The sequence below is a fragment of the Melanerpes formicivorus genome, unplaced genomic scaffold (genome assembly GCF_026170545.1).
Source record: "Melanerpes formicivorus ecotype bairdi unplaced genomic scaffold, bMelFor1.0.p_v2 SCAF_365, whole genome shotgun sequence".
Taxonomy (NCBI): Eukaryota; Metazoa; Chordata; class Aves; order Piciformes; family Picidae; genus Melanerpes; species Melanerpes formicivorus.
This window is the reverse complement of record NW_027142717.1, coordinates 90,889-162,977: the sequence shown is the minus strand read 5'-3', so window position 1 is coordinate 162,977 and position 72,089 is coordinate 90,889. Positions and strand designations below refer to the sequence as shown.

Here is a 72,089-nt window from a genome sequence, read left to right as displayed (position 1 = left end):
GCAAAGGGGCTGAGAACCTTTGCTGGTCTTGTGACCCTCTCTCCCTCTCTCTCTGTCTCTCTCCAGTGTACCACTCTGAAAGGAGTGTTTCACACATTGGATCTAGGAAACGAGCTCTGACAAGAGCTGGGATCAACCAAAGTCCCAAAGAGGGTCCACGTGGCCTGTTACTTAATTTGACATCCACACATGATGTTAGTCCATAGCTACAATGACCGGCCCTTAGTTCTGTGCCACACACATTAGTCTTTAGAGTCAAGACTGCCCCAGTGTCAAACAGGAGCTGGCTCAGACAGGGCCATGGCAGAGGCAAAAGAAAGCCTTCAGGAATGTTTTCTTCCACAGCCCCTACCAGAATTAAACCCAAACATCGACACTAGAAGGTTATCTCCCAGACTTGGGAGCGTGAGGTCCAAAGAGCACAACAGGCACCAGCTAGAGCCCAGATGAAGCACAGAGCACATACCTCTGGAAGCTGCATGGCACCACTGTTGTGAGCAGTTCATTCCAGCATCCCATCTCTTGCCAGTCAGCTCAGCTGGGAAGCTAACACAGGCACTGGGGCCTCCCACACCTCCTGGGTTTTCTTATCACAGGCTTGTGTGGCTGCAGCGAATGATTTCGTTGTACCCAGGCTGTTAGTGTCAGCAGCTGTCAGGCAGCAAAAGCTGCCTTGGACTCATTTCTTACAAGTCCTAAGCATGCCTGGAGATAGGCTGAGAGAGACGCTGGTGTGCTCCTGGCCTCCACGTGTAGAAATCTGTCTTACTGTTCTGCACCACCAAGTGGCCAGATGGAGCAGGTACAGCAAGACATCTTTGGATCCAGGCTGACTACGTTACCCCAGATGGGTTTGGCTATCTTGTGGAAGTTTGTACTGGCCCTGACTAGCAACTAGGAAAAATAGTCTTTGAATATTAAGCCTCATGTTTTGAAAGAAGGAAGTCGTATGTTCTCTGGCATCTGCTAAAGGTGTGTCCGAAGGTTATCAGAAGTACTTCATCTCTCCTGTCTGATAGAGCTCTTTGATGGGCTGCACACCTGCAACTTGGGCATGTTTTAAGTATTTTGAATTAATAACTCAGAACTGGTGGATAGCTCTGTAAATGTGAGGCCAGTAGGTTTGAATATCAGTGAAGTGGTTGTGTCAGAGTAGGAACAGACTGCACATATCTAAGGGAAGATTTAGTTCCTGTTCGTAACAATATGTTACCCCCTGATACTGGGCCTGCTTTGGAATGTTTATTGTTAAATCCATGTATTTTTGGTTATCTCTCATTAAGAGAATAGTACAGCCTTGGAAAGTACATTCTGAAAGGGTATCACAACAGGATTGGGATTACTGTTTGTGAGACACTTTTAACTAGGGGGAAATTTCAAATTCAATTTACAGTAATGTCAAAGCACAATTAATATATAGGCAATGATCAGGGGAACATGCAGAAGTACACAGTGATAGCACTACATCAACAAATAAACTTTTGGTGCTAGTAATTAGGTACACAAGATTATTATATGTTTAATTGACTAAAGCGACAATTTGGAATTACATCTAGTCACATTTAATTGGATTTGGAACCTCTAGAGGAAAAGAAACGGAGAGCAGTGTGGAGAGGCAGCCATAAAAGCAAACTGATGTTCTAAAGTCTGTTAAAACTCTGCATTAATGTCCATTGCACAACGGTTTTTTAATATCCCTCAGTCTAGAAAGAGTAATGCAATGATTGTCACAGACAGTGGGAGTGCTAAAGCATACTCCATTATGCAGCAAGACAGCTGATTGCTTTCCGTTTGGGGACTTTTTTTTTATGAGATATAGTTTAATCAAAGGTGAACTGTGTCTGAGTTTGCCACAGACAAGTGATGTTCTCAGACTGCACGCTGCAGGGTGTTTACATGTTGCTGCTGTGATAGCAGAAATGTATATCAGACACTTCCCTCACAAATACTGTAAAGCATAAAAACAAAAGAAAAGTTAAAGTATTCTGTTCCAGTCATTAAATATTTGCTGAGAGTGAAAGGTGATAAAGCTGTTAAAAGAAAATATAGGGCTGTGTGTTCACAGATAGTTTTGCTAACTAAAAAATGTTTGCTAATGCTTGTCTTAAAGTTGGACAAAGACTGAGAGTTATGTGTAATCTTTTGACACAAACCTCACGTTACACTCTTTTACTGTTACCTGCTTTGCATTTTGCTGTATCCATTCTTCTCTCCCCACACACTCATTCATTCTGCTTTTGTCACCAGGAGCGCCATGATTGCCGACTATATGTACTGGCTGATGGGAGGCACCAGGAAGCGTACAAGCAACTACATCAGATACTATTGGCAGGTAAAAAATTGATAGCACCTCATTCAGAGAATTACCCACTGGGCTAGTGTTTGCAGTGCCTGTGAACTTTCTTAGATGCTTTCCAGCAGAGGATTTTTGTCTGTACAGAGCAGTTTGATTTTTTTACCCACTGGGTCAGACTCATTTAAACTCTTGAGTTCACAAACAGGTGTTGTGCAGGGGTCATTTCTTTGAATGAAATGCCTTTTGTTTTTCTGTCCCTTAACACTGGTATCCATTGACTTCCCTTCTTGATGTCATAGACATGAAGCTTCAAAGAATAACCCTTTCAAGGAGGAGCTGTCATAGCTGCCCTCTCCCCCAGGGGTTCAGACTGTCCTGCTATGTAAGAGGGCTGGAAAAGTGGCACGAAGGACAAGATTCATCATGGTGCATCCTTGTAGATTCTAAATCACAAGCTGTGGTTGGGCTAAGGCAGGAATGAACCAGAACTGTATTTGGGCTACTGAATATACTGAATGAATACTTTTTTCTTTATCATCTTAACCAGTTTAGCATCTACCTCCATACTCATGAAAGAGCCAGACATTCTTCAGCTGCAAGGCCAGAACAGCAACACTCCCTCTGATGTATCTCAGAGGACATTGCAGAGAGGACCTTTCAGATAGAAAGACAGCATAACACTTGCAAATGGGCTAAAAAAGGAAAAAGCAGTGGTCATGGCCTCTCTGCAAGAGCTCTCTTGCAAGTCCATTGGAGCCCTTGCAATCCTCTCCATTGTGTGACTGCATCTTGGGTAGCATGACACATGCTCTGCAGGCACCTCTCTTTCCTGGACACGTTGCCATATATTCATCCACAGATGTGGACTTCAGTGCATAAAGGCTTAAGCAGAAAAATTCCTAGAGATTTAAATCCTATAAAGTTTTCTCCTCCAAAGTTTTTATGGGCTGAAGTTTTATATCCTTAAAGACTTTCCCCCATAAAAATCCATGAGGATAATAAAACAAATAGCATCTGTGTTCCGGGTCAGTAGCTTGGGGGGGGGGAAATGCTCTTGGGTAATAATAATAACAATACCTTCAGTAGCAGTATTGACCAGAAACTACAGATCTATTATTTTCCCTGTTGGCTGACATTTTGCTGTTATTGCCCTCTGAGCTAGTCACTATTTGCATGCTGTGCAGAGTGGTCATGGGTCCATCATGGCAATGCAGAGATACTATAGGGGTGACTTTGAACTGTTCTTGAAGATGATAAAGCCAAAAAGTGAACTTTGCAGGTTGTCATGAGCTGGTGCAGCCACTCCTGTTTTGGTCTCACTGTCTCACTCCACTTGCAAAGCTAGACTGGTACCCTTGTGTTGCTACTACTCATCCTCTAAGGGCCCTGAACAACTAAATCATTAATGTCCATGGAAATATGAAATCCAAAAATCACTCTCCTATAAAGCAGTGCAGACTGGTAAGAATTCCCACAGGGAGGAACAAGAACACATCCATTCATGGGCCCCTGAGCTCTTGGCAGGAGGACACACTTGCTCTTTTCAGGTCTGATACCTCCAGGCCTGTGGCACTAACCATGGATAGCATGGCTGTGCCCATGGAAAGCTGGAACTCCTTCTCACCAGTGGGAAATGTTATCACTGCCCCAGGTGGTCAGGATACTATTGCATACATTTGAAGCTTGTTAATTTTTCAGGGCTAAATGCTGGTCACTCCAGACTGCTCCCGTTCCAGTAGATGCAGGAGAATGGGCTGAACAGATAATCTGTTACCTAAGCAAACCCCCAGTGACACCCTTGACATCCAGGCAGAGCATTCAGTGTGAGAGCACTCAGGGTGCATGCATGGCAGTCTATCCCAGTATCTGCTCAAAACAATTACAGTGTTTCGATGCTATTTCTGCACACCCCATACCAACAATCAGGATGGAAATCAACTGCTGTAGGACCCTGTCAGAGGACCTGTTGTCTAAAGCCATGAAAGAGAAGGACACAGATACATAACAAATTGGCACACTCAACCCTCCCTTCCAGGTTGGTGGGAGCAGATGTCAGCTCAACAAGCAACCCACAGAGGCACAGTGTGTCTTGGATAATTTTACATAAGTGGAGGCTAGGCTGGAGAACCAAAGTGAGGACTTGTCAATAAAACACGAAGCTAGTCCCATAATGATACCTCCTGTGAATCACTTCAGTGTATAAGGCCATCTGGAAGGTTGATACCACCCTGTTAAAAACTAGTATCTTTTCCTCCCATGCTTTTCTGACCATCTCTGGTAACTTTGTGTTGGCATTGCCACTATTAACCACGTCTACACATTTGCCAACATACAGCAATGAAACCTTAGAGTTCCCCCAAAAGGACAGCCCTTGTCAAGGAGACAAGGCTTTGTTAGCAACAGCTGTAGCTAAAGCAGTGCTGAACGTAGTCTTACCCAGAGCCCAACACAGGAGAAAATGAGCTCCACCTCACTTACTCTGACTGATAAGAGTACCTAGCAAGACTGTTTCCAGGCTGGTAGCTCATCCTGGCAGTTCCAGCACCGGTTCATTGGGGTCCACTGAGTGTGAACTCCACCTCTCCACATAAAAGCAGCGCAATGCATCATTTGAGTCATGTTTAAGGGATGAGAAGGTTCATAAGCTTCGTGTTGCCCTCTGCACAAGAGTGAACTTTACTCTTAATGCAAATAGGGTTTAAATGCAATATTTTAAGACTAATATTCTGTATAGGCATAGTGTCTGATTCATGCCAACCCAAGGGGTAGTAGGAATGCTTAGCATTGTTTAACAAGCTCCCAAGGACTGAATAAAACCCTCCTATGAAAGATGTGACCTTCAGAGAACGTGGAATCACTTTTTTCTTTTCATCTAAAAGATAATGTATCTAATCCTTTGCTCCTCATTGAAGACATAGGCTTGCTGCACTGAAGACTGTTTACAAATGTGCTTTCTCCATTAAATGAATTTTCTGAGTATAGATAGGCAGTGCTTTCTGGAAATAATTTAAATTCCCCTCTAATTAATATTCAAGACCAAAATATGTTATCTCTACATGACTGTGCAATTATAAAAGGGAAAATATCATCTGTGAAAGTAAGTATTCTTTTAAAAACACCCTGGCCAGTAAGTGACATGAAATGTATGATCCCTTTGCCTTTTCCTTAGGCTATGCTTGAAGAAGCCATCACTGCAGAGACGTCCTTTACCGTTATGTACACACCACTGGAGACAGAAGAAAAGCATCAAGACATAAACAAGATCCAGCGCGCTTTTGCTAAAAGGAACCCTGAGTACTTGCAGCACCAGTATACAGGTAACAGGTTCACCTGTTCAGAAGCACTGGGGAGGTTTAGGCTGGATGTTAGGAAGAAGTTCCTCATAGAAAGGGTGATTGGCCATTGGAATGGGCTGCCCAGGGCGGTGGTGGAGTCACCATCTCTGGAGGTGTTTAGGAAGAGACTGGATGGGGTGCTTGGTGCCATGGTTTAGTTGATTAGATAGTGTTGGATGATAGGTTGGACTCGATGATCTCAGAGGTCTTTTCCAACCTGGTTAATTCTATTCTATTCTGTATGCCCTGTGTGTCTGTGGCTGACTTACAAAGAGTTGGAGAGAGTCTGGAGCCTGAAATCCAGGCATTTCTAACCTTCTGGAGGACGGGTAGTTAACTTCTGGGATTTGCTCTCTAAGCGTACATGGTTTAGGTAATCAATTCAGTCCTTAGGAGAAGTACAGACTTCACACTATAAAGATGATTTTTGATCCAGGGAACCTCATGTTCCCATTGTTGGATTTCATTGTTGCAACTAATCTTTTGTTCAAAGGTAGATTTGCATTGCATTGTGGTGACAGTGAGATCCAAGTTGATGCCAATCTCTGTCGACTTCCATCAGTTACCAATGGTCATCCCTGCATCACAGCCTTACTTCACAAAAATATCCTCTTTTCTACAAACATAAGGGACTGAGCACCAGCTTTGAGAGCATCTCAGCTGCAAGGATGGAAATAGATAGCCAGGTTCCCTTTAGCCCATTAAAGACAAGTAGGATCCTAGGATCCAGAGCAAACAAGGGTGTTGCAGAGCCTGTTGTCATCCGGTAGCATGAACTCAAACAGCACCTCCTGGAGCAGACACTGAAATTCTGGTGACTACAGCCATGTTTCAAGAGAAATGGAAATGATATTTTGGCAAAAGAGAGGCAGGGGGATAAAAGGCATTGCTTACTACCATTAACTTGGAACATAGTTGACCCTGGTACCACCTGGCTTTGAGTTGGTGATTGAGAAACATAAAGGGAAAAATGCATTTCTCAGGTCAAATTCTGGCAAGCCTCTGTCTTCATCACATAAACTAGATGTGCATCTCACCCTGCCAGCAGGGTGGTCTAAAGGGTTGAGGTGCCACCCACTTCTTGCCAAGAGTAACATACTCAGGTCAGAGATGGTGGCTTAGTTGTTGCCCCTCTACTGAGCTCATTCTACAGATACATAAGACTTCCAAAAGTATACACATTGCATCCTTGGGAAGGAGAAGAAAAACTGTTTGAAAACCACAAATAGGCATTAGGGAAGCAAGCATTATAAACAAATACTTAACACAAGTGAACTTGTTTGGTTCATTTTGCTGTAGGAAACTGTCATGATTTTCAAGTTGCAGATCACCCATGTATTTAGTTTCTGGCAGCAGCTTTGGGGTTGTTTGAAGAGGGAAAATGGGGACTTGTTTGACACAGAGGTTGTAAAATCCCACTCTCCCATTTACTTGCTTAGGTGACTGTGGAGAATTTCCTGGGACAAAAGTATTGGCCTTAAAAGGAGCATAAAATAAAGCTCCCCAAACCTGATTTTTAGAAAGATAAATCCATATTTCACATACAACTCTGAATTTACAAGGGTGAGACTTTGAGGAGCACATAAGCAGCAAAAGGGGCATGGTGTGCACTGAAACCCAGTTTGTCTCCATAAATTACTGAGTGACTCTGAAAGCATCGCCAGTCACTTTCTTACTCCTCCCAATAAGGGAAAGGAAGAAGGGGGAGAAGGAGTGAGAGATAAAACAGCCCAGTCCTCTATTCCATTACTCAATTACAAAACAGACTAAATAGAGCAGGTTGAGGGATCACTGAATTTTCTAGGAATGAAATGGGATAGAAAGCCAAGAAAAAACACTCTGTCTATCAGGGGGTTGAGAGTACAGTGCTGTGGAGAGCCTTATGCAGTTGGGACTGCTTCCAGATGACCTCCTTTCTGTCCTGGAAACTCTCAGAGCAGATGTGGCTCTTTGTCTTAGACTTGATGCTGAGATAACTGTTGTCAGTGTTAGGTGAAGTCAACCGAAGCAGTAGGGGTTACTGATCTATTCAGATAGGACCTTAAAATCACACTGCCCCTGAACAAGCAATCCCACGTCAGGAGTTTAGCACGTGGTTGGTGGGGTACCGCTGAACTTTCAACCTGCAGGTCTGCATCTCACGGAGGTGAAATGAAAAATGTAAGATAAGCCCCATTTTAGCAGTGGCTGTGAGACACCAGGCATCTCACAACCATGTGGTTTGAAATAACCTTCCTGTTCTGTAACAATCATCTGCCCAATTCTAGCCCAAGCTCTGCTAGAGTGTAAGGACTGAATCCATTTCAGAGCTTCCCTTATTGCCGAGGCAAAGGAGCAGATACACATTTAAATCCAAGTGTACAATGCAGTTTGTTGCAGAATTGAGAATCCATCAGAGGCAGAATATGCAGCAAGGGAAATATCAGGTCCACTCTCTTTGATTTATATAGGGGTAAGTCCAGAGAGCTCTGAGCAGGGTTCTCCATTTGTCACTGGGATCACACAGCCTGGCATCTTAAAAGCAGAGCACACTGAAACCAGAGCACTCCTTTGTGAGAAGTGACACTGACATTCAGTCTAGGTTTATTTTTTGTGTGTGGGAGGGAGGAAAGGACTGGTCTGGTTCCCTAAAGGTGAAGTAGACAATTGTTCTGAGCATCTGTCCTCACTGAGGTCAGGGCGGTCCGACTCAGCTGATCCACAGGTTTTTTGGCAACAGCAGTCACAGACTCTGGACAGCACAGGCTGTCAGATGCCAGCTGAGTGGGTCAGAAAAGACACACAGGAAGCCTAGGGGGCTGTGGTGGTGATGGTAAAAGCACAAATCTGTAGGAAGTCAAACTTCACAAATTCAGGGGACAATGAACCAGCAGTTAAAAGACCAGAATGTTGTATTACTGAAGTGGTTTTAATGCTTTGGATGATCAGCACTGAAAAATTCATAAAGAGAAGAAACTCATTTTTTCTTATGGATCTGTGAAATTTAAGGCATTGATCTAAAAGGTTGCAAAGTCTGGAATTTCCAAACCCAGTTCTAGCTGGATGGGTTGGTTTAGGCATCTTTGTTGTGGCAAGCTTTCTGGATTACATCTCACTCCTCCTTAGAGTTCCTTTTCCCCTTCCAATTAAGTAACTTCTCTTACAACTGAAAAGAAATAGAACAGTGGAAATTATTGTCATTTCCCTCTTCCAGATCCTGAGGCATTTCACATCTTGCCACAGTCAGCTAAGTGGCCATCTGAACCTCCTGGGCTGCACGTGCTGACAATGGGTTTCAAAAGCAAAGGCATTGGCAGATGCGTGGAAAAGTGGACACGTAGAAGACTGTCACTGCTCTCAGGTACTCCAACTTGCTTAAGAGCTGGCATAGCTCAGAGGTGTCCTCCATGAGCCTTGCTAAATGAGGGGGCTAGGGGGGTCCTCGTGTCCCATGTCTCTGTGCCAGCAGCCTTGACTATCCAGACAGCTCTCCCCATCATCCTCTCTCCCCCTCCAGTTTACCCATCACCTTGCTAGATCCATCATGGCAAACATATCTGAATGAACACAGTTTATGGGCTTGTGATTCTTGCCATCCTGAAGAAACTTCTGGAAAAGCTATTTCAAGTGTAGGAAATAATAGCTGGCACTAATGCCTGACATTATGAGCTGCCCAGGGAGGTGGTGGAGTCACCATCCCTGGAAGTGGTTTTAAAAAAGACTGGACGGGACACTTGATGCCATGGTTTAGCTGAGTAGATGGTGTTAGGTAATAGATTGGACTTGATGATCTCAAAGGTCTTTTCCAACCTAGTTAATGATGTGATTCTGTGATTTCATTTCCTAGACCAGAAAGCACTTTTCAATACTCTCAAGGGCAAAGAGGCAGAGAGATATTGGAAAATGGTTGGGCAAAAGGTCATGTCATCAATGGATTTTATAAGAAGCACCAAGTTAATTGTGAGTATAAACCTCAGTTTCTGGGGTGCAGTGTGTGTGGTGGCAGAAGCCAGTGCATGTGTGAGCGATGTGTACTTTTGGGTGGGTAATTCATTCTGCACGTGTTCCTTCTCTGTCCAGAAGTGCTCAGTGAATTCATTAGGTAGAGTTCCAGTGGATTTTAGATACTTTTTAAAGTAGCTCTAATTATTTAACCGTGTACCCAGTGTGTTTGAGATCACTTTGCAAGCAATTTTCTCAAATCTTTATGGCCTCTGATATTAAATCCCTACTTCACGTAACCACCAAAGCTACTCACTAGAAATAATACCTGAAGTACACTACACACACCACCAGAATCTCCTTCAAGAGTTAATAATTGCTGTTTGAAGCATTTCTAGTTATTTAGATTCTGATCCCTGTGTAGTGAAGTATGTGAAATAACCTTCAAATCTGTTACAGCCATATTGAAGGTCTATTAGTTAATTCTGCTCCATACTTCCTGCAATAATGTACACAGCTTTTTAGCACCATGGCTTTTGATTAGCACAAAAGGTCAAAACTCAAATTTGCATGTAGACTAGACTGTTTGAATGCAATTCTTGAATGATTCTCCGGAAAATAAGTGGAAGAAGCCTCTCCTCCCCAGATTGTGAATGCTAATGCTAACATTTTTTCCCTAGCAATAACAGTTCTTTGGTTTTCTGTGTGTTGAAGGAATCAGCCATTTCCTCCTCAGAGGTGTCTTAGCAAATCACAGGATTTATATTCTTAGGCTTTGATAGCAGACAGGAGGTTGACAAAAACTGCTACTTAGCAACCCCTAGCAAGGGAGAAACATTAGCTAGATATTTGGGGAAGCTCTGTCTCCTTTCCTCTCAGAGAGCAGCTGCTGAAACAACAGGAAGTGCTTGAACTCACATCCTTAGTGGGAGGTAAAGATGCTTAGAGTGTCACTACAATGGACTCTCATCAAGCATCTGCATCAAAGTGAGGCAGGTGAAGCTGGCTGAGGGCAGACAACCCCGAGGGAACATGCAGCTCCTTCTTTCCAGTTCTTTCCTTAAAACATGTGCTGTTGGCTTTGGATGACCAAAAGCCCATTCTTGATGTTCAGGCTAATAGCAGTGGCATCTTTGGGAAGGTGAAGTATCTGGTATTGCTGTGTGCACTTTGAACATTTAAGAAGCTAGAAGTATGACCTGACAATGGGTTGGGTACAGAATAAAACCCTGGTCTTTCTAAAAGCTCTGGCAAAACTCATTTCTGGAAAAAACAAAACAAAACCAAACAACAACAAAATTTGGACCTTACTCTCTTTGGATGTAACAGAGAGTATCAAGAAGAGAAAACACTTTGAGATCAGGTATCTTTTGGATTCCCCATAACTACCCTGTTGTGTAAATGGATATAGAGGGATAGGACCACAGGATTCAATCTGATACATAGTGTATCTGTCATCCCCAAAGAGAGAAGAGCAAACAAACTCACCATAGAAGAGATGAGAGCAGAGTAGTGTGCTAGGACCACTCAAGCCAGTCCCCACTAGTTGTATGGATTTGCACTGCTCCTACACAGTCATATTTGCTACCAGCTCTAGACCTCACCTCATACATTGAAATATTCTTGCTGAAACAGAAGAGAGCTCTCAAAGATACAGGGTGAAATCCAAGCACCCCTGAAGACAGCAGCAAACTCGACTCATGCTTCAGGCAAGGTTTACCCCAGTGCCACCTCCGGCAGCAGCAAGAATGGGTAAACAGGTCTTAACCACAGTCCTGTAGATGAAAAAGCAGTCACCAGAGGGTCAGTATGGGAGCTTTAATGAAGAGGAGGAAAGCCCCAAGACAGAAGAAATGATCACTGGGTTAGATCAAACAGCTGCTAATTCCACATCCATTATGTGGGGAAACATTTTCACTTTCCTGACAGTTTTCATAGCATCGAATGATCTGGGCAAGACAGAACCTCTGACCCAAAGAGCAAATGACAAAGCCAATTCTACCTGATAATACAGATAGGCACAGAGCCAGAACTGCACTGCTACTGGTGACTAAAAGCTCTTTATGGACCTAGCAGAGATTTGGCCACTTGTGCTTCCTTGAAAGTATTCCCAAATTTTCCTCAGGCTAGAAATATTCCACCATATTGCCCTCAGACACACACTGAATGAAAAACTTCTGCTAAGACAGACCTCAGACACAAACTCTAGCTTTACAGCTTGAAGATGATAATAGACTATGTTTGGGATTTAACAGGACAAACATTCCTTTCTGCCCTTTTCTTCATTTGCAGATGCAAACACACAATCAAAAGTGCTTCTCCTAAGCAGATTTCTTTTTCCTTTACAAACCAACACAAACAAATCTCAGTGCTAAAGCAGAGTTTGTTAAGCCATAGCAACTCTTGGTAGTAGTCAATTCTGCCACCTCAGGTTTGCAGCTACACAGCCTAGTGTTAATAATGTGATTTATACCACTGTGGGTAAGATGTGAAGCTAAAGATTAAAAAGGCAGATGAAAAAAGCATTTTCTGTTGCCCCCCACCCCTTGGTAAGATGTGAAGTGAAAGATTAAAAAAGCAGCTTAAAAAAGCATTTTCTATTGCCCCCCACCCCCTTCTTTGTGAAGAACAGCCAGTCCCATTTGAATCAAGGGGACACTTGTGTATTGGGACACAAGAAGCATTTGAGGGAGAATGTCCCAGTCTGGTCCCTGCACAGTATCATCTGCTGCGGGTGGGGAAATGCCACAGACCTCATCTACCCAGAAACACTAACCAGAAATACAGATATACATGGCACAAAGATTATTTGCCTTATCTATATACATAAATATTATACATCTATATAATCTCAGGCAAACCTTCAGCTACTCATATTCCAGTGAAGCTTACCCACACTAATAAGTGATTATTCTATCAAGACATTTCACTGGGGTCATTTCTACTGCTTTGTACACACCAAGCTTGCTGTTCTCCTGCTGCAGTCCCATATCAAGGGCACATGATGCTACATAACAGGAGAAACAGTGGCCAGGAGGCTGTATTAGACTGCTCAGATGGTAAAGGTGAACAACCCCCACCATATGATTCACAGCATGATGTGCACATTTACAGACCTCAATGGTTTGCTGTCTGTTTTTTAAGTAGAGGGAAAGTGTTTACTGCACACAGATTTCAGCATACAGGCTTTCTGAAAGATACCAAGGGCATTAAAGAAACATTATGATGGATTTTTTTCTGCTTGTTATTGCAATACATCACAGTGCTGCTTGCAAGGCAGAACTTCATTCAGATTTAGAGCTAAACAATAGTCATAAAGCCTCGACAACAGACAAGCAGAACTACTGGGGGGCATTCCAGACATGCAAAGTGGTGCTCTTAAAGCTGAGAGTTAAACTTACCACACACATTGGGTATGGCAGACTCTGCTTTGAATTCAGGCTGACCAGCCACTTTGCTTTACTTTTTCTTTAGTACTATGCCAGGTTACACCCATCCCTGGAGGGGGTTGACAAAAATCCCAGGCCCCAGGCAGACAAAAGAACCTGAGCCAGGTGGGCAGAGAGAGAGAGAGATTTAGTTTTCCCCCTCCCAGGAGGAGGGGTCCCCTGAGTCAAAGGTCTATTCCACTCCTCCTTCGTGTCCAGCAAGCCTATTTAAAGGGGGCCATTGCCTTACTTCCCCCTGCTTTTCCTGCACGTTGCCTGCTGGACAGGCTATCTTTGCTGCCTTCCTGCAGCCACCCCGTGGTGAGGGCTATCCCCATGTTGCTTCCAGACCACTTCTAAGGACTGCATCCAAACAATCCATTTGCATCCAGGGAATCCAGTGCCAGCTGAGCCTGGTTTGATTTATTTATGTATCTACCCTTTTCCTTACACCCTTGTAATTTTCCCTCTCACTCAGATGCTAAATATATTTTGTTTAAACTTCCCTTTTTACTTCCAAGCCAATTCCAGACCATTTCTTTTGTGATTTTTACTTCACCTTTCTCCTGCTTTTACCCTACCAGGAGAAAGGGGGAAGGGGAGGAAATCTAAATCTTTACTCTGGGTAAAGTTTAAACTATAAGAAGTACTCATCAAGTAAACTTCATTTATAAATAGAAGTGGCATAAGGGATAACTGCTTTCTTGAGTACAGAGCAAAGCAAAAAATGGGGGTATCACCCCAAAATTCTTGAGGAAAGGACACATGAGTCACTCCTCTCACATGCTCTCCAGCTCCTTTTTGCAGTGAAAGCCCATCCTATCTTTGCTCTGATTGTTAGTGCTAGGTATTTAGCAGTAGCAGGTGAGCTTCATCCACAACAGGCTGACCTGCTTTTTGTAGCTGCTTTTTCATCCCAAGGTCAGAGGAGTGACAAGGTCACAGGGCTGAACCCTGGACATCAGGACCTTATTTCTCTCCTAGAAGGAAGGTCTTCAAAGATGCCTGAGGATAAGCATTCCCTTTATTTTTTAGTTTAAAGATAATTCATGTAGCAAATAGTTTGCTGGTGAAAGCTCTTTCTTAAGAGGACCTCCACTTCAGGTGAGACTCCCCAGTATGTATCTAGGCCTCAAGAGAACACCCAATTACTCACTTTTTAACAAAAATTCTCTTTGCAATACCAGACCACAGGAGTGAAGCCTGTCCAGAAAGTGACAGTATCACAATGTAATCATTTATTGTCTTAAGAGGCAATCAGAAGAGCCAGAGTAGACAAGTAGACAGAGATCAGGTCAAGAAAGCTAAAGCCCAGCTTGATTTAAATCTGGGTATGAACATCAATGGCAACAAGAAAAGTCTGTCGATGATAAAAGAAAGACTAGGGAAGATGTGAGCCCACTCCAGAAGGAAAGAGGGGACCTGTTCCCCTGGGGTAAGGAGAATGCTGAGGTACTCAACAACTCTCGCTGTAGTTTGCACCAAAAAAGGCTCTAACCACAGTTACAAAAGGTAAAAGCAGGAAGTGAGGAAATTCAAAACCACCCACTGTAAGTGAAGGTCAGGTTTGAGACCACCCTAAGAATCTGAAGGTGTGTAAGACCTGACAAGATCTCTATGCAGTTCCTGAGGGAACTGGCAGATGAAGTTGCTAAGCCACTTTCCATCATATTTGAAAAGTCAGTGAAGTACCCAGGGACTGAAAAAGGAAAAAACATAACCCCCATTTTCAAAAAGGTTAAAAGAAAAGAACAGGCAGGGAGCCACAGGCCAGTCAGTCTCACCTCTGTGCCTGGTCAGGTCATGGAGCAAATCCTCCTGGATACTCTGCTAGTCATATGAAAAATGAGGAGGTGATTTGTGTTAACCAAGGTGGCTCCACCATGGGCAAACGATGACTGACAAATTTGGTGCTCTTCTAGGGTGGAGTAGCAGTGTTGACAGATAAGGGAAGAGCAATTGACATCATCTGCCTGGGCTGGTGCAAAGCTGCGCAGAGTGGCGAGGCACTGGAACAGGTTGTCTGGAGCAGTTGTGGAGGCTCCAAGCTGGGTCAAAGCCAGGTTGAAGGGGCCTTGAGCAACCTAGTCTAGTAGGAGCTATCTGTGCTCATGGCATAGGGTTGGAACTAGATGATCTTTAGGGTCTCTTCCAGCACAAACCATTCTATGATTCTATGGTTAATATGTTACTACATATCTAACCAGGATGCAGCTATGCCTCCATATCCTGAATTTGTTGATTCCTTTGCTACCTACTCATTGACAATGAAGTCTCCATTTAAATTTGCTCTTTACTTAACCTTCACTCTGCCTACACGAGTTTGTTTCATCTTCATGTGATTGCTTGGCCCCTTTATTATGGTTTGGTTTGTTTACTGCAGCTTAGTAGCCTCTTGAATTCTGCTGCAGTTCATGTAATTCTCACCATGTGGTTCAGCTCCCTGCAGAATTTTTCTCCTGCCAGCAGCAGTTCTTTACTTTCTCTTTCTGCATTTTCCATTGTCACTGAAACGCCACCTCCGACAATGTTCAGCCTCCTCTAATCCCTTCCAAAAAAGTCTGCTGTGGGTTATTGATTTATTGACTTCCACCCTACTATAAACTTAAACAGCATTGCTCTGTCCACAGAGTGCACGTTGGCACAGATGCCCAATTTGCTTCCCATAGCTACATAGCATGGCCTCATATTTTTCTGGGCAGTCAAGCAGAGAAACAATTGTTTTCTTTTGGCCTTTACTTTCTTAATGGTTGGAGAAGCCCCCAACAGACACAGGGTGATGAGAGAGGATTTTTCCCTGCTTTCTTAGCTGATAACTCAATATACTCATTTCTTAGTGCTTGCACTGAAAGGTTTGGGGCTGATTTCAAGAATAGCGAAGAAAAACCTTTTGCTGCATCTAAAATGTTGTGAGCCTATTTCATGTTGATAAGAGCTCTCTTTCTCTTTCAGTAACTGATTGCTTCTTCTTTTAATGCACACAGCTCTGCCTGGGGACACAGCTCTCTGGCTTTCAAACACTGATGATCAGGTGGAGATGGGGCTCCATTTTGTTCCTTGCTTTAGTGCCATGCTAACTAGACTGTGTCAGACATACAATTTCACGTGTCAGAGATCACAGAAATCCTTTTTCCTTGCTGATGTCTCCTACTAATACTAAGTCAGTTCCTCAGAAAAGGACTCTTCAAGTGATAAAACTAGTTTGTAAGAAGGTTGTCCCAGTCTCCCTTCTTAGAGGTGGCTCAACAGTAATTCATGAGAAGGGAGGCTTGGCAGGCCTCTCCTGGCCCCTCAAGTCAAGTTACTTGTTATTATCCACCTTTGTGTCACCCAATATCCTAGTCATAAATGGAGTAAAGTCCATCTAAGAACTAGTTGGGCTTTCTGCCTGCTCTCAGTTTGGTGAAACACACTGTAGACCTTCAGCCTGAGTTGTAAGAAGCTTAATTGCCAGCCTACTCTTATTCCTACCTATTTATACACCATGGCCCTTCTGTTATCATTGTCTTTTATCTCTTTTTCCCTTTTCAGTTGCTTGCTCTCTTTGGACTTGAGCCCTGCATTATGTTTATTGAGGAGAATAATATGCTCTTGGCATTTTCATTAATAGACTAATCAAACAACACTTCTCTCCAAAGAGGTATCTCCTACCGTGCTGGCTTCTCTGCTCCATGATGCTTGGGTTGAAATTAACCTCTCCAAACACAGCTGACTGGAGCTATCAGCAATACTCCAGAGAACTGCTGACCAGAGGTCTTTTTCCTGTGCAGTGCCTGATTCTCTCCTTTAGCTGATGGAAATACCAGTTCAGCTATTTCTTTTTTGGTTATATTCATGTCTGGAACTCCCAGATTCTAGCTTCATTTCTGCCATCAGTCTCTAGTGCATGGTCTTTCATTTCATACCATTTTACAATTCTAGTAGATATTATATTCATTAACTGTACCATGAGTATTTGTAGTTTCTCTAGAGTTTAGTTTTCTTCTATGATATATATATAAAAGAGGAACAGCATTGCTATTGAATCCTTAGACTTGATACAAGAGCTATGTTGATAGTCATTTTGGTAACACTTGATCCTTGCCTAGTACAAATTTCTGCACAATCAAGTGCCAGTGGCATCCTGGCCTGCATCAGAAATAGTGTGGCCAGCAGGAGCAGGGAAGTCAATCTGCACCTGTACTCAGCACGGGTTAGGCCACACCTTGAGTCCTGTGTCCAGTTCTGGCCTCCTCAATTTAAGAAGGACACTGAGACACTTGAAGGTGTCCAGAGAAGGGCAACGAGGCTGGGAAGAGGCCTTGAACACAAGCCCTGTGAGGAGAGGCTGAGGGAGCTGGGGTTGTTTAGCCTGGAGAAGAGGAGGCTCAGGGGTGACCTTCTTGTTCTCTACAACTACCTGAAGGGAGGTTGTAGCCAGCAGGGGGTTGATCTCTTCTCCCAGGCAGTCAGCACCAGAATTAAGAGGACACAGTCTCAAGCTGTGCCAGGGGAAGTTTAAGCTCGAGGTGAGGAGAAAGTTCTTGACAGAAAGAGTAATTGGCCATGGGAATGTGCCTGCATAAAATGGAATGGAATGGAATGGAATGGAATGGAATGGAATGGAATAGAATAGAATAGAATAGAATAGAATAGAATAGAATAGAATAGAATAGAATAGAATAGAATGGAATGGAATGGAATGGAATGGAATGGAATGGAATGGAATGGAATGGAATGGAATTAACCAGGTTGGAAGAGACCTTTGAGATCATCAAGTCCAACCTACCATCCAACACCATCTAATCAACTAAACCATGGCACCAAGCACCACATCAAGTCTCTTCCTAAACACCTCCAGTGATGCTGACTCCACCACCTAAAGCAAATAAAAGGTAAGGATTTAACAAAAGAGATGGAGCAGAGCAGCCTTTTTCAAAGCCTGACATTTTGCTCAGCTGTTCTGTTCAAGTAACAACTGGAAAAAAATCCCATGGCTTCCCTCCCACCCTTTCCCCCTTTTAGATCAACCTTAGTTAACAATTAATTCAATATAATAGTAAAGAGTTCAATAGGAAAACCAAATTAGCAGCTTCCCAAAAGTAATTGCTGATTTGGCTGCAGTCCTATTCCTTTTATGGCTGTTCTTCAGTAGATCACTGATTAAAGATAAATAAGTATCAGTGAAAATAATAGTTATCTGCCTGAACACAGTTTACATCTGCAGAGAGGCAAATCTAGCAGGTTCCTGATCTGTTAACTTCCTAGACATAACCACAATTTCTATGTCTAGATCACTACAGCAATAGTATGTAAATGGATTCAAATGCTCTCATGCTTATCTATGCTCATAGTGAAGGCATGGCTTTGCATATATATTTTAGTATGATGTATCAAATAATCAATTGGCTGAAGACAAGAGAAACTGGGACAGTAGTAAAGAGGAATCATGTAAGGTCCAGCAAAGCAAGGTAGCCAAATGCTGTCAGTGTGAGTGTTGGCACCGCAGTGGTAGGTAGATGAAGAGGAGAAATACTCTAGAAGAAAGGAGAGGCAGGGGGAAGGGGAGGTACACTCTGGCAGTTAGAAGATGCACAGAGAAGCAAGTTGCTTCTACAATCATGTCTGCAGGCACTTGGCTGAGTCTCTCTGTTCACATGCTTCAAATTTGCCACGTGCCTAGCTGCCTGGAGGATCAGAGACCACCTCTGCAGATTTTAGTCCCCTGAGGTTATGTATTGGAACACTATGGATTTGCCTAGTCTGCAAACAAACCATGAGCTGACACACTGCACTGTCTCCTCAGCCTCTTGGCTGAAACTTTCAAAGCAATCCATAAAAGTCAGGTAATATTGAACAGAGGGGATTATGGAAAAGCCATTTCCAACTGAAACAATTGCATTCATGTTTGTTCTCTCCTGTCTCCCCTTCACATCTATTATGACTATGTATTTATTTTTCTGGTGCTGCTAGAGAGATTGTGGCGAGAAAGTATTTTTGTTTCCCCCCTCTAGAAATTGTCAGCAGATTTATCTTAAAGGTGCTGAATGCCATATTGTGTGTAGTATTACCAGCAAAAATATATGTGTGATGATAAGCCTCAAGGCATTAGGGACTCAAGGGATGATTGTGTTTTCCATGACTCTCTTCTAACTGACTTGCATTTGTGACCAAACAGGACAAGCGCTGCCCATGCTCACGAGCAGTAGAGAAGCTGCAGCAGGCCAGCCTCTTTGGCCGCATGCAGCACCTCGAGGAACAGGCCCAGCTGCTTGAGCAAGTGATGGCTGAGGCAGCCACCATCCCCTACCTGCAGGACCTCAGTCAGGAGGATACCCAACTGGTAAGTATTGATTTCTTCACACTGGTTTTGGCTTTCGGAGGCAGGGAGCCAGGGAAGGGATGGGGCAGAACACTCTGCTGCAGTTTGCTCTGGAAGTCATTTTCCCAATGTGCAGACCTGAAGTAGTTTTAAAATCCTGCTGCAGTGCCTTGTCAGAGGAGGTGCTAATCACCTGCAAGGATGATTTGTATAGAACCAGCATGACTCATCTGTAGGCACATTTTTAAAACCTCTTCTTTTCCCCCAAACGTCCCCAAGTCAGTCTGTAAGAATGATTGCAATTATTCAGATCATGCTACTTTAGGATAGCTAACATCAGAAGCCACCTGCAGCAAACAGGCCAAATCTAGACAAAGCTGAGGAGAGGAGGGGAAGGAGAGGAAAGCTTTTCTTTCCTGGCTCTGTCTACAACATACTCCCTGTCTCTGAATAAACCCATCTACCTGCTATGCCTCTGTTTTCCCTTTGTAAAATGGCAAATCACTCTTTCTATGAAGAACTTCTTCCTAACATCCAGCCAATAAGATTCAGTTTACTGGCTGCACAAGCACAGAAAGCAGGCTGGCACCAACCACAGCAGATTGATTTAGAGATTCCAAAGAAGACTCCTGCATCCTTTATCTAGTGCTGGGACACATAGAATTTGAGCTTCAAAAACCTAAATGCAAAGGTAAACTCAAGGAAATACAGATCTGCTCCGTGAAGCTCAGGGCAGTGGTTTTGCATCTTGCACAGATGAGTGCATTTGTCACTTTAGGGACTCATCTTAGATTGCTGCCCATCTAGGGACAGCAAGAAGAGACAATTTCTCTATGAATGCTTTTGCTTATACTGTCCAATTACTTGTAATGAGTAACAAATTCGGGAAGTGATTCCAAAACTATCATCTGGGTTCACTGTAACCAGCTAAATGTTTTGGAATAGACCTTCTAGAGCACAGCTACAGGCATTAAAGACAAGTTTCTCCTAGTTAGTTCTTAAAACCCTGAGACTGATGGCTGCTTGCAGGAGGATATGCTGGACCTGACCCTTGGCTTTCTGATAGTGAATTAAGAGCAACTGAAACATTTTCAAGTGTTTGGGAAGGGTGCAGGGTGAGGCAATGCTATGACTGACCTGGAAGGGTACTGGAGTGAGGAAATGGTACAGATGACCTGAATTTTAGCCTTCCTTCTAACACTGAGGACTGATTAGCAAGGATTTTCCTACAGCTTCTTTTTGCAGTATACACTAGAAACAGGCAGCCTTGTTTTTATGCTCTGTTATGCTGCATTATGGGGAAAAGGGATGGTTTGCCAAAGAAAAGGGATAGTAAAAGCAGGCAAAATGCGCTAGATACTTCCAGCTACGGTCAAAGCATCTCAGCTTTAGTGTTGTCCTCTTGTGAGGTTTTACATGCTGCTTTAAATTATGATACATGAGCCTTGGGAGAAAATACTGAAAAGCATTCCTGTACAACACAGAATATCCCAGACAGCTAAAGAATGAAATATGGACCCTTTGTTCTTTACAAGCCAAGCCTTCCTTTCCAAAGTATAAACATTTACTGCATTAAAAACATATAGGCTGAAATACAGAATTTCCAGAGGATTTCTTCCCCCCATTGTTAAGTATTTTCTATCCACAATAACACAGAGTCATGGCTGAAGCAAAGATGAGGTGGCAGTGCTCATTGTGTAACAGATGAGTAATAAAATCATCAGTGTACAAATGATTTTTTAATGAGGTTTTAATCTGTGTATTTAGAGAAGTTATTTGGGTGTGAATTCCACAGTGATCATTTTTATCTTGGTACCGCAGCTGGAGTTGCTGATGGCAGAGGCCACGGACACCATCAGAGGCAACACTGATAACCAACGTGTGTGGAAGGAAATTCAGAAGGTAACAACTTGCAGCAAAGGGTAGAAGAGTATATTGTTCCTTGGGGAGTAAATGTCCCCCTGAGTCCTATCTGTTCAAAAGGTAGAAAAGAAAGCAGGTGCCATTTGAAAGCTGACTGTGTGCCTCCAACTCTGCTAGAGCTCAGGCACTAGCCACAGATAGATACTTACTATTTGCTTTAGCATCTAGGGTTGATCTTTGTTCATATTAATAGTCTCCTGTGGTTATCTAACACAAAAAATATCCCCAACCTCAAAGGCTGAATTTGTGGTTGATAATCATATTTCTCTTCCATCTTTATCATAGGGGGTAGTGTGCTAATTGCAGGGAGAGGGGGAGCTGTTAGGGAATAAAATTCAATCCAACAAGTGAAGTCTCTTAGTAGAGCTCAGATGAGGCTTTGGTGATGAGAGAGGTAAAAGACATGCAAATGCCTTTCTGGAGTCTCTGCACAGCAATTGACAATTGACAATTGACTTCTTAAAGGATTTGTGAAGCATAGGGCATCTTGTTTTGGTTCTCTCTGCTGGTGAATCTGGCTCGACCTAATGAAGAGTGGGGCAGGCTGGGATGCAATAGCAGTGTTAGGTTTGGACAAAGTCTTCCAAACCAGAATGAATCACAGCTCTGGGCATTCACACCACCGACATTCAGCTACTGGAGAGAAAAGGGGCAGCAACGCATCCCCAGGAAGGGATAATGGTACTAATGGTCCAAGGCCTTGGCCTTACCCTGTGTCTTATGGCTCCATCAGATCCAGAATGACACACACTCACTCTGAGTTGTGGCTGCAGTGGGAGGCTGGAGAATAGAAAGGGCTTGAGTTCTTGCACTGGTGGGACTTGAAATTGTCCCTCTTTGGGATTTCGGTTTGACAGAGAGATACTGAAAACCCAAATCCCAGCTGCACTAAGTCAGTGTAACTAGGATGGGTATGTCTGAAAGAAGTCACAGAGGTTGAGGGGCAAGGTGCTTTCAGAGTCCATGTGTCCAAGTTATTTGAAGTAAACTTCCAGAAGGCATCTCCTCTGAGAGAAAGTCTGAGCAGGTGTATTGCCTCAGCTAGCTGTGAGATCAGTGGCTCTTAATCAAGTTTGCCAAGTACAGGATGGACAGAAAGTAACCAAAACCTAAGTGCACAAAATTATAGACAAAAGAGCATTTCAGCTCTTTCAAATGCTCATGAGGGAAGGGCAGGATAAATATTCACACCTCTTTTACATTGCCCAGGATAGTCTCTAAATCTCTCACACCTGCCTACAGATCGTATGAGAATCTTTTGCCACACAAACACTACATATGATATGAATGATAGATATTTATACAATTACCTAAATATTTCCTGCCAGATAGAGCAAACATTGATAACCAGATACATGCAAAAAGCTCCCCCCAGTTTCAACAGTGGCTAATATTTCATTGTAAATTCAGTAGAACAAAGTGTTTTCTTTTGGTGCATTTGCATGGATTGATTTCTCTAGATACTTTCAATGTAGTCTTGATAGATATCAAGACTAATAGCATTTAAAAATGGACAGAATCTCTTCATAATTAAATAGTTGGGACTAAAAGTTACTGAAATGCATTGAAATCTACACTCTTCTGTTGCACAATTTGGGGCTTCAAAATTTGTTGGCATTCTGAACATAGTTTTGCCTTTCAGACAACCATTTGAGCTGAGGCATCCTGTTCCCAACAGCACTCCCTTTTGTTTCATAATAGAACTGTAGTCTTATTATTATTGTATTAGAACAAAGAAATGGAAACCATCATCAAATATTTCTGTTGTACTTTACTTTTTTCCCCAACATTTAATTTCAGCACAGTCAGCATGTTCTTAGGAACAAAGGCTTTTTAAATAGAGAAGACAGGAAAACACTCAGGGAGTTTTGGGGTTTCTCTGTTGGATTTCTTGTTGGTTTGGATTGTGGGTTTTGGTGGTTTTTAATCAGCTGTAATTAAGAATGTCACACTGGGTTCAAGAGCTCTAACACAGTACTAAAGAAGATTAAATCTGATGATTCAAAACTGATGTGGTGTGGATTACCACATGTCCCTTGTGCTAGAACCACTGGTTCCTAATTTGTTCTCTTTCTGGGGCTGCGATGCAGATACATGCTTCATGAATGCCTGGAGCCATTGTGAAAAAGGAAAGCAAAGGATGGGAAAGGAACAGGAATTTGCTGGATCAGGGGTGGAAGTCTCATGTGTAACATCTAAGGTGTAATGAAGTCAGAAAAGTGCAGGTGCAAAAGGAAAATAGTATTAGTGGCTCTGATTCAGGCAAACTGAGAGTGAAGGAAACAAGAGCAACCAGATGGAAATGCAATTGTCCATCCAGGACAGCTTATTTTTAGTCACAGTTAGTTTGGAAAGAACTTAATTGCCAAAATGTTTGAAGCTTCACTAGAGAGAAGGGACGAGCTTCTGACACCACTTCTTTCTAACTACAGATTGGAGTCATTGAAGGCTACTTACATGAAGTAGAAGACAATTACATCAAAAACAAAGCCAGGACAGAAAGAAGAAAGAAGAGTCAACGTGTACAGCAAACTCAAGAGACCTGGAAATGTTATGAAAAACCCCTTCCCACTTTAGGTTCCCCCCCCCCCCCCCCCCCCATAGGATATAGTTAGGATATTGGTATAGAGTTATTAAGAGGATTTCCACCATAGGTATTAGGTAGATAGGTTAAGAAGAAACCCCTTCCCACTTTAGGTTCCCCCCCCCCCGCCTCCTCCCCTTAGGATATAGTTAGGAAGTTACTTTGCTTGTCATTAGTTTGAACTGGTTGGAATAAATGTTTTGGTCAGGTTTATTTGTCTTGTTTCTTTAACTAGGAACACCCTGGCAGGAAGAGTCTTTATTTTCTGCTCTGAGAATATTCTGCATCCAAACTCTACAAAATCCCCTTGGCTTGATTATTGCCCAAGAACAGGGATCCATCCATCCTCTGTAAGGAGGAATTCAGCCTCATTGTGCCTTCTGTCCAGCTTCATGCCTTACACTTCGGCTACTGGTGCAACCTAGAGGTACAAAGTGGCATCCTGCACCTTATGGCTGTGGTAACGACAAGTCTGAGAAACATGATGCTATGACAAAAGAGAGAGAAAGGAGAAAGGAGCCCAACTGCTGCTCCATGGTTAAGATTTTGAAGCCCTTCACTCTCATCTGCTCCCTATGATTGTTTCCCTCTACTAGCTAGTCATGGGTTGTTTTTGTCTAAAGATGCACAAACACTGCAGGGAGGAAAGGATTTGCCCCTGCCTTCTCCTGGGCAGACCTGGAAGCCCACCACAAAGCACACCAGGAAGAGCACCAGGAAGCACACCACAAAGCACATCAGGAAACCCACCTGTTAAGGATGAACAACTCATCTTCCACTCCCACAGCAGCAGTCTGTCATCTAGGCACATCTTACACTGCTTTGGTCTTCCAGGAAGCACAGGTGCTCAGATCCCCTGAGACCCTTTATCAATGAGCAAAGCAGCACCAACTTTTCAACAGAGATCACCTCAGCAGAGGCAGGCATCCCCAGCTGATACCCATGGTCTCTTCTAAGACTGCCATTTCCTTTTTGCACTGGGTTTACTTTGCAGGAAGATAACTTCACCCCATAAAAGCAGCATTTAGTTCATTCCCTTTCCTCACTCAAGGGTGACTTTAAAACAAAAAAGGGAAAGGAAAAATTCATCCCCCAGACCTAAGATTTCATTCAAAAAATCCAAGACCCCAAAGGTATTTAGCCCCTTAATTCCCATTATTGATCATAGATAGGAGTCTAAATCCTACAGATTTTATGCAGTTAGAGACCATTTTCCTAGGCTCTCACAAAAGACTTTTGACAACTAAGAGTGAGCTGGCAAAAGCTTTGATGGTCCTTTGTTCATTGTTAACAGAAGAAGTATAAAGAAATCTTCCCCAGAATATCTGAGCTGCTCTGAGCTCCTGAAACATATGGGACAGGAAAGCAAAGAATTATTGCCCTTTGGAGACAGCATTATTTTGCTAGGGAGTTGGTTTTGTCAGATGAAGTTTTATGACACATAGTGGCAATCATCCATCTTTGATGAGCAGACACACACTCAATCAGACAGACTGCTCCCCACGGATCATCAAGTCACAGTCAACACACAGCTTGGTAAATCATCAAGCTCTTAAGCAAATACACTGAATTTGATGCAAGCTGGCTTACAATTCTGCAACATTGAATGCAAACCAAAGTATTTTTTACCTAGAATGATGAAAAAAGAATGAAGTGCACTGGGAAGAGGTGATGTTTAGGAACATCACTTGCCCCCTCCCTGGAAGCATTCAAGGCCAGGTTGAACAGGGTCTTGAGCAACCTGCTCTAGTGGAAGGTGTCCATGCCCATGGCAGGGGGGATGGAACTAGATAATCTTCAAGGTCCCTTCCAATCCAAACCATTCTATGAATCTGTGAACAAAAAAGCAGCACTGCCATTGAAAACCTCTTGGCTGTGTAACATGAACAAGCTGATCCAAGCACACCAAGGAAGATGAACTGTTCTTGTTGTGGAGCTTGGCGAGAGCCCCAGATCTGAGACAAGATGTGACATTTCACTTTGCAGATAACAGGGAGGGCAGGAAACCTGCCTTATGCTGCAGATCAATACATCACTGAAAGAGAGAGAGGCCAGAGCCCAAATCCATCTGGAAGGTGTTGGAAACATCTAGGCCAGCACCTGTCCTTTAGCCTCCAGAAAGCCACCGACTAAAGCAGGTGTCAGGAGATGAAACCAGCTGCAGAAACAAAGCAAACATGAAAGGAGCCTCTGCCACGGGAAGGGGTGTTGCTGTTTTACAAACATACCCTTCTGGAATGCATAGATTGCCAGGCCCATGGAACAGACTCAGTCCTGCATTCAGGTCTCTCTGAGAGTCAGCTTTAATCCATGAATAATTTGGCTGGATAACCATGGAAGAGATGGGAGGAGGATTGGGATTTCTGATGCTTCCTCCATGCAGCAGTTTCTAAACCACAAGCTTTACAGAAATTCTCCCACCACCTGCCTTTGGAAGGAATTTCTGACTAATGCATGTCTGGCCCCTCAGCCAGCCTTTTTCTTGGTGATGACATACACCATGGGCTCCCTTATTTAGGGAACATTACTAGAAGTTGTACTTCACTCCTCATCCTCTTACTTGTTAAGGGCACATTAAAAACAGTCTGGCTCTTGGTGGCTGTGTCTGTTTCAGACCCACACACAAGGACGTATCTGAGCCCACTCCATAGGAGTACCACTTCTAGGTCATTTCTCTTTTAAAGACTAGTTTCCAAATGACTGATGGGGGATTGTTTTCTCCAGCAAAGATTTATTTTTTTAGGGTTTTTTTGGTCACAGAAATGATTTATCTGTTGACAATGAAGTTCACTGGCCCCAGGCACCTGAAGTCAGTTGAAACCACTCAATGAAAAGCAAATACAAATTTAAGGAGGGGGGGGGGAGAGAGAGAGGTATAAATACCCTCAGCCCTAAGACTGCCTCATAACTCTTCTGCTTGCTGTTGCAATCTTTGCTTCCTTGTAAATGCCAGAACTTCTGTACTAAGCCCTGGAAGGGACAATGAGCACAAGCAGAGTCAGCTCCTTCAGGTGTTAGGTGTATGTTTCCTGGTGGGTTACAACACTAATTGCAACTCAGAGAAGGTAGCTAAGACAGCAGTTGGTCTTAAAACATTCTTCAGTTTCACTACTTGTGAAGCCTCTTCTGTCAAAGGGGTATAGTAAAAACATTGAAAAACACAAGATGATGATTTAAAGTGATGGAGAACAGGTCTACAGCTGAAGTATTTAAAGGCAGCAGAAGAGCTGCACTCGTGACACCCAGTGGTAGAGACCAAATGAGGACATGCACTAATGGCTAGGGATGAAATCAGTAGTCTGCTGTTACTAATCCCCTTCTGGAGTCAGTCAGCAGGACAGTACCCAGAAGAAAATCTGGAGCACCTCAGTCACACTCCTGATTCTGCAGGTGTCTCCCTCTACCTCTGCTTCGCATCACAGGGGAAGGAGAAAACAATGGTTACAGCAAGTTTCCCTCAAATGTGGCTACACAGTTTGCAAACTCCTGTGGACAAAGAGGCCACTCTGGCTGTCTCTTAGCAATTAGCATCTTAATACTCCTAAACAAAACACCACTTAAAAAGGAGGCTTATACTGAGAAGGCTATGAGCTAAACATGAGGTTATTGACACACAAGACACAGGAGGGCCATGAGGCACCAGGCAGCACTTCCAAAACAGTCCATGACTAAAATTAGGAGAATATTTACATCCATACCCAGTGTTACCCAGCTGAGAAGCCACAACAGTGGAACCTGTTGCTCATTCAGAGGCGAGATGTGACCACACATCTTTAGCCTCCAAACCCTGAACCACGGCAGGCCGCAGTCCTACATTGTTCTACAATCACTGTCACAAGAGCCAGTTTCACACTGGGGTGTTTCTTGTCCTTGTGGCAATTCATCAAGAGAAGACCCGAGGCAGCTCAGCAAGGCACAGTCCATGAAGGATACAGTGCAGTGCCGTGACATTTGCAGCTTGCTTTGTGGTGTGATTGGCCAACCATTCCTGTGCTCCCAGGTAACCACCTCATTAACCTGGGGAGGAGAAGGTGGAATGGACACAAAATTAGCCACCAGAATGCTAAAGAGATTAACACAGGAGCACACAGCCCTAGCTTTCTTGAGAAAAGTTTCAGTAGTTACAGCACTTATCATAGAATCACAGAAAGCCAGCTTGGAAGGGACCTCAAGGATCATCTGGTCCTACCTTTGTAGGTGATAAGTGTAGTTGAAATGAGCTGGTCCAGCACCTTGCCAAGCTGAGTCTTAAAACTGTCCAGTGTAGGGGGATCCATTACATCCCCTGGGGAAAGAGTCCAGTGTCTGACTGTTCTCCTGATGAAAAGTTTTTGCTCAGGAGTCCAATCAGAATCTCCCCAGGAGTAACTTGTACCCATTGCCCATTGTCTTTTCCATGGGCTGATCTGCGTCAATACAACTAAAACCCCTTGTGATTATCTTAGTGGTTTCTAACATTGTGCTAAGCATTGCTAAGTGCTAACGACTGAGGTACCATTAATGTCAGGAGCAGGTCACCTGAGCAGCCAGCTGCTGTCAGTCACTACAAGCACAGCACTGTATTTCAATTCTGCTTCATATCAAGGGGGTTGTTGAGCGACTTAGCGTATGACTCCTCTTCTCAAAGATGGAGGGAAGACTGACCAGGGAAGGAGAAGAAATACCCTGTTGGGGAAGAAAAGAAACAAACAAGTCATTTCATCATTCATTAGGCAGTGTCAACAATGCAGTGTCATTTCACCCCCTTAATAAACTGTATGAAGAATGTAATAGCAGACAAGAGATTTCAGATTTGCAGCTTTTGAAATTGATTCTCCATTCCCAGGTTCGGAGCAGAGAAGTTAAATCAGCACCAAAGGAGAAGAATGGCCATATTAAATCAAAGCTCTTTCTTATCAGCCTTGAGAGATTCAGAATGCAACCTGGTTTTGAAGAGCAGCTGTTAACCAAGTGTTCACCTACACCTTGCATCACACTTTTTGCCCTAACCATCTCCCTCCAAACTGGAGGCCTGATACATTATGATGCTCTCAGACAAACAGAGCTCCCTGCAGATCCTACGACTTTCTGTATTCTTACCAGCTCTCAGTCCCAAGTTAGAGGCTGAACACGTGCCTTTGGCAGCAGAAGGCAACAGGTATCACAAAGATTTGTCAAAGATTGCTTCAGCTGTGCCTGAATGGGCACAAACTAGTCAAAAAGCTGCCTCTTCTCGTGCTGGGAGCACAGGCTGCTTCTGGGGCATAAAATTCCAGTGAAAGCAACACCAATAGGCAGCACTAGAAGTTAACCTCTTTGGGTCAGCTGAAATGTTGTGTTCTTTTTACACTAGACCACATGATACTTTCACAAGCAATCTTCTGTTTGAGCACAGCCAAGCTCTTTAGCATACACACAGGTCATGGTAGTCTGACAGCTTGCTGCACCTGCATGCTTCAAGAGCCTTTTAAATAGGGCTGTGTTGAGCAGGTAAGTTTATACCACTTCACTATGAAGTCTAATGCCTGTTTATGGCACATCTGCTCTGTGCAGCCGTGGGTACTATTTGAAAACTAAATCCTCAACTCCTCTTCATGTAGCAGCTCTTATTAGACTCCAAAGCATTTTATACAGGATATTTTCTTCTATTTACAGATAGGGCAATAGAAACTGGAGATCATGGGTAAAAGGACCTGCTCAAGACTTCCCAGCAGCCAGGTTACTCACAGCTCTGGACAGTGAGCTACACTACCACTTTGGACACACACTTGGACAACCAAACAGAAAATTCAGTTGTACAGAAATGAGTTCAGGAAAAAAACCTGCAGGAAGTTAAAAGGGTTTGTTAAAGCATTAACTTAGCACCCAGAACCAGATCACTTGTGATTGTGGACTCCAACCCCATGCGCTGGAACAAAGCAAGCAAAAGCCCAGCACCACTTAAAACACCTTGTGGATTCTAGTGTTATGTAGGTGTAATGTGCTGCCTTAGAGGAATCACTGCATGCAAGATGGGCATTAACAGCCAGGATTTGATGCATGGAACTTTTCATCACCAGACTGGTTATCTCCAGCATCATCACAAATAGTAATAATAACAATTGAGGTAGGACATGCCCTGTCCAAGCCAGGACCATTTAAGCTTTCCAAGCTGAAAGAGGTTTTTTCTTCTACAGTATTTGAAAGACAAACATTTGTAGAGGCAGGACACAGCACAGGCCGAGGCCTGGAGTTTTGGGAGCTCCACTCAACAGAATGGGAACGATAAACATTTACAGGACACTGGACAGATCCATTCAGGCTGCAGGTAGAAGATGAATGAGCAATCTACAATCAGGAAGGGGTTCAAGAGTTAGTCCAAACAAGAAAATAAATCCAAGCATTCAAGCCTTTTGGTATTTTTACTCTACAGCTTTTCTACACCAAAAAAAAAAAATCCCCAGGTAAGCACAGGCCAGGACTGTATTTTATTAAACCACTTTTGAGTAACAGCTTTGACTCTCTCAATGGACTCAGGTTTCCTGCAGCTTTAGCTTCCTACTTCAGAACTGCATTGTTATCTCAACTTGAGGGGCTGGCAGCCAAACCTCTTTTCTCCTCAACTTTATGATTCAACCAAAAAGGCTTTGTGCAAGTTCACTGGTGTGTGAGATGGGTAAAAAAACAGCCTGCACACCATCTCACACAACACGGGATCTGCTGCCAAGCTACAGTTTACTATCTTAAAGGTCCGAGAATTCTGGGAAAGATTTGAAACAGGAAAGTAGTTTTTACCACTCTAAGTTCCTATCATTTTGTGAAAAAAATATTTTTCTATGAGGTAGACACAAAAGTGCAGGACTTGTGTTTTCATGATAAATGAGATGCAGTGCTGTATCACAATGAAGACAGAACATTAGAATTTGAAAACAATTGTTGGAAGGAAGAAAATCTCTACAGAGAACTGGGGTAGAGCCAGAATGCTAGATTTTATTTCTTCTAAAGCAAGGGAGTCCACTGCAAGGCTTCATCCCTTATTAATTCATATTTTCTCCTGCCTATCCCTTGTGGGACAGCAGGGCAATATCTGTATGTTGTACAATTTAATGGCCACTCAAAATACTGAATTATCTCTGTATTAAGGCACTGACATTCCAGGCAGTACTACAAAGATACACAGGAAATCCTGTTCTTGGCCTTTTGTCCTATAAACTACAGATTTTGAAGTAGATGTTTACTCAGCATACTGATTTACTCCAACACTAGATTAAAAGCAAAGATAATGAATAGAAGTCCTCCAAATCTAGTCTGCTTTACTAGGAAATTGAGTTTGACCTAACGTAGCAGAAGAAAGCTGCAACAGGCAGCCAGGCACAACAGAGGAGCTGCAGTGTGTAGAACAACAAATGATTTTACTAAGTTTTCTTAAACATGTGTGAGGAAACAATTCCCCTGCCTTTTACTAACCTCTCAAGCTGCAGCATCTGCATTTATCTGCCTTTCCTTTCCAGTTTGTTTCACAAGGTGTCCGTCATCTCACTGCTTTCACTGGTACTACTCAGGGTTGCACATCACATTTATATTGTCCAAAATCAAAAGCCTCAGCCAACATAAGACAGCATGGAAGCTTTGCACTCTCTCAGAAGAAAGAAAAGATGTTGTTTTTTTCCTCTCCAACTCAGTTGCAGAAGGCAACTCCCAGCTTTGAGTGCACACAAGCAGATTTCTCTGCCTTTCCAGCAAGGAAACCTCCTCATTAAACTCTGGCTCAGAAAATAATATGTCTATCAATGTAGTTAAAAATAACTTTTTCTGCTGTGGTCCTTGGAAAAGTTGAAATGATCAGCACCAGACATTACAATAATTCTGCTGGTAAGAAGGTCTCTTGCCTGGCCTGCACAGGCAAATCACTCACCGCTAACGATGACGTACCGCTCAGTCGGCTGCCTATGGAACTCTCATTAGCTGAGCTGGGACTTCTTCCTTCCATTGCACTAGGAGACATTAAAGCCCTTGGCAGACCTCTCTGGTGTTTTGGAGAAAGAAAATGCTTTTGTAACCTGTGGAGTTTGACAAGCAGTTAGTCACACACTGACAAAAGAATCAGACTGCAATAGTTACAACAGAGGCTGCCATCCAGGCTGTGAGCAGCTGTAGGACTCGTATCAAATGTTATATGCCTGCATCAAGATTGGCCAACACCCCCCCACATGGTGATCTGACTTGCAAGGTTCTCCATCACCCCTGCTCTTCTCACTCTGTCCAATATGAAGACAAGAGTGTGGGAGGAGGGAAGAGAGCAAAGAATCAGGGAACGGTCAAAATAAGGTCTGGTCAGCCAAGCTTCCTCACATTCCTTGGGTCTGCAAAGTCAGGACCTCGAGCTGCTCTCAACTGAGCCTTCAGCACCTTCTGCAGCACAGCAGCCTCTACACCTTCCTCTAAGGTACATTATTACCTTGAACATGATAAGCCTGCTGGGAGGTTACTGAAAACGGGGAACAGATTCCTCCTGGCTGCATGACTCTGTCACCCTTTCTCCCACACCACACATTTTAGCAGTGAGAGGCCAGTGAGAGCCAAGCTGCCAGAGCAGGCAAGCAGCCCTCCTTCTGCCTCCCTGCCAGGTCCTCTTAGCAGGACAGGGCACAGCTAAAGCACACAAGGAAAACATCCACAGGCAGACACCAGCATTCAGCTTACAGTTCCTTGCCATTTCAAAGTCTATTTTATTACTAGGCACATGTACTGTCAATCCCTCCTACTGTTGAAGTGTTTGAATTAAATCATCACATGCAGCTTTCAAATTCCACTCAACATGCCAGCACCACTTACAGACAATGCTTTGGGGGTTTCTGTAACATTTAAAAGATTTAGAAAATTAAACAGAGTAAGTTCCATAACAGACTCCCAAGTGCCTACATAGTACTGATGACCATAATGCGTAAGACCACAGATACTCCAACACTACCCAGGCAAAACCTCACATACTCCCTACCTTCTTTCTTCAAGAAGCTCATACTTAAAGAGTTTTAGTTCAGATTAAGTTTTTTCCTGTCACTACTCTAAGTGCTACAAAACACCTGACACAGGAACATGAACACAATTCCCTGACTAAAAGAGGTTCCAATATAAATCACTACCCCTGTAGTATCTTACCTTTTTTGATGCTTTCTTTATTGCCCTGGATGCTCTGCTTCAAGTCCTGTCCATATCTTTAGTATTTACTTCAACTGAATCAGGATCAGCAGTAGAAATCAGAGTTTCCTACGGACAAAAATAGTCTTAATAACAGTCAAACAAACATCAACACTCATCAAAATATCATTCTCCAGTTCATTAGGTCAGATTTAGAGGTGTTAACAGTCATATTCCTCTGCATTTAACTCTTAATATACAGTTAAGGAGCTATTTCCTCTCACACCACATGATTGGATTAACTGCTGGTGCAATCACTTTATGAAACTACCTCACCAGTGGTTTTACATTTGTTGGGTTTGATTCACTTTCAACTCGAGGTGAGGAGGAAGTTCTTCACCGAGCGAGTCATTCGGCATTGGAACAGGTTGCCCAGGGAGGTGGTTGAGTCATCGACCCTGGAGGCGTTCAAGGGGAGATTGGAGGTGGCACCTGGTGCCATGGTCTAGTCATGGGGTCTATGTTGATAGGTTGGACTTGATGATCCTCGAGGTCCTTTCCAACCTAAGTGATACTGTGATACTGTGACCAAAGTGAAGGCAATGGTTCTGATGTGTACCTGAGGAGCTTCATAAAGATACACACCTCGATTCACTAACATCTAGAACTCTTCTGAAGTGAAATCTTCATAACTCCAGCTATCAAGCATGATGATTATGAAAGACTTAAGTCTTTCAGCTTAAGCAGAACATATGCCACAAGATTTAGTTGTTTTGGGGTCTGTTTTCAGTTGTGGGTTTTATTTGTTTGGGTGTTGGTTTTGTGGGGGTATTCTGTCAGGGGGGGTTTGTAGGGTTTTTTTTTTTTTTTTTTGGTTGGTTTTATTGTTATGGAGGTTTTGTGTAGGTTGGGTTTTTTTTTGGTCATTTTGTTTGTTTGCTTTGGTTGGTTGGTTGGGTTTGTTTTGTTTGGTTTGGTTTGGTTTGGTTGCTTTTTTGTTGTTTGGGGCTTTTTTAAAACCAATGCCTCATGCAAAGTAATCTTTGGCCAGCTACTTACAAAAGTTGGAGGCAAAGGGAAGCATGGATGGCAGTGGGAAGTTGCTGGGCGTTTCGGGGGGGTTATTTTGAGAAAAATGAATTCTTTAAAAATCGAGGGGAAAAACCAGAAGGACACCAAATAGGAAGCGCTGTGGCGATTCCCAGTCCAACAAAGACGTTAAAGCTTTCACTGCCACCGTGTGGCACAGCCAGTGCTATCGCAGTCTCATGACGCTACAGAGGTCTTGAAAACCAGGCAAGCACGCTTAAAATGAAGCTCACATTAACGTTTAAATCAGCAAGAAGAAAAAGTATTCTACAGTTGCTACAAAGCAGTAGCTACAGACATTGTAACTAATGGGATTCAGCACAACAGGTTACAATTTTTCAGCACAATTGGGAGTGTCCTGGGGCAAGAGGGAATGATACATTTATTACAGGAAGATTTCATTTCTATTTAAAAACCCCAACATTTTTCCTTCCTTGTGCTATATGGAATACAAGAGGCTGAAGAGAGGGGATGAACAGATTACATAAATTAAACCACTGCTGAATCAGACTATTTCCTACCCAGGACCAAAAAAGGAAGGAAAAGCACAGACAAGTTTCTTCTAAGCTCCTAGATGACAAGCCAAATAAAACTAAGCTGCTGTTTTGATTACCTTACCTCCCCTGAAACATGCATGTCTTTAAAGATTACAGAGCATCGAATATTGTACGGTAAGAGTACAGTGCAGGAGAGAACACTCCTAGCTTAAACCCCACTTGTTGCACCTCTGTGTACTGCACATTCTCTGCTAATTTGGAGGACCCATATGTAGCCATTCCTACACAATTAACACATCAGCTGAACAGCTCTTGCCCTAATTGGAGAGGAGCTGCTCTTCAAATTGGTAGCTTTCTGGCTGTGGGAAACCTACAGATTGAACTTGTAACAGTGCGAGGAGGCCATTTGCCTCTTTTATTTGATTGTTTTCCTCATTTCATCACTTTAAGGTTTCTGTCTACAGGAGGAATATGCCTCATGTCTCTCACATTATGGTGGCCATGCAGATATGGTGTGCAACAAAGAATTCAACTTCAGACAGAGTTAAACTGAAGTGTATAACTCGTAATGCTGGGATTGTAAATTGAAGCATAGCTGTGAGAGATGCAAGATGAAGACAACTCTGGTTAGGTCTGTAGTGCAGAGTTTAAATTCTTTAGAACTAACTTGTGATGGGGGAAGAGCACAACTCTTCATTTTAAAGTACTTACTAGTTTCTGCAGAAGCTAACTTCCAGGCTGCTTCCTTTTCTGCCTTTTAACCACTCGCTTGCAGATGTGCTAGCACAAACATTTTCTGCTCTACTTCACCTCAGGCACGTCCCCTGTTATCAAGTTCTTCAGTTTCATGCACTTCAAGCCAAAAGGAGGAAAGCTCTTCTAGTCAGCAGTGTGGTTCCAGAGTACTTACTGCATCTGCTTTACAAATGCTGTTAGCCACGTGCCGACACAACATCTTCAACCAGTCTTCTTTAGGAGGTTCTTCAGTTATCATCTGGAAACTCAGCAGCTTGTTGTTGAGTTCTGTAGGAGGCTGCACAACTAAGGCAAAGGCTTTATGGCAATCTACAGTTAATAAAAAGAAGAGGTGAGGAGTTAAGACAAAGAATAATCACTTTGCACATAGCTCAGGAGGGAACTTTCAGTTAACCCTACGTCTGCCAGGATTTGGTGCAAGAATTGTGTCTTTATTTACAAGATAGCTGTTGTGTCACTTGCAAGAGCATTTGAGTTCTGTCCACATCCTCCACCAAGACACTGCAATCAACTAGTCAAGCAACAGTTTATTCACCAAGTAATCTGTGTCATGTAGTTTGTAGACTAGTCAGTCTTTACTAGGAGAGTAGTAAATATCATTTTTGTTCTCTGACTCATGAAATGTTGGACAGCTCATTTCTTTATCAAAAGAGGGCAAGGAAAGCAGGAAAAGTAAAGCAGGAAAGCAAAGACATCAGTACCATGTATGACACATTAACATAGTCAAGTTACAACGGTTTTACTGCTTAAACTTGACAAAAAGAGTGCTGACTTGATAGTTGAAAATTAATCCATTGCTGATACTCCTTTATAGCAGATACAGTTGAAGCATGCTAAACACAGCTGAGAGAAGAAAAAACCCCCAACAAACCAAACCACCAAACACAAACAAACAAAACCCCACACAACAACAAAGAACCAAAGCAACCCACTGCCAATTCTGCAAAGCAGCACTGGAAAGGCTGTGCTAGAAAAGAGTGCGCACAGAGTAGCTGACCTCATCCAAGATTTGCATACTACAGTTTTAGCAAGTCATAAATGGAATGCTTCCAAATGGCTCTCATCACCCAAGTTCCAAAGTAAACTGAAACATTGCACAGTAATGTAAAGAGAATTCTTAAAAGGGAAATACTGAAGTACCAGCTAAAACAGCAGGCAAGCATCACCTTTACCACCTGCCCCCTCTGCCATGTCCATTTTATGTAGGATTTCTATGCTCAGGACAAGACAAAGCAGAACGAGTATGACATGCACACAAACACCTATAGTGAAATATAAAAACCTGTCTCTCTAGAAACCAGTCTGACTTGACTGCTTTAGAAGTCTCCATCAAGGCTGGAACAGTATTGCAGCCTGAGTTCTGCTGCAGGAATACCTAACTCCATTGAAACCCCTACATTCTCAGCACAGCAAAGCAACCACAAAAATTAAGCCATTTAAATCTTGCTTTATAGATGCTAAGCACAGCTTCTCCTGAGCATCACTAATTAAATGAAGATTGGGTTTCACAGCAACATTTGTTTCTGGTCAGTCTAATGCTCTGGACTGAAGTATCTTCTTTTTGTTTCTGTTTTGCAAATCCAGAGCTGTCAGTCGTACCACTTTGTGTAACTCACACTGCCACTGGGCTGGCTTATGTTAATGCCATCCAGCAGCTCTGCCATATTCAGCATCCTGCAGTGATTCTTGAAAAGCCAAAAGGTCTCAATGCAAGGAATGCTCAAGCTCATACACAGCTTCAGACAGAAGCTTATACTAAAAGCACACACAACAAATATACCTCAGCATTCTATCCCATGACAGCAGACCCTTAACACCATGAACCAGTTTTCATTAGCTATCACAGAACCTCAAAACACACAGACCTTCTGTTTCTCTGATGTCTAAGACTTTCTTGATCTGGGAGAGAGGCATCAGAACAACATGCTTAAGAGATGCAGGAGGCCTCGTGTGGCCATGTGGACTCTTGAAAGCACTGATAACTTTATGCTGTTTCCTTGCAATCTGCAGTTAAATAAAAGACAGAAAGAAGTTGTATTGCCATTGTTTTGTCTATTCTTTTACCATCCAGTATACAGGAAGGCAGAGGAAGCCTTGATACAGAAGAATACTCTTAAGGATTATTTTGGTCTACTTACCACATCAAACTTTTAGCAACTCCCTTATCTCACTATCACTCTCTACAGTTCAATTGTCCCAGCTGTTACCCATCAATACACTCACTCAAAAAAAACCTATATACCAAGGAAAGTAATTTTGTATTCCAGATCTCAATTATGTCCTACATAAAAAGCAAGGTCCTTTTGAAACCTGCACAAGGGAGTCTAGATTTGAACAGAAAAGACATTGTGTAAGTTCATGAACCAGGTGCATTACATGTTTAAGTAAGGTGTCTTCAGTTGCTTGTATCTTATACAAGAGGTAAGCCAGGGAGATTAAAACAGTTTCTTTTCTTTTCCTTCTTTTACAAGGAGAGATGAAGCCATGTCAACTAGACCTTGAGGAAAAGTGCACTAGTCACAGCAGCCTTTTGTCTCAGTGCTGCTTAAGACAGCACTAATTTTGGAACACCTCAGAGTGAGTCTTCTACGAAGACGATGTTATGTACTGCTGAAGACATTAACAGTGACTTTCATAGTGTCCTTTACAACCTCAGTTTCTCCACATAAGTTCCAGTATTACTCTTTTTCTTTAGCTCTTCCTAACATACTGTCAAAGGCATTAAACCTGTATTATTTTTGTAGCCTAAGCACAGACCCTAGAGGCCCACTGTTTACTCCCATTAAACATGGCCAAACTTTAGGATGACAAGCATCCTGCTGAGACCAGGCCTCCAGCACTACTACATCCATTGGTACTATTCAAAGTGCTATTCAGCTAAGCATTTCTTAACATATTAAGCTGCCTCTAAGTTTTTGATCTGTCTGCAAGACAATAAAGCCTACATTAACAGCTCTCAGCCATCTAGAAGCAACTAGCTACTTGTGTCGGCTTATACAACAGCTCATGGAAAGGCAGCATCAGCATGTGTTGAGCTATCAGCTTTCCATGACTTAGAATCCTGCTTCCAAGTTTTCAAATTGTACTTGTTTATATTCATATGTAGTGTTAAGCCTTTTATAATTCAGTTCATGAGCTGTACTTACATGGTCATCTTACCTCTAAGCAATCATTGAACAGAAAAAGTGTGACCTGTTCTCCCCTGTCACAGAGGTCATCGCTGAGTGCTACGGTTTCCAATCGCTGAACTAAGCTTCGATGAGAGGACAAGAGATTGGCCTAAGTGATAGAAACAAAAAGCTCATTAAGCATTTAACTCAAGGACTGGATTACTGCTTGCTTACAACTTAACACTGGCAATCTGTTTAAACCAGAACCACTGCAATTGAACCTCAGACACATTTACAAAGGGAACAAAGTAGTGCAGAGATCTGCAGCTGCAGAGAAATTACTTACTGGACATCCATCGGCTTCATAGAACTTCATCAAAGAACTGCCTTTGTGCCTCTGTTTTTCTTTTGTCTTCACTGATGTGCCTGAGGGAAGCATATTGTATTTATTCTTTAATACCAAGCAACAGTAAAAGAATGTACTGCATTTAAAATGTACACAAAGAATAAAGCTAACCAGAGAGATACAGTGTGCACAGCAGCACTAGAAACATAGAAAATCAACGTAGCCAAATACCACATGCTAAGAATCTTGGAAACTTCAGACCTAGAGCAGCATTCTTGCCATGTCAGCAGCTGACATAATTCAGTAAACACCTAATGCCCCTCCTCTGCCCCATAAGATCAGAACTAGGGGCCAACACAATGCAATTCTTTGCAGCCTGGATTTTACCCCTCCAAGTCAAAACTGCAGCTCACCAAGAAGCAGATGCAAGAATAAATTACAACTTAAAAGTTGCTGTTGTTGAAATCAGACAAACATTTACCCAATTAATACAGGAGGTCTCATTGCTGGAGACATGAGCTACACTTCAAAAGAGGTGAGACTCACTACCTAAACAGCTTCAGCTTTAAGCTAATTAACTTGTGGAATGGTGCCAAGAATAGCTAATGCAGGAGCAGGAGAGAAACTAATCTTCCACCAGTAGCATGTCCTTACAGTGGCCTATCTCCTTAGAAGCAAAATTTAGAAGACAAAACAGTGTTTCAGTGTGGAAGGAATAGATAGAGTTGGAACAGAACAGAGGACTTGGGAGGTTCAGCTTCTTGCTGAGGCAGGGAGTAAGCAGAGGTTTAAGGAAAACTGCTGGGTAACAATGCCACATACCACTTTGAGAGCTCTGGCACAGAATGCCAACGTGACAACGGTGACCAAACTAGGCTGAAGAACAAGAATGTCTAATTACCTGGAGACTAGAGTTATGGCAACAACACAACAGGAACAGTTTTGGAGGAGCAGAGAGATCTAGATGTGTAACAGTATGTCTCATACAATGAGCATCACTTATGTCATCACTTCCTTTAAGGACTCGATAGCTCTCTCTAGAGTTATCTTACCTGGGTTCTCTTCTGCTGTATGCTTCTTAATAGCTACAATTGAAAAATAAGAATAAGAAAACCCCACATATATTACAAGTGCCTAAAAACAAATCAGAAAAATTCAGCTTTAGATTGCTCAGTCATAGAAGATTATTTTAACAATAAACAGAAAACCCAAACCAACACAAACCACAGCTATCCTGGAATCCAGATAGCCTTGATTAAGTGGGGAAGTAGGCTGAGCAGCAAGTGTCCATGCATCTCATTAAGAAAAAAACAACCACAAACACACCTACAAGACAAAACCAAGCCCTCAAACTAGTCAAAATTTGCAACAAAAGCACATGGTGATTTTGTTGTAGCACTGAGAGAAGCTTAGAAATCTTTTCCTAAGCAAAGAATGGCATTGTAGGGGTTTTATTATTAGAATCATTACTACAGCAAGTAGCAGATACCAGGTGGAACACCTGAAGCTGTAAGCCTTGTCAATACAAATCACTCTCTAGTTTATGCTAGCTGCATGTGAAGCTCAATTATATTTGCATTTGAAGAGATGAAACTGTTGTCAGAGCAAATGATTTCTCTACTTGAATCCTATGGACGAATACATGAACAAGTGAAATTCAGCCAGAAGTATGTTTCTTCTGTAACTGCCACTGAGCATGATGAACTCCCAGAATCAGCTTTGGTTTTATATGAGAAAAATGGTTGCTAATTATGGCAAAAAGCAAGTATTAGCTTGGTTTTAACACCTTCACAGGCAAATTACTAAAAACCATCACTGGATTACCATTTAGTAGTAGAGCAACACTAGGCAGCCTTTGAACAGGACGGATAAGGAGTTCAGCTAAGCTTTGGCAACCACGTTCAGGTTTAGCTTGGTTTATCTGGGGAAAAGAGGAGAAAGCAATCTTTTCATTTTGTTTTTAACTACACAAAATACTAACAATCCCAGGAGAAAAAAAAAAGCCTTCCTTGAAACTAGCATTGCAGTACAAGCTTGAGAACCATTCCCCATAGTCAGTCATTAACAGATCATGTTACAAACCACATTCTGTACAGTATTTATCGCATGATTTACATTGTCAGAATGTCTTGTTTTGAACTGTCCATATATTATCAACTCCTCAGTCCTTGTTTCAGATGCTAATGTGGCATAGGACAGGGGATGGCCTGTTCTCTTACTCATTTCCTCATCTTTTAGATATCAATACTTGCATATAATTACTGGTACCTCAGAAAAAAAAATGAGCTGAAATCTGTCAGACTGATAGCTCCACTATTGGAGAGGCACTTTTTGGTTATAGAAGAAGAGTTAGAGCTATGATCTAAAGAGCTCAAGTGGCTTAACACTCATCTTCAAATAACACTTTCTCTGAAGATTCTCCTCCTGTTAGATCTCCACTGTTATGTTGCTCTTCGTTAGTCACAAGAATGTTGAGAGATTCGACCTCCCTGGGACTTGACAGCTGCTGAAAGCCAGTTAAAAGCCATTTCAGAAATACAAGTCTTTGAAACACAGGGAGAGGGACCAATGAAGAGCAGCAGCTCTAGCTGTCTGTATAGAAAAAAGAAGATATGTATTTGGGAGAAAGTAATGAAAAAGCGCTTTTCCCAGCAAAACCTACATGGAATCAAGCTGTCTTGTAAGCTGTATAATAGAGGAGGAACTTGGATCTCTTATGAAAGAGTCTTACGAGGAGCTGGAAGGACGGAAGTTCAAATCCTTCCTACTTCTGTCTCACCATGAGATGGTTCACATTGCTCCAAGCTTCCAAAATTCCACATGCTTCTATCTACTGCATTAAGTAGTTTACTTGGTAATGGCCTCCATGTTTTACTAAGGACTTAGTTCTGTAGACACTTCCCTTTAGGAAGGCATGAAACCTTGGCTTCTGTTTTCCACATCTAGTAATAGTCTCCTTGCTCATTTCCAAGAAATTCACAAATGGAGGGTATGTTTTCAACAAGTCCTTTGGCTGAAAGAAACAACTGGTACAGCTCTGCTTCACATATTCTGTACCAGTGTACATATGTTCCTATGCCCTGAGCCATACAAAGCTGCTCAAAGGCACATTGCAGTGAAGAATAACAAACAAATGTGTTGTAAAGCCAGGCGTGTTCACAGAACAAATGAAGACATTTCTGCATGCCAGATGCCCAAGATTCAGTGCTGCTGATTAAATGCAGACTGCTCTCAGAAACCTCCAGGACGTGTGACAATCTTAGCAGCTGCTGAGCAGCTAGAGTACAAGGCAGATTGTCACCTAGCAGGATGCTTTTGGTGAGGATTTTGGAAGTTTCAGACAGGCATTCTCTTCAGCAACTGCAACCACCATTACAAGACATGAAATCATAAGCAGCAATATCTTACTTAGACTGAAAACTGTTCAATGCCAAACACTCTTTGCTTGGAAATGCTCAGGTCAGCAAAAGATACACTGCAGATTGCTTATGTTAAAATGCACTGCAGCCCCAGACATAGTTCTCCTGTTCTGCACATTCTGTACTTGGGAAAACAAGCAGTTCTTATTCACTCACACTTTTCAAGTCTTGAAGGAAAAACACAAGAAGTTCCCATGAATGGCTATTTTCTTAATTATTAATCAAAAGTAGCAGATAGCTAAGGTTACTGGAAGAGCCCTTTCAATGTCAGAGTAAAAAGCATGTCTGTGGTGTTGCAAATTAGTTCTCAATCTCTATCTCTTCAGATTTTTTACCCCCTCACACAAGAGGACAGACAAACTTGACACTGATTACCTACCCAAAATGCATCTAACATGTCCAAGCAGAAAGCACAATCATACAGGCTTGCATTCTTTCTCACTCAGTAGTGCTTTGCTGGTGTTTGCTAGCTCTGATAAACTGATTGTTTATAAGGTAAGACAAGAGCTCATAATAGCTATTTTTAAATGCATTTAAAAAGAAAAGGAAACAATAACTTACATATTTAAGAATGATATCCCCAATACTTTTGCTTTCAGTCCAATTAATCATAAGATCTTCCAAGTCTTCCTAGAATCTATGCAGAACAGGGAGTAAGAAAATGAGATGAATAAACTTCAAAATGCTGTAAGATGGGATCAAGAGTCTGCTGAGCAGACATAATTAGCTTTGTGGTTCCATGCTGACACAAGAGGCAATCCTAAAAGCTGTACATTTTCACATCAAACCCCTTCATCCTGCTGGGAGTTGAAAGCAAGAGACCTCCGACTTACTGAATCTGTAGTTTTGAATCAATGCAAGCAGAGCCCAGCAGTGTAACAGCAATAGCACTCTGCAACAAGGTGATACTGCTGTGTCTACCACACTACAGAACACACCCCAAATGGCTATTTAAAAAAGTATACACAAAAGAGAGGTGAACCAATTCCAATTAGGAGTGTAAAACTAACACAGGACTCTAAGGTCCATACGAGAGGATTGAAACAGAACTAGCATAGCTTTTCCTCACTTGCTGCTCTAGGGCATCCAGGAAAGGGAGACCAAGCTGTTAAGGCTGTATCAGCTTCATAAGGATCAAGCTTATTCACTGTTAGCTAGTAACAGGGACAGGAGGGCACAAGATTCACCTTAGGCAAAGAAGATTCACCATTACTATTGGTTTGTTGCTGCCACTTATCTTATTACACCAAAGATGAAGGAAAACACAAGCATTGCATCTAAGAAGCTTCATCTACACTGCATGCTGCAGAGGAATCCTACTTGACACCTGGATGCCCACGTCAGTGGGCACATATCAGTACCTATTGTAATTAACTAGACTAGATCCCAACAGCTGGGAAAAAACATAAACCCAACAATCAAACAAACCCACTGAATTACACGCAATCTGCAAGTCCCTCTATTTTATAAGCCTACTGTGAAACAGATGGGAACAGACACATGGCATTATTTGAAGGACATTTTATAACCTTCACATTTGAGGAAGACTTGCATTGTAGTCTATTGTGAGACCCAGAGGCAGCTTCAGAGAGCCCCTGCAATCCACATCAAAACAGAAAATAAGGTGAGCCTCGAGAAAACAATTTCATACAGAATTCAAGCAGCTCTTCTTAGGCCTCAGTACCAGGTCAACTGCTTCAGAGGTTGAAGTGCAAGCCAGTTTTATGAGCTGGTTGTTTCTGACAATTGGTTCAAAGCCATTTGAGGAAGGATCACTTTTTCATACTGAATGATAGAAGTCTCACCAAAAGCCCAGGAAAACAACAAATTTTTGTTTGGTTGGTGGGGGTTTGGGGTTTTTTTGGGGGGGAGGGGGGTGGTGGTTTGTTTAGTTTTGTTTTTTTAATTACACAGGTTTATCTATGCTTCCAAGAGTCCTCACTTACTGCTTCAATAGAAACATGTAAGTACAAAGCACTTGTCAGAACTAGACTACATTTGATTCCCTTTTGACTACTTTTGTAGCTCAGTTACAGAAAACCCCCTACAGTATGAGGTACTCAAATGGGAAAGGAGAAGCCAGCTGACAAAGAGCAATATTAGTTGTGTGCACAATGCTCAGACTTCAGATATTTGTAAGTGTTAAACCTTAAAGTGTACTTCAGATTTGCACATCACCCAATAGGTTGAACAGTATGTGCAACAGCACCAGAATGAACCTACACCTATCCAGCAGTACAGCTTAAAGAATTCAAAGTCTGTAGCAAAGCTTCCCCTGCAAGGGAGAACTAGCATCTTACCTTGATTTTGGTATGGACATCATGAATATCTGGAATGCTGCCAAATATGGTCTTAATCTCTTCCTGTGCAAGGATTGCTCCTCCAAGTTGTCCTTCCTTCTCCAGTGGAACTTGAAAGAACTGATGAATTAAGCAAAAAAGTTAATGCTCTCCAATGCACAACAGGGTGTTAAGAAAGTTAGGAAAGCGACAGTGTTTCTCTTCCAGATCAGACTTTGCTGCAGACAAGCTTGAGATGCTCCCGTTTCAAAAGAGTGGGTTAGGGAGGAGTGGCTTTAAAGACAGAGTTTAAAGACAGAGTTTGATCCATCACTACAGCATTACTCCCTTTCATCTTCTTTTCTACTCACACACATCTTAGGTCATTCTTTAAGCAGATATCAGCTGCAAGGGAAAGAAACTCTTCAGCAATTAAGCCCTTCCTGTAAGCTGTTTGCTGTTCTAGTCTCAGACTAACAAAGCAGCCCACATCAAACCATTTCTTCCCCTGCCATCTCTATTCATCAATATCTTACAAATGGGAATCACAAAGATCCTATTTTCCCAAAGCTTGGAATTGCCATAGAAACTACAATTCCACTGCAGATTTCAGACTATAAATTGTATTTCCCAGCCTTTATTCTTAACAGACACTAAGCATTTTTATGTCAATAAAATTACAGGAGACTGCTTACACTGTTTTTATCAACTTTTGATGCACCCAAGCCCTCAAAAGCCTGCAGATCACAGCCTGAAAAGAATCATTGATGCAAACATGAGATATTCAAGATGAGGCTCAACAGGGCTCTGGGCAACCTGATCTACTGCAGGGGAAGTTGGACTAGATGACCTTTGAAGGTCCCTTCCAACCCAGACCATTCTATGATTCTATAGCTTCTTACAGCTGCCCTGCACTTGCTTACCTGAATGATCATTGTTAGGATATCAACGTCGTTGCTTTCTGTCTGATACAATTCCTTTGCAATTTGCCATCTTGCAGACTGCTTTACTGGAAGAGGAGTTGAGTTTTTGGAAGGTCTTGCACAAGATTTTGGCGTATCTGATAAAGAGATATTCCCAAAAGAAAAGAAAACTTTATTACAATAAAGTCCCTAATAAGCTCAGCATCAAAGACAGAAATAAACCTTCAGAATTTCCAAGGAAAGAGAGTTTGGGTTTGTTTTGTTTAAAGGCTGTTCTGCAGGTTATTGGATAGCCATGAGAGCTCTTTCTAGAAAAAGGCTTTATTACACCCTAATTAATTATAGAACAAATTAGACTGAAACCAGGAAGCCATTGAGGGGCAGGTCAATGACTCAGCCCTGTTGTGTTTACTAGGAAGTAAGGATTAGGTGCTGAGCATTAGTCATACCTAACATACCAAAATATTTCTCTGTTTTCACTTTGCCACATAAACAATTATTCTTCAGCTGTTTGCCATCCTTGCAGTGAGTATGAAGCTCATTAGAAATCAGTCCTTGAACACTTACATTCCTCTGGGGGGGATGGGAAAGTCACAAGTCCTTTCCCTTAAAGCTAAAGCCAAAGTGGACCTGGAGCAGCCCATTACTTTTACATACACGCTCATGTATTAGATCTCAGAAACCTGTACTTGCTCATTCTGATGTCAAAGCTCATTACTATCACAGCTGCTATGAAAGAAGTACCTCATCTGCTGTGTTCAAAACAGCACTTGATCTGAAACTGTCTGCTGGTGGTGGAAGAGAATTCTGTACCAGGGGTTGCAACAGCTCTACCATGATCCAAGAAAGCTGATCTATTCCTCCCAAACTGTCACTTGCAGACTGTGCTTTGAGATGTTCTTTGACTCCTATAGAGAGGCCTTTTTAAAGCAGTAGAAGCTCCAGATTCCTCCTCTGTGGAGCAGAACTGGGACCTTTTCTTAATTCATTTTACAAAAACCTGGATAAGCTTTTGCCTCACACAAAATTCTGCAGTTTCCTCTTTGCCACAAGAGCCATGTACAGAGATGCTAAAAGCTCTTTGCCAATGAACTCATCAAAACCAGCTGGTGATTTATATTCTTGTGAAGTTTTGGACATGACAGTTTGCTGGCACAAATCCTGTTATCTCAACTGTACATTTCAAAGAGCCAGGAGTGGGCTTTGCAGGAATTTTCCCTTTAATTTCTTTAGAAAAGAATCTTTGTTCTCCTTTCTCCAAGAATCCTACTGAAGAGGTTTTTAGATTATTTACTGTTAACCTCATTGCTTACTTGCTGCAGATTTTCAGCAAAGTACTTGAAGCATTTTGGAGCAACACTTTACTGTACTTCATATTAACTCCCTATCTTTTCCTTTGGATATGGTCAAGAGAGTAGAGCAGAAGTCTTACAGGCATTTGAGAAAACTCTGGTTGCTTAGCCTGGAGAAAAAGAGGCTGAGGGAAGATCTCACGCTCTACAATGCCCTGAAAGGAGGCTGTAGCAAGGTGGGGGTCAGTCCTTTTTCCCAAGCAACAGATGTTTGGATGAGAAAGTGACCTGAAGTTGTGCCAAGGAAGGACTGGATATTAGGAATATTTCCTCACTGACAAGGGCTGGAAGAGGCAGCCCAGGGATGTAGTGGAGGGATTTAAAAAGATACGAAGATGGTGCTGAAGGACAAGGTTTAGTGGTGACCTAGCAGTGCTGGGTGAACTGCTGGCATTCATGACCTTGAACTAAAACAGTTCTGATTCTCTAATATGAATATGCTTCCTGCAGTGACAGGAGGCAGCCTGGCCTCTGTCTGAACTCTTCACTCCAATTCTTTCTGCACACTTAGGAAATCTTTGGCAAAACTTGCAAGACTTCCACACCACAACTGTTACCACTCATATACAGAGAGCTCTTCAACATTGCAAGCGCGTCTGAAGGGTTTCAGCTCCACCTCCACTGGCAGTGCTTGACTCGGGAGCGTTAGAGATATCCAGCCAGGAGCCGATAGAAAGCGAATGTTCAGCTGAAGGGCGTTTGCGAGGAGGAAATGGCGCCATGTCTGTTTCTCTGCTCAGCTGGGCAAGAGGCTCTCTCAAACGGCGTCTTTTGCGATTGCTGTTTGGAGTGCTCAGAGAAAGCAGTGACACAGACTTCTTGAGGCCAGGACTGTCTGACTGCAGTCAAACAAAGTTTAGTTTAGTGTTTCACCCACTGTGTCCAGCTCAAGTGAGCGCAAAGGGAAGTGAATTGTGGAGATCGGCACACAATGCAGCTCCTCTTAGGGAAGCCAAGAGGAAACGAGCAAAGCCTCTTACTTATTTTTCAAACTGGAAGCCATGCTAATATTTTGTTGGACTAAAAGTAAGTACAACCTTTTGGAAGCAGAGCCTCTTACTTATTTTTTAAACTGAAAGCCACACTAGTATTCTGTTGGATTGGAAGCAAGTTCAACCTTTTGGCAGCAGAAATGAGGTTGTGTTGGTTTTTCCCCAAATTTGTATTCTATGTATAAAATTAATAATGGATGATCTGGAATTTAAGTGCTGCTTTAAAAGATTTGATCTCTAGCCCCACACACACTGCTGTGCATGCTGATTTTACCCCCAAACATATGCTGTGTCAGGAGAGTTCAACATGCCTTCGCAAATAAATACATGGACTCTCCGGCTCTGGCATCCATTTGAATGGCAGGGCTCATTAGGAGGGCTTTAAACTAGGTCTGAAGGGGGTGGGTGAGGCAATCGGTCCCTCTGCAGAGGTAAGAGTAGGGCACAAGGTAGGGTCAATTGAGAAGTCAGGAACCAATGCACGCAGCCTGGGCAACAAGCAAGAGGAGTTGGAGGTCCTAATCCATCAGGGCGACTATGATATAGTCGCCATCTCAGAAACTTGGTGGGACAGCACCCACGATTGGAGTGCTACACTGGGGGGTTATAGGCTCTTTAGGAGAGACAGGTGAGGGAGAAGAGGAGGAGGGATGGCTCTGTATATTAGAGAGTCACTCTCTGCCACACAACTTGAGGTGGAAGATGAAGGAGTTGAGAGCCTGTGGGTCAAAATCAGAGGACAGCCTAACAAGCCTGACATCCTGGTTGGAATCTGTTACAGACCACCCAACCAGGATGAGGAGGCTGATGAAGTATTCTACAAGCAGCTGGAGGCCGTCTCAAGATCATCAGATCTTGTCCTTGTTGGAGACTTCAACCTCCCAGATATCTGCTGGGAACTTCATTCAGCAGGGAGGAGGCAGTCCAGAAGATTCCTGGAGTGAATGGAGGACTGCTTCCTGACACAGCTGTTAAGCGAGCCTACCAGGGGACAGGCTCTGCTTGACCTGCTGTTCTGCAATAGGGAAGGGCTGGTGGGAGACGTGATCGTGGGAGGCTGCCTAGGGTGCAGTGACCACGAGATAGTGAAGTTTTCAATATGCAGGGAGCTAGGGAGGAGCACCAACAGAACCTTCACCTTGGACTTCCGAAGGGTGAACTTCAGCCTATTTAAGAAACTTGTCTGCAAAGTCCCCTGGGTACCAGCCCTCATGAACCAAGGGGTTCAGGAGGGTTGGACCTACTTCAAACAGGAGCTCTTGAAGGCACAGGAACTGGCGGTTCCCATGTGCTGAAAGGCAAGCCGGCGGGGAAGGCAACCGGCCTGGATGAGCAAGCAGCTCCTGGAGGATTTAAGGGGGAAGAGGAGGCTGTATCACGTTTGGAAGGAGCGGAAGGCTTCTCGAGGTATGTTCAAGGAAGCTGTTAGATTATGTAGGAATAAAATTAGGGAGGCAAAGGCCCAGCTGGAACTGAAGCTGGCCACCACAGTCAAAGACAATAAAAAGCATTTTTATTAATATATTAACAATAAGAAGAAGGGCAGGAAGAACCTGCACTCCCTAGTGGACCTGGAGGGGAACACGGTGACTGAAGACGAGAAAGCTGAGGTCCTGAACACCTTCTTTGCCTCAATGTTTAACAGCAAGGCAGGAGTTCAGGACGAGTGGCCTCCGGAGCTGGGCGATGGGGTCAGGGAGCAGTGTAATGCCCCGGAAATCCATGAGGAATTGGTTTGGAACCTGCTGAGCCACTTGGATATTCACAAGTCCATGGGACCGGATGAGATCCATCCTAGGGTGCTGAGAGAGCTGGCGGATGTGCTAGCTAGGCCACTCTCCATCATTTTCCTCCAGTCCTGGCTCACAGGTGAGGTCCCAGATGACTGGAAACTGGCCAATGTGGTCCCCATCCACAAGAAGGGTCAGATGGAGGAACCTGGAAACTACAGGCCGGTCAGCCTGACCTCAGTGCCAGGGAAAGTGATGGAGCAGATTATCCTGGCGGCAATAACTGCGGACCTGAAGGATGGCCAAGGGCTCAGGTCCAGCCAACATGGATTCAGGAAGGGCAGATCCTGCCTCTCCAACCTGATCTCTTTCTATGATCAGGTGACCCGTCTGGTGAATGTGGTCTACCTGGACTTCAGCAAGGTCTTTGACACCGTCCCCCACAGCAAACTTCTGGCCAAGCTGTCAGCCTGTGGATTGGACCATTACACTCTGTTCTGGGTTAGGAACTGGCTGGAGGGCCGGGCCCAGAGAGTGGTAGTGAGCAGTGCCACATCCAGCTGGCGGCCAGTCACTAGTGGTGTCCCCCAGGGATCAGTGCTGGGCCCTGTCCTCTTCAACATATTAATCGATGATCTGGATGAAGGGGTAGAGTCAGTCATCAGCAAGTTTGCAGATGACACCAAGTTAGGGGCAGATGTTAGTCAGTTAGAGGGTAGAAAGGCTCTGCAGAGGGACCTCGACCGACTGGTGAGATGGGCAGAGTCCAATGGGATGGCATTCAACAAGTCCAAGTGCCGAGTGCTGCACTTTGGCTACGGCAACCCCATGCAGAGCTACAGGCTGGGGTCGGAGTGGCTGGAGAGCTCCCAAACAGAGAGGGACCTGGGTGTGCTGATCGACAGCCACCTGAATATGAGCCAACAGTGTGCCCAGGTGGCCAGGAGGGCCAATAGCATCCTGGCCTGCATTAGGAATAGTGTGGCCAGCAGGAGCAGGGAGGTCATTGTGCCCCTGTACTCTGCTTTGGTTAGGCCACATCTTGAGTACTGTGTCCAGTTCTGGCCTCCTCAATTTAAGAAGGACACTGAGACACTTGAACGTGTCCAGAGAAGGGCAACAAGGCTGGTGAGAGGCCTTGAACACAAGCCCTATGAGGAGAGGCTGAGGGAGCTGGGATTGTTTAGCCTGGAGAAGAGGAGGCTCAGGGGTGACCTTCTTGTTCTCTACAACTACCTGAAGGGTGGTTGTAGCCGGGAAGGGGTTGGCCTCTTCTCCCAGGCAACCAGCACCAGAGCAAGGGGACACAGTCTCAAGCTGTGCCAGGGGAGGTTTAGACTCGAGGTGAGGAGGAAGTTCTTCACCGAGCGAGTCATTCGGCATTGGAACCGGTTGCCCAGGGAGGTGGTTGAGTCATCAACCCTGGAGGTGTTCAAGGGGAGATTGGATGTGGCACTTGGTGCCATGGTCTAGTCATGGGGTCTGTGTTGATAGGTTGGACTTGATGATCCTCGAGGTCCTTTCCAACCTAAGCGATACTGTGATACTGTGATACTGTGAATGCTTCCCCAGAACCACTACAGGAAAACAGAAAATGCACATGAAGAACACGTTGCAGAGCTTTACCCAACATTAAAATTATTCAAAGAGTACATGTATGACAGTAAGGTAGTTTGCATGCTAAATGCAAGCATTTGGCTTATCCCAAAATGTATCTCACATACCAAGCACTACATATCAAGATTCTCTCAAGAATTGCTTAGCACTCGCCTCTTGCTTCACAACAGAGAGGTTTTTTTTGAAGGTTCAAACGGAAGATCTTTCACTGTATTTTCTTCAACCACTAAGTGCGGACATCTTTCATCACCAACTGGTAAATAATGTCCTCCTAGATTAAAAATAGGCCAAATTAGTAAGACTGAAGAATATCATTAGAAAACAATAGCTCACGTGACAGTTCTGTAGCACCTATCTCCAAGAGTAGAGCCAAACAAGAGATGAACTCCTTCCGTGAGCTGACCAGATGCTGGGCTAACAATTCCAAGTCTTTTACCTATGATGGTTTGTATCAAAGTTGCAAACATAGTACAATGTGAATTATGTAAAGATAAAACACAGAAAACTGATTATGAAAACTGAAGGAGAACATATATACTATGTAGCAACTTTGCCAGGATGTCTTCAAGCATCTTATTTTATTTAATTGCCTGGTTTCAAACAGCCTAGGAAGTGTGAAGTCTTCAAGAGCTACCAGAAGTTGTGCTTACACTGGTATCTGAAAATCAATTTATAGCTCTAAATTGAAGAGTCTTCATCAATACTTCAGGATTCATGGTCCAGCATTTCAGCTTCAGCTATAAATTTATCAGCCATAAACCCCCTTCTCTCTGCAAGTCAGGTTTCATAAACAATAACCTTGCATTTCTGTCATTTCTTCCATGTTAGCTTTCTCATCATCAGAGAATACAAGGAAACTTAACATGCAATCCTGGAAGGGAGGAATCTTGAACTGGTCCAGAGAAGGGCCACAAGGATGATCAGAGGGCTGAAGCACCTCTCCTGTGAGGACAGACTGAAGGAGTTGGGGCTGTTCAGTCTGCAGAAGAGAAGGCTCCCAGGTGACCTAATTGTGGCCTTCCCGTATCTGAAGGGGGCCTACAGGAAGGCTGGGAAAGGACTTCTCAGGATCTCAGGTAGTGATAGGACTAGGGGGAATGGAATGAAGCTGGAGGTGGGGAGATTCAGGCTAGATGTGAGGAGGAGGTTCTTCACCATGAGAGTGGTGAAACCTTGGAATGGGTTGTCCAGGGAGGTGGTTGGGGCCCCATCCCTGGAGGTGTTTAAGCCCAGGCTGGATGAGGCTCTGGGCAGCCTGATCTAGTGTGGGGTGTCCCTGCCCATGACAGGGGGGTTGGAACCAGATGATCCTTGTGGTCCCTTCCAACCCTGAATGATACTATGATACTGTGATACTATTCCTGAAGTCAACATCAGCTGCACAGAAATCACTGCAAGAAAACAAACAAAAGAAAAACAATTCCCAACAATGTCACTATCAGGACTATTTAAACATCTTCCCACACTGCAAGTGAACAGGGTGCAAGGTTAAGGCTGAAAGAAAATAAATACCTGCATTTTATTCCTTTTCTCCCAAGCCTTATAAATCCATTCAGGTTTCACAATAGGCTTACCAAGACTTCCAGCAACCTACAAAAGACAAAAAGCACAAAGTTCTACCAAGAAAGTATTTCCATTTGTCTTTCCCACACCAAGAAAAATTTCTATCTTTGCTTTCGCTTTGAGACACTACAAAAAGTTAACGTATTAATTCTTCACTGACTAGTAGAGCTGATCAATAGCTCAATAGCTATTTTAACACCTACTCAAAAGTGCACCATCTTCTTAGTCTCATCACTCAGAAAAACAACGTAGAAGCAAAGCTCTGTTTCAGTGGCATACAGAATCCTCCTCCTGCTTTTGAAACTTAAGACGACAAACATTCCAGCCTGAGGTTACCAAAGAGAAATCAACTGTTCCAAAGGTAACTTCTACGATAAAGTTTTCCCACTTTTTCCCCTTTGGGTAGGCAGAAAAGTGTTTGAACAGAGTTAGAAAGTAGGTCTTCTCTTCCAAATGGAAGGTTAGAAAGACAGACTAAGAAAAAAGCAAGAGCCAGCTAACAATTCAAACAGGGGGGAGTCAAGGCACAGAGGCATTTCTATGTCAAGTTCCACTGTACAAAAACCTGTAAAACTCCTACTTGTGTCAACTGGACATACATGTCCTGAAAGATTCCTTTTTGGTGTGGTCAAAAAACTCCCACCCCTAACAAATATTTACACATAAAGGAAGATTTGAAAGTTCACACAAGACAAGCTAAAAATCATTTGTAAAAAAGAAGATGCAGGCAAATTGAGTACTAAAGCTTTTTCAAGTTACCTTGAAGTTTGTTTGGACAGACAATTCCAACTAGGTGTGTTGATACATAAACACTTGTTCATGGCTGAACCAATGTTTATCAATAGCTTAAGTACTTCAACATTTTGGTTCTTGCCGTTTACTCTACTTGTCCGTTTCACAGTCTCTGCATTCAGGCAATTTGTATTATTTAGATCTTTTAACAGAGACAAAAACATGTCAAACCTCAACACCAGATGGAGGTGAACTCACCATTACAAGTCACTTTTGTTAGTACAGGAATAAACCCCTGCAACTGACAAGCTGAAGTATAATTTACACACTTGGTCTACAAAAAACCAAATTCTGTAAGTTTCCATGAAGCACCAGCTCCAGCTTACATACTCTGAATCTGTCTCCATGTGTTGAGATAGCCACCAGATAGGTAACTTTTGAGCAAAAGTCCTTTCCAATAGTCCCACCCATATGATGAACCAGGGTCACCAGCTTCACCTGAATAAGAAAGGTGAAATCAGTTTTTAGAATCTTGTGAAGCTTACAGTGCAGAGTGAGAGCAGTACAAAAACAGTTTACAAAGCAAAGCTACAAAAGGTTACATTCAGTGCCTAGGAATAGAAATGCTCCAATTTGTTCTTAAAACAACTTGTTCACACATCTACAGGAGAAGAAATAGTTCCTACAGGGGAAGAACTATTAACTTTACTATTTGTGTTTGGGTTTTTGTTTGTTTTTAAACATTTAATCCAGCCTGACTATGTAGCTTGAGGAAGACTACCCAAGCCACCAGTACTCTTGTGAACACCATACATATGCCTCCACTTTTTCCACACACCATAGATTTGAAGCACATTTCTCCCCATTGATGTAGTCAATTTTATCTGAAGGGGAAATTGCCAGAACTGACATAGGATTGTGATTTGTCCAAGCCAAAACTGGCAGATCAAACTTAACTATCCCTAACACTAGGCAAAGGCTTCAGGTTTGAGATTTTTTTTTCCCAGATAAAGATGTGGATTGTTGATTCCCAAGTGTCCAAGAGTGAAACTGCATGTCAGCTGCATCACTGACATGGAAAAGAGAATTGCTAGAGGATCAAACCACATCAGACCTACACATGTGAAGAATGAAGTCCCAATAGCACAACAACAGGATAGCATGGCAGCAAGATAATATCTGCAAGTGCTCTGAACAGGACTACAATGCTTTGCATGATTTCACTACCACCTGTGCAAGAAAGAGGACACTATTGGGTAAACACCATCTTATCTGAAGCCTCAATCTGCAAATCTTTAAGTCCTACTGAATTAAAGATGTTTGATGTCACTCAACAGATAAAAAAAGTGACCAAAAATGGCATCATCCACAAAATGACTTGACCAGGGAAACAGTTTTACTTCCATCCTCAAATATTGCTGCCTCTGAACTGCAACAAAACAGAACAATAATTCATTCTCCTCATACAAGTTCAGTCATGGTTAAACTCTATGGGTGACAGAAGAATATATTGAAATCCAAAGGGCAAAGGTCTTACCAACTCCTCTTTCTTTCTGAATCCAGTAAAGCACAGTACCAAGTTCAACATACTTGTACAGTACAGTGGACGACAAGAGAAAGGCAAAGGCTGAAAGTAAGAAGTAAGGTGATTAGTGAAAAATACTGCTTCCACTCAATTTGTAACCTTAACTGTAATGGTGCTATTGTTACTAGTTTAAAAACACACCAGGCACTAGTGCAAGTCTATGTACTCAGTTATACCTCAGTTCCTAACCTGCCAGTGTTCTGCTAAAGCAACTGAAGCACCCCATTCACAAGTAGGATTCCATCTTTTTTTCCCTCCCCAATCCCTCCCCATCTAGAAGTCAACCCAGGAAATATTGAGTGTCTGCTGGGGCATCATTTATGTGCTGCCTTTCCTAACGGCACCATCCCAACTAGCAGGTCAACAACTGTGACAATTACTGCAGTAGCTGCATCCATATTCCTGTTTGCCTGTGCTTTCTTACTACATGCAACATTCTAAAATGCTATTAGAAGTTTGCCTCTCTTGAAATTCTGTTGCTGAGAGTATTTATGATTGACCAAAGGAACATGGATTCTATTTTGAATGCTTAATATTTACAACTCAATGCACCAGAGAACTACTCTGGTGCTTTCAGAGGGCACATACCTCTCCCTTTTGTGCACAGTGCAGCACTACTGGAGGTCCAATGACTCGGCAGTCTGCTTTGCAGAGGTTGTTAAAGAGAGGATCCTGGAATTCTGACACAACAAAGACAGTCTCAAACTCCAGGGAATCAAACTCTCCAAGCTCTTCTACTGTGTCTGTCTTTAGGTAGGGCACTTTAATTTCCTTGATGGAGATGAATGAGAAAGCATTATCCAGGCAACAGACTTATCCAGATTTTTATTCTGGACCTTTGGAACAAAATGTATGATTCAGATTTCAGAGATAGACAGACTCTTAGGATTTGGGAAAGCTGAAAGAGATGCACTGCTCTCTAGCATAAGAATAGCTATGAACTGCACCTACCAAAAAAGTCTGTTTCTGATGAATAAGAATTCTAGAGACTTCAGCAGTTTACAGAGCAGTTCACAGTGATAATATAGTATTGGAAATATCTGGGTAGGAGAAAACCCCAAACTAAGCACAAAAAAAGAAATGAGATTTCAGACTGTCAGAATGGCTTAAGGTACTTCTGGATGCTACTAGAAAGTAGTATCCAGCTTGCAGCAGTGTTGCATAAGCTGTAAAGAACAGGAGTGGCTTCTGTCCATTGCTTGATATCTGTAAGGGTTCTAAAATAGTGGTCTGTTCCAATTTCAATGATTGGGTCCAAATTTTATTTCCTATGTTCATCACATGAAGAAACAGAAAACCACTTCTTACATCTCATTTTCAATGCAACTTTTAATTGAAAGGGAAGTCAATTAACCAATCAGGGTTGGTTCCTAGCAAAACCGTGTGTGCTGACTGAACACAAGCATGCAGTCGAATGTCTGCATTGCTATTTCCACTCCTCTGTTAGAAAACACCACGAATTAGGAGCTGCAGATATTACTTCCATAGAGGAGAAAGTGTTTGAAAAGAAAAAGTAAGTGCCAGTTTTCACAAGCTTTAGGTGACACCATAAGAACCATTAGCACATGTTGTGACTGTTATGCCCAATTAATAGATATTAAAGCGTGTGCACATCTCAGTCCCAGCGCTGCACGCAACCACCTGTGCTTAATTGCATGACACACCAGATGAATAATACTTGTCATTAGTTTTTCTTCTGATTTATCAGGACTAGTTGTCTTTATCTTTATAACTGGTACTTCCATTATCTTAAGGGTCTGTGGAAGAGGAGAGCTTTAGTGTAGAACCAAACTGGTTATTGGAAATTTAAAAGCACACCATCTCATTTCTTTTACCCGAGACTCACACACCTCCAAGGCCTTCAAAAGCTCCTCACATCTCCCTGCTTCCTGAACCAAAACCACTCTGGTTTCTATTTGAGGCATTGCTTCTGTTTATAGAGAAGGAGAATACTCATATTTTAAGAGCAAAATCCATGCTGGGTCTAAATCAAGCAGTAGTGCATAGAACAATACAAGCAGACTGCATCCTTTCAAGACAACTTATTTATCAGCAGCAAACATGAAAATAAATGTTACTTCCAGAGGCCTGTCCTTTAGTTAAGACATATGCAAATGACCACAGAGCCTGAACTTCCTAGTGTATGGTGAAACAAGATCCTGCAACTCATGACCTTAGAGTCAGAGCAAAATGTGAGCGTTTGAGGTTGTGCCTTTAACAAAGGGACACCATGGCCGAATGTTTTAGAAACAAGACAGGTCTAAACTAATTTCATTGGTGGAGAAGCAGAAGCACTGCCTTCAGTTTTGATTCCCAGTGAGACTGGTCTCACTCAGTCTCACACTTTCTCCCCCTCCTTCTGCAGCTCACAGCTTCTGGGCTTTCGGCCAGACTGACCTTGAAAAAGATAAGGCCTCTGCTAACACATCTGCTCTAACCATATTCTGCTTTTCATTAACAATTATTCCTTTTTCTCTCTTTCTAACCCTCTTTGGGGAAAAAGGGGAGAGAAGGGGATACAGGGGGAAACCCTTCCTCCTGGTGGGGGAGGGGAATCTCATTCCTGTGTTACTTTGTTGTATATTTCTGTGTATATATTGTAAATGCTGTAAATTGTGTACACATATATATATCCTGCAGCCCTGCTTGCAAATATAGCACATCCCCTTGCTAATCCAGCTGTGGGTTTTTTTCCCTTTCTTTCAATTTTCTTCCCTTTACGTACAGGGGGGGAAGAAGTCTTGAGGCCTTCCCCTCAACCCTCGACATTTTGTTTTCTTGGCTTCCCAACATGCAGCCGATAATTAGCTTAATTTATTGCTTTACTGCTTTATTGCTTTAGTGTTTTACAGCCAGATGAGCAAACATGGAGGTGCTGGGGATAGTGGAGCATTTATTGTTTTCAAGTTTTGGGGCTCTGGTCTGCAGATATTGTTTGGGTTTGATTCTGGATTCCCTGGGTAAATATTTGGTGTGGACAATTTATCTGTGGTTTCTGTACAGGGTCAGACTATGGTATGGAAAAGGTGTGGATTCCTTGTGGCCAGCCAGATACAGGAACGTGACCTCTAGCACTCTCCCCATTGAGATACAAGAGTTTAAGATCCCAGTGGAGGAAAGAGTAACTTTAAGTGATGGCTGGGATGCAAAGGTGATTTACCTGATGTGTATAATCCTGCTCTGGGTGATAATTAACGTGTATCTGCTCATTTCTCTGCGTCGGGAGAGGAAGGGATCCAGACCGTGGTTTGTTATTAAAACTAGATCACTGGCCCTGCTGGCCACACTTCTCTTGCTGCAGCCCAGGCTCTGCTTGGCTCTCTGGGCTGCAAGTGCTCCCTGCTGGCTCCTGTTGAGCTTCTCCTCCCCCAACACCCCCAAGGCCTTTTCTCCAGGGCTGCTCTCCAGCCAGTCCCTGCCCAGCCTGTATCAGTGCCTGGCATTGCCCTGCCCCAGCTGCAGGACCTTGCCCTTGGCCTTGCTGAACCTCATGAGGTTGGCTTGGGCCCAGCTCTGCCATGCAGTTGGCTGACCCTTGAGGTCCCTTCCAACCCTGACAGTTCTGTGATTCTGTTCTGTGATCCAACCTCATTTCCAGCAGCTGTAGGAGTGTCTGGAGGCAGCAGCCCTGGGACTTCCCAGGGCTGTGTCATAGGATGCAAACATGAAACCATTTTCCCTTGCAAAGCCTTCTCCCTGGAATTCCTTGAGGTTTGGAGATTAACCTGGTTGAAAGGAAGATTCTTCTCCCTTTTTGGTTGTTGCTTTAAACAAGCTCCTCAGAGACAGGACCCCCAGCCACTGCAGAAATAGAAACACCCCATTTCCAAAGGCTGCCTTTCAGCTCACAGCCAGTGCTGAGGCAACTGGGGGATCCCCCAAGGAGAGGCAGGGAAGAGAATGCCCCTGCTTGCCAGATAATAGCTGTCTGCCATCAGAAGAAGAGCCGCTGCTGGCATTTTAGCATGCAGGAGGACTAACAGGGCTATTAAAAGCAGAGGGGTGGTGGGGAATAAAGGAGTGAGCCCTGGGTCTCTCATCAGGGACTCATTTCAATGTGCTTTGGTTCAATTAGCTGCTGGAAGGAGCCAGTGGAGGGAGGCTTAGCTCTGAAGCCAGATATAAAAAGAGTCTTTCTGTGGTCACAGAGATTGCTGTGAAAGGACTCTGGGGGGTAAGGAGGCATTAAGAGGTAAACAGCTTCTCTCATCCACTACATCCTAACAGCAGCCCAGAATTCAGCACCTCCCCTTGGTGTCTGCTGAACTGAGCTTCCACAGAAGAACTCCAAGAGCAGCATCTCCACCTGAGCCTTGAAAGGAAAGAGACTGGGGGTTGTCAGGGGGTGAGACTCCAAAAGGGGATTTAAAAGGCAAGAACAGGTAGGGAAATGGGGTAGAAAGCAGGGAATCACAGAACCAACCAGGCTGGAAAAGACCTCAGAGGTCATCAAGTCCAACCTATGAGCTAATCCTTAACACCTCCTGGCAACTAAACCATGGCTCCAAGTGCCACATCCAAGCCTTTTGTGAACACCTCCAGGGATGGGGACTCCACCACCTCCCTGGGCAGCTCATCCCAGTGGCCAATCTCTCTTTCTGGGAAGAATTTCTTCCTCACCTTCTAGCAAGTCAACCTCCTTCCTAAGCTGAGGGGCCCAGAACTGGACACAGGACTCAAGGTGTGGCCTAAGCAGTGCTGAGCAAAGGGCACAATGACTTCCCTGCTCCTGCTGGCCACACTGTTCCTGATGCAGACCAGGATGCCCTTGGCCTTCTTGGCCACCTGGACACACTGCTGGCTCATGTTCAGGAAGCTGTCAATCAGCACCTCCAGGTCCCTCTCTGTTTGGCAGCTCTCAGCCACTCTGACCCCAGCCTGTAGCTCTGCCTGGGGTTACTGTGGCCAAAGTGCAGCCCCTGGCACTTGGACTTGTTGAATGCCATCCTGTTGGCCTCTGCCCATCTGTCCAGTCAGTCGAGGTCCCTCTGCAGAGCCCTTCTGTCCTCTAACTGACCAACATCTGCTCCCAGCTTGGTGTCATCTGCAAATGTGCTGATGCCTGACTCAATCCCCTCCTCCAGATCATCAATGAAGATGTTAAAGAGCACAGGGCCCAGCACTGATCCCTGGGGCACACCACTGGTGCCTAGCTGCCAGCTGGATGTGGCACCATTCACCACCACCCTCTGGGCTCAGCCTCCAGCCAGATCCTAACCCAGCTCAGATGTTGAGGATTGTTTTGAACAAGAGGGGACTTGGGTCCCAGGAACGCCTGTGCAATTCAGGCCTTGAAGAATTCTCTGTTGATAATATAGTGGCGGAGTAGGAGATGTGAGAAAGTGCTGATTGCTTGGTATGCTAAAGTCCAGCTGCCCCTGAGATGGGAGGCAAGCAAGATAAGGAGGAGGCGAGATCTGGGAAAGAGAGCAATTAGGCCGGATAGAAGAATTCCACAGTGTTGTGAAAACAATGATGTAACCTTTTAGAGAGCAACCAATAGTATGTTGCCAAGTGGGCATAATTATAGCAAACTGTATATAAGATGTGTCTGATGCTCAATAAAGTTGGAATCCGCTGATCAAATTGGTCGAATAAGCGGCCCCTTCTTGCAGTAAGTGGCGCTCGAACACGGGACCCTAATGAAGACAAACGTTAGGGTTTAAGAAGTTCTTCGGGACGTGGGAGATTCCGAGTAAGCCAGAGGCAAGAAGGCGGCCGGCCCGGGATAGCAGTACCGGAGGCTGCAAGAAAAGGGAAGACAGCCTTGAAGCCGAAGACGCTGTAGAGCCGGAAACTGCTTAAACGAGGTCTGTGCGCACAGGTATTAACGTTTAAATACGGATATGGATAGGCAGGCAGCGTATGATTTATTTATATGCTTTTTAGAAAAGCGACAGTGTAAGTTAAATTTTACAAAGGAGTTGGTGCCGCTGTTAAGCTATGCAGGAGAGTTAGGATATTTTAAGGACCCAAATGAGGTGTTTGAAAGATTGCAGTGGAAAAAGTCTGGACAAGACTTGTGGCTGCATGGCTTAGATGATGAAAAACGAGCAAAGGAGTGTGGAAAATGGTGGAAGATGGTTATGACAGCATTGGATCAGCATCGTGCTGAGCAAATGGCAGTTTATCAAGCCAGGGTACGATTAGATTATACGGACCCAAATGGAGCAAGTGTTACACATGCTGGGTTGCCTTTGTCAGAAGAGGTTCAGGATTATTTAAGAAAGGAGAAGGCTGCGTGTGTAAAAGGACTAGGTGGCAGAGTTGAATTACAATCTGTAACACAGGACTCTGGTGAGGAGCCTTCCCCGTCTCTTTTAGCTGAGCAAATTGTACAGGAGAAGAAAGTAGGTGAGGGAGAGGAGACAAACAGGCCAGTAGATCCTGGAGGTGGTGTTAAAGATCATGCAAGAAAGCACGCAGAGTATTGGCGAAAGGTTGCAGAACACTTAAACGCCGAAGGAGATCAGGAAGGGCTTAGCCGGCTGGCTGTTTCACATCAAGCTTTTCCAGTAATGTATACACAGGTCCCTGGGGAGCAAAATGTTGTTCAGGCTGATGTAACTCAATTGCCATGGTAATTGTTATCTCAATTAAGACAGACTGCGAGTCAGTTTGGGGTTCAATCTGAACCAGCTAGACAGATGATTGATTTTATTTACATGAACTATAATATGTTGCCTAGAGATTCTTATAATGTTATGAAGCTGATCCTAACAGCATCTCAATTTATGACATTTTTGAATGAGTGGGAACACCTAGCTAGACAATCAGCTGGAGTACAAAGACAGCAAAACGACCCACTATTTGATGTAACAGTAGATCAGTTGTGTGGAACGGGACAGTATGAGAGACCAGAGTTACAGGCACTTTTACAGCCGCCTGTTTTGCAAGCATCAGCCCAGATAGTAAGGAGGGCTTTTGAAAAGCAGAAGGATGGAAATGCAAATCCTCACTATATGGGAATTAAGCAAGGTAGACAGGAACCTCTTGGTGAATTTGTAGATAAGTTGCTTGCCGCACTTAGAGCAGCAAGTGTAGGAGAAGGTATCCGAGAGGCAATTTTAAGGCAGTGTTTAATGCAGAATGGGAACCAGCAGACGCAGCAGCTTATTACATCAGCAGATCCTAGATGGACAGTAGCCGAATTGTTGGAGAGGGCTCAGGACTTGCCAAGCAATCCGATGGCCATGTTGACAGAGGTGATTGATAAGGGATTGCAAAAACAGGCTGTGGTGTTGTCAATGACAATGACAAAACAGCTTGAGCATAGTCAACAGGTTATGGCAGCCTTAGTACCTTTGCGCACAAACTCGAAAGGGCAAGGCCGACCCTATAAGCAGTCATCAGATGAAATACAGTGTCATCGAAAAGCGTAAGGCGGAGATATCGTCTAAAGTAATGCCTGGACTTTTGGCCCATAGATCCGCTTTAGGGCATTTCCCTAGCGGAGATAGTTATTTTGATGAAGCTTGTTGGAGAGAATACAGGAACAAGTTGTGGGACTTGGTTATAGATGGTGATAAAACTGCTATAAAGCTGCAAAAGTCGTGGTGAGAATGCATGAACTGTGTTAAAACCTACGAACTGAAACAGCGAATGGCTGCTGCAGTTAGAGCAAATTTGTCAGGACAAGATGCAGCGCCATGTGTATCTGAGTTGCAGCTGAAAGATGTGTCTGAGAACTATCGACCGATCTACCGGGGCCGCCCCGGATACATCTTGCGGCGACCACACCGCGTTTACCAGCCGTCACCACTGCCGTTTGCACGCAGCGGGGAAAAAGCCGGAAAAAGGCAGTTCAGTGTGTTCGACCCCTTTTTATCAACACCTTCCTCTGACATCGCCAGCGACGGCTCGGATTCGGAAGACAACACCGGCAGCGAGGAATTCAAACAGCGCCGACTTTGCTTTACGGCCCCTCTTAGAAAAAATGGAGCGCTTGGAGGCTCGCGGTTACAGCGTTCCTGCCACCGCACTCCTCCTGCGAGCCCTGCCAGCCCCCGCGGATACCGACGGCTCCGACCAAGGCGGGTACCGGCTGACACACCACCGACACCGACAGCACCGACAGTAGCAGCGGAGCAGCTGCCACGGCAGCAGCCCCCACCCCTTTCCCCCGCAGCGGCTTTAGCCGCATTACTCTGTTTTGATTTAAAGCAACAGTATTCATTTTGTCATTTCTGATTGTAACGTCTTTCAGAGATTTGTTATTTAGAGTTTTGTTAAGTTTTTCTAATAAGCATAATGAATAAATAAGCATTTGGTATTTATAAGTACTTAGTACATAGTGATTGCAGTAAGGTGTATGCACTTAGTTAAGAGTTCAAATTGTAAGATTTTCTTTTGGTTCGAACCTTCTTAGTTGTCTGCCTAGGCATTTCAAAGGAGCTCCATGTAATATAGTTAAGGAATGTATAAACAGGTTTTAATTTTGGAAAGTGTTTTTTAGTTAATGTAACAATTTTCTTTTTAGACACTGATTTGATGGATTAATTTTAACATAGTTTTTTAAGGTTTTAAGGATTTTTTGGTATTAGCATAAGTTAAGGTTTGTAGTAAATAGGTATTAATTTTAACAACTATTCCTTCACTAATGTGCAGAAGAATCAAGACTGAGAGGAAACAGCATTTCCCATGAAGTCGAACATCGATCACAATAACTGTTATGATAATCTGGGGTTCAAAGCATCAATCAAAAAAATATTTTGTCCTGAATGCTGAATTTGAAAATAGGCAGTTTGGGCTGGTAAATACAGAAAACCTATTTTGTGGTGAGAAAAAGGATTTAAATCCCCATGGAAAATTATTGAAAGGGATTGGCATAAGTGGGAAATAAAGACTAGAGAAATTTTAGTTGGGAAGTATCAGGAATAATTAAAAGGATTAGTAAAAGGAAAAGTAAGAGACATAAGATTTTGAAGGAAGAGGAATTGAAATAACAAAAGCACAATGGGAAATGGTAAACAAACTAACCAAGGAAGTAGAGAAGAGACTCCAAATGGAATTTTGAAGTGGGTTAAGGAGTTAAAAAATCTGTAGGGCTCCTGAAGAATGTAACTGCTGCCGAGAAGAAAATACACCCAGCTGCTGGTTGCACCCCAGCAGGCCGAGGAGGCAGAGTTAACATATACTGGTGGAGCCTAATTTTGATCCTAACCCTATTTGCACATAAGGAGTCCAATCGAGATCATAAACCACGTTCCCATGTGTGGATGAATTCTCTTTCAACATCAGTAATGATATACAGATTAAAAGGAGCTAAGATCATAACCCCATTAATCATATTGATGATAGCACCATTTGAAGTAAGGTCATGGGAACAAAACACTTATCTGCATCTATTGAAAGGGATAGTGAATAGTTATAATTTGACTGATTGTTGGATCTGTTCCCGGCTACCTAAAAATTCGGCCCATGGGCTTCCTTTAATAGGAACAGCCTTTCCTAATGTAACAGAAATACAAAAGTATTCCAAAATCATAAGCATGAGGGTCATGTGGAGATCCCACAATCTCAGTTAAGGTGGAAATTACAATTTGAGGAACCTTTACATGCGAATATGCCAGTACCTTGTGTCCAGCGATGTTGGGAAATAACTATAGGCAAGAGTAAAGGGGGAAATAGAACTGACCCTGGATGTGGAGATGTAATTTTTATAGGGCAATATTCAAAGTGTTCACAAAAGCGTTCACAGTTATGGAGAAGCAAATATGTGGAATCTTGATCAGACCGGAGAGAAAAGACTTGAACTTGAAAAAGCAATGGTAAATTTTTCTGCTACAGTTGAAATTATGATGAATGCAAGCATGGATGCAATAAAAGTGCAGCAAATTGAAATCAGTAGTCTCTCGAAAATATCTACTCAGAATAGATTAGCTTTGGACTTTTTATATAAGGAAGGGGGTGTATGTGTAGTCATAAATGCAAGTTGTTTTAGTTATGTTAATCTAGATAAACGAGTGGAAACAGATTTACAGGCGATTGTAAACCACAATCAGATATTACATCAGATTTCTTTGGATAATACTTCTTCTGGATTTAAAGGAATATGGGATAACTTAACTTCTTGCTTATCGAATATAAGTTGCTTTAAAAAATTGTTTGTAATACCTGTTGGAATAATTGTAATACTGATCTGTGTAATTCATTGTAATTGTTGTTTTAAAATGGTAAGACCTTTAGGTAAAATTGTTTATGCCAATAAGTTACAAGCAAATGGTTATGATCAGAAGGTGATCAAAACAGAGGAACTTAATTATGATCCAATTGAGAAGGTTCTGAAATATCTGGAAATTTTAACACAAATCAATGGTGACAAAAAAAAAAAAAAAAAGGGGGAATTGTGATGAATATACTGGTGATTTGTGTTAAAATTGTAAGACTTAGAGTGCACTGGGATTAAGGGTCAGGATCTTGTGAGGCCTGTTTAGAGGGTAAAGGGAAAGAAACCTCTCTTGCATACTTGCAAGGACACTGTCTGGTTAATTGGAGACACCACGGCTGAGAAGGAGCTGTCTTAAAGATAAACATTCAGAACTGGGAATTTGTTTTCTTCAGATAAGAAGCCTGCACAATTGAGCATGTGTGAAAGTGGATGCTTTGACCCTTACCACACTGAATGTAGGGAGAAGGGATTTATATGTTATCTCACCAGTTCGCTATAATTTTACACACCTAGAGGGAAAATCAAAATTCATAACAACACAACATGCATTTTCATTTTCGATTGAAAACATCAACAAATGGTACCAATAAGAGATCAGTATTACTAGGATGAGCAAAAACACATTATTATGGGTAATTTTATATTGGGCAAAGCAATGAAGCTCTTTTGCTCTTGCTGATTGCCTGCAAGTTTTCTGTCTGTGAAGCTAGAGCCTGGCCAGATCTACCTTTACAGATTAAAGAAATCTTGCTACCATTAAACAAATTATGATTTTTGACCATCCTAGAGAAAATAAAGATGCAACATAACAGGTAATAATGAATTGATTGAACTTTTTCAGACGTGTCTGATAGGGATACCCAGACTTAATGTAAATATGTTTGTTAATTGTAGTAGTAAGTTTTAAGGTTCTTAGGTATCATTGTACTAATTTTGATTATTGTTAAACTTGTTATAATTGTATTATGCAAAGTGTTCAAGGAATAACCTCCAAGGCCTTACTTGCACAAAAGAAAAATGGGGGAATTGTTGAGGATTGTTTTGAACAAGAGGGGCCTTGGGTCGCAGGAACGCCTGTGCAATTCAGGCCTTGAAGAATTCTCTGTTGATAATATAGTGGCAGAGTAGGAGATGTGAGAAAGTGCTGATTGCTTGGTATGCTGAAGTCCAGCTGCCCCTGAGATGGGAGGCAAGCAAGATAAGGAGGAGGCGAGATCTGGGAAAGAGAGCAATTAGGCCGGATAGAAGAATTCCACAGAGTTGTGAAAACAATGATGTAACCTTTTAGAGAGCAACCAATAGTATGTTGCCAAGTGGGCATAATTATAGCAAACTGTATATAAGATGTGTCTGATGCTCAATAAAGTAGGAATCCGCTGATCACATTGGTTGTTAAAGCGGCCCCTTCTTGCAGTAGGGGTGGGGCTCGGGCTGGGTCAGGGCTGGGTCAGGGCTGGTGCTGGGGCAGGGTTGGGCTGGTGGCTGGGCCGGGGTGGGGCTGGGGCAGGGCTGGGATCGGGGCTGGGGCCGGGGCTGGGCTGGTGCAGGGCTGGGATCGGGGCTGGGGCCGGGGCTGGGCTGGCGCAGGGCTGGGGTAGGGCTGGCGCAGGGCTGGGATCGGGGCTGGGGCCGGGGCTGGGCTGGCGCAGGGCTGGGGTAGGGCTGGGGCCAGGGCTGGGGCAGGGCTGGGGCTGGGCTGGGACCAGGGCTGGGGCAGGGCTGGGGCAGGGCTGGGGCTGGGGCTGTGGCTAGGGCCAGGGCTGGGGCAGGGCTGTGGTCAGGGCTGGGTCAGGGCTGGGGCAGGGCTGGGGCTGGGGCTGGGGCTGGGGCAAGGGCTGGGGCAGGGCTGGGGTAGGGCTGGGGCCAGGGCTTGGGCAGGGTTGGGGCTGGGCTGGGACCAGGGCTGGGGCAGGGCTGGGGTAAGGGCTGGGGCAGGGCTGGGGCAGGGCTCGAGGCTGGGGCCTGGGTTGTGGCTGGGGCAGGTCAGGGGCTGGGGCTGGGGCGGGGCTGGGCCAGGGCTGGGGGTGGGGTGGAGGGCGGTGCAGGGCTACGGCTGGGCATGGGGCTGCGCTAGGGCTGGGGCTGGGCTGGGACTGGGCAGGGGCAGGGGCAGGGTTGGGGTAGGGCCGAGGCTGGGGCTGGGGCCGGGGCTGGGCTGGGACTGGGGCTTGGGCAGGGCTGGGGCAGGGCTGGTGCTGGGGCTGGGGCAGGGCTGGGGCCAGGGCTGGGGCTGGGCTGGGACCAGGGCTGAGGCAGGGTTTGGGCTGGGCTGGGGCTGGGGCAGGGCTGGGGCAGTGCTGGGGCAGGGCTGGGGCTGGGGCTGGGTCAGGGGTGGGTCAGGGCTGGGGCTGGGCTGGGGTAGGGCCAAGGCCAGGGCTGGGGCCAGGGCTGGGTAGCGTAGGGCTGGGGTAGGGCTGGGGACTGGGAGGAGGCTGGGGCTGGGCTGGGGCCACGGCTGGGGCTGGGCTGGGACCAGGGCTGGGGCTGGGCTGGGGCAGGGCTGGGGCTGGGACTGGGGCTGGGGCCAGGGCTGGGGCAGGGCTGGGGTAGGGCTGGGGCTGGGGCAGGGCTGGGGCTGGGCTGGGGCAGGGCTGGGGCTGGGACTGGGGCTGGGGCCAGGGCTGGGGCAGGGCTGGGGCAGGGCTGGGGCTGGGCTGGGGCAGGGCTTGGGTAGGGCTGGGGCTGGGGCAGGGGCTGTGGCCTTGGCTAGGGGTAGGGCTGGGGCAGGGATAAGGCAGGGGCTGGGGCCGGGGCTGGGACAGGGAAACGCTGGAGGCAGGTCTGGGGCTGGGGCAGGGTTGGGCTGGAGGCTGGGCTGGGGCTGAGGCTGGGCTGGATTGGGGCATGGCTGTAGCAGGTCAGGGGCCGGGCTGGAAGCTGGGCTGGGGCTGGGGCTGGGGCCAGGGCTGGGGCAGGCCTGGGGCCAGGGCTGGGGCTGGGCTGGGGTAGGGCTGGGGTAGGGCTGGGGCCAGGACTGAGGCAGGGCTGGGGCCGGGGCTGGGGCTGGGCTGGGGCCAGGGCTGGGGCGGGGCTGGGGCTGGGGCTGGGCTGGGGCAGGGCTGGGGTAGGGTTGGGGCCAGGGCTGGGGCAGGGCTGGGGCTGGGCTGGGACCAGGGCTGGGGCAGGGCTGGGGCAGGGCTGGGGCTGGGGCTGTGGCTAGGGCCAGGGCTGGGGCTGTGGCTAGGGCCAGGGCTGGGGCAGGGCTGTGGTCAGGGCTGGGGCAGGGCTGGGGCAGGGCTGGGGCTGGGGCTGGGGCTGGGGCTGGGGCCAGGGCTGGGGCAGGGCTGGGGTAGGGCTGGGGCCAGGGCTTGGGCAGGGTTGGGGCTGGGCTGGGACCAGGGCTGGGGCAGGGCTGGGGTAAGGGCTGGGGCAGGGCTGGGGCAGGGCTCGAGGCTGGGGCCTGGGTTGTGGCTGGGGCAGGTCAGGGGCTGGGGCTGGGGTGGGGCTGGGCCAGGGCTGGGGGGGGGGGTGGAGGGCGGTGCAGGGCTACGGCTGGGCATGGGGCTGCGCTAGGGCTGGGGCTGGGCTGGGACTGGGCAGGGGCTGGGGCAGGGTTGGGGTAGGGCCGAGGCTGGGGCTGGGGCCGGGGCTGGGGCGGGGCTGGGGTAGGGCTGGGGCAGGGCTGGGGCTCGGGCTGGGCTGGGGCAGGGCTGGGGTAGGGCTGGGGCTGGGGCCGGGGCTGGGGCGGGGCTGGGGCTGGGGCTGGGCTGGGGCAGAGCTGGGGTAGGGTTGGGGCCAGGGCTGGGGCAGGGCTGGGGCTGGGCTGGGACCAGGGCTGGGGCAGGGCTGGGGCAGGGCTGGGGCTGGGGCTGTGGCTAGGGCCAGGGCTGGGGCAGGGCTGTGGTCAGGGCTGGGGCAGGGCTGGGGCAGGGCTGGGGCTGGGGCCGGGGCTGGGGCCGGGGCTGGGGCTGGGGCAGGGCTGTGGTCAGGGCTGGGGCAGGGCTGGGGCAGGGCTGGGGCTGGGGCTGGGGCTGGGGCCAGGGCTGGGGCAGGGCTGTGGTCAGGGCTGGGGCAGGGCTGGGGCAGGGCTGGGGCTGGGGCTGGGGCTGGGGCAGGGCTGGGGTAGGGCTGGGGCCAGGGCTTGGGCAGGGTTGGGGCTGGGCTGGGACCAGGGCTGGGGCAGGGCTGGGGTAAGGGCTGGGGCCAGGGCTTGGGCAGGGTTGGGGCTGGGCTGGGACCAGGGCTGGGGCAGGGCTGGGGTAAGGGCTGGGGCAGGGCTGGGGCAGGGCTCGAGGCTGGGGCCTGGGTTGTGGCTGGGGCAGGTCAGGGGCTGGGGCTGGGCTGGGGCAGGGATGGGGATGGGGCTGGGGCTGGGGCTGGGGCTTGGGCTGGGGCAGGGCTGGGCCTGGGCTGGGGATGAGGCTGGGCTGGGGCTGGGGCTGGGTCCAGGACAGGTCTGGGGCTGGGGCTGGGGCTGGGGCCGGGCTTGGGCTGGGCTGGGGGTAAGGATTGGGCAGGGGCGGGGGCCGGGCCAGGGCTTGGGCTGGGCTGGGGCAGGGGCTGGACTGGGGCCGAGTCTGGGTCCGGGGCTCGGTCCGGGGCAGGGGCAGGGCTGGGGCAGGACTGGAACTGGGGCTGGGCTGGGGCCAAGGTTGGGTCTGGGGCTGGGCTGGTGGCGAGGGTGGGGCTGGGGCTGGGGCTGGATTGGGGCCTGGCGTGGGGCAGGACTAGGCTTGATGCTGGGCCTTGGGCTGGGGCTGGGTTGGCGCAGGGCTGGGGCTGGGGCTGGAGCCAGGGCTGGGGCAGGGCTGTGGCTAGGCTGGGGCAGGGCCTGGGGCAGGGCTGTGGCTGGGGCTGGGGACAGGGCTGGGTCCAGGCTGGGTCTGGGGCTGGGCCCGGGCAGGGCTGGTTCAGGGCAGGGCTGGGGTCGGGCTGGGTCTGGGTTCGGTGCAGGGCTGGGGCTAGGGCAGGGCTGGGGCTGGGGCTGGGGCTGGGTCCAGGGTGGGGCTGGGGCTGGGACTGGGTCAGGGACTGGGACAGGGCTGGGGCTGGGTCTGGGTAAGGGGCTGGGTCTGGGCTGGGGCTGGGGCTGGGCTGGGCCTGGGCTGGGGATGAGGCTGGAGTGGGGCTGGGGCTGGGTCCTGGGCAGGGGCTGGGCTGGGGTTGGGGCTAGGCTGGGGCAGGGCTGGGGCAGGGCTGGGGCTGGGGCTGGGTCCAGGTTGGGGCTGGGGCTGGGGCTGGGCTGGGGGCAGGGCTGGGGCTGGGCTGTGGCTGGGGCTGGGCTGTGGCTGGGGATGAGGCTGGGGTGGGGCTGGGGCTGGGTCCAGGGCAGGGGCTGGGCTGGGACTGGGGCTGGGCCGGGGCAGGGCTGGGCTGGGCCGGGGCAGGGCTGGGGCTTGGGCAGGGCTGTGGCTGGGGATGAGGCTGGGGTGGGGCTGGGGCTGGGCTGGGGCTGGGCTGGGGCTGGGTCCAGGGCAGGGGCTGGGCTGGGGCTGGGGCTGGGCTGGGGCAGGGCTGGGGCTGGGGCAGGGCTGTGGCTGGGGATGAGGCTGGATTGGGGCTGGGGCTGGGTCCAGGGCAGGGGATGGGCTGGGGCTGGGGCTAGGCTGGGGCAGGGCTGGGGCTGGGGCAGGGCTGTGGCTGGGGATGAGGCTGGGTTGGGGCTGGGGCTGGGTCCAGGGCAGGGGATGGGCTGGGGCTGGGGCTAGGCTGGGGCAGGGCTGGGGCAGGGCTGGGGCTGGGTCCAGGGCTGTGGCTGGGCTGGGGCTGGGGCTGGGCTGGGGGCAGGGATGGGGATGGGGATGGGGCTGGGGCTGGGGCTTGGGCTGGGGCAGGGCTGGGCCTGGGCTGGGGATGAGGCTGGGCTGGGGCTGGGGCTGGGTCCAGGGCAGGTCTGGGGCTGGGGCTGGGGCTCGGGCCGGGCTTGGGCTGGGCTGGGGGCAAGGATTGGGCAGGGGCGGGGGATGGGCCAGGGCTTGGGCTGGGCTGGGACCGGGGCTGGGCTGGGGCCGAGTCTGGGTCCGGGGCTCGGTCCGGGGCAGGGGCAGGGCTGGGGCAGGGCTGGAACTGGGGCTGGGCTGGGGCCAAGGTTGGGTCTGGGGCTGGGCTGGTGGCGAGGGTGGGGCTGGGGCTGGGGCTGGATTGGGGCCTGGCTGGGGTAGGACTAGGCTTGATGCTGGGCCTTGGGCTGGGGCTGGGTTGGCGCAGGGCTGGGGCTGGGGCTGGAGCCAGGGCTGGGGCAGGGCTGTGGCTAGGCTGGGGCAGGGCCTGGGGCAGGGCTGTGGCTGGTTCAGGGCAGGGCTGGGTCCAGGCTGGGTCTGGGGCTGGGCCTGGGCAGGGCTGGTTCAGGGCAGGGCTGGGGTCGGGCTGGGGCTGGGTTCGGTGCAGGGCTGGGGCTAGGGCAGGGCTGGGGCTGGGCTGGGGCCGGGGATGAAGCCGTGAGTGGGGCTGGGGCTGGGCCGGGGCTGGGGCCGGGGGTGGGGCTGGGGCTGGGACTGGGTCGGGGACTGGGACAGGGCTGGGGCTGGGTCTGGGTAAGGGGCTGGGTCTGGGCTGGGGCTGGGGCTGGGCTGGGCCTGGGCTGGGGATGAGGCTGGAGTGGGGCTGGGGCCGGGTCCTGGGCAGGGGCTGGGCTGGGGTTGGGGCTAGGCTGGGGCAGGGCTGGGGCAGGGCTGGGGCTGGGGCTGGGTCCAGGTTGGGGCTGGGGCTGGGGCTGGGCTGGGGGCAGGGCTGGGGCTGGGCGGTGGCTGGGGCTGGGCTGTGGCTGGGGATGAGGCTGGGGTGGGGCTGGGGCTGGGTCCAGGGCTGGGGCTGGGCTGGGACTGGGGCTGGGCCGGGGCAGGGCTGGGCTGGGCCGGGGCAGGGCTGGGGCTTGGGCAGGGCTGTGGCTGGGGATGAGGCTGGGGTGGGGCTGGGGCTGGGCTGGGGCTGGGCTGGGGCTGGGTCCAGGGCAGGGGCTGGGATGGGGCTGGGGCTGGGCCGGGGCAGGGCTGGGGCTGGGGCAGGGCTGTGGCTGGGCATGAGGCTGGGTTGGGGCTGGGGCTGGGTCCAGGGCAGGGGATGGGCTGGGGCTGGGGCTAGGCTGGGGCAGGGCTGGGGCAGGGC

The 72,089-nt window shown here is 45.7% G+C and overlaps 1 pseudogene; it reads right to left on the bottom strand.

Annotated features, from left to right (window-relative positions):
• Positions 1–28,363: 28,363 nt before the first annotated feature.
• On the bottom strand, positions 28,364–56,799 carry LOC137459468 (protein ECT2-like; annotated as a pseudogene).
• Between the last annotated feature and the right edge of the window lie 15,290 nt (positions 56,800–72,089).